This window comes from Salvelinus fontinalis, chromosome 1 (genome assembly GCF_029448725.1).
Source record: "Salvelinus fontinalis isolate EN_2023a chromosome 1, ASM2944872v1, whole genome shotgun sequence".
NCBI classification, from domain to species: Eukaryota; Metazoa; Chordata; class Actinopteri; order Salmoniformes; family Salmonidae; genus Salvelinus; species Salvelinus fontinalis.
In genome coordinates, this window is record NC_074665.1 from 99,753,251 (window position 1) to 99,825,339 (window position 72,089).

At 47.2% G+C, this 72,089-nt stretch overlaps 1 protein-coding gene across 1 annotated transcript; it reads left to right on the forward strand.

The window, feature by feature from the left end:
• Positions 1–1,082: 1,082 nt before the first annotated feature.
• LOC129865245 (ciliary-associated calcium-binding coiled-coil protein 1-like) lies at positions 1,083–41,282 on the forward strand. Its single transcript, XM_055937870.1, has 8 exons — positions 1,083–1,614; positions 1,782–1,876; positions 1,959–2,128; positions 7,913–8,051; positions 8,397–8,469; positions 13,759–13,866; positions 35,587–35,733; positions 39,689–41,282. Exons 1-8 carry the CDS (start codon positions 1,540–1,542, stop codon positions 39,770–39,772), a joined length of 891 nt encoding a protein of 296 aa, XP_055793845.1. The 5' UTR covers positions 1,083–1,539; the 3' UTR covers positions 39,773–41,282.
• The last annotated feature ends 30,807 nt before the right edge of the window (positions 41,283–72,089 follow it).

The window sequence follows — 72,089 nt, forward strand, 5'->3', positions numbered from 1 at the left end:
TGTTTTATACTAGACCTGGCCTGTAGACCTGGCCTGTATTATAATAGATCTGGCCTGTTTTATACTAGACCTGGCCTGTGTTATAATAGACTTAGCCTGTATTATAATAGACCTGGCCTGTATTATACTAGACCTGGTCTGTATTATGATAGACTTAGCCTGTATTATAATATACATGGCCTGTTTTATACTAGACCTGGCCTGTATTATACTAGACCTGGCCTGTATTATAATAGACCTGGCCTGTATTATAATAGATCTGGCCTGTTTTATACTAGACCTGGCCTGTAGACCTGGCCTGTATTATAATAGATCTGGCCTGTTTTATACTAGACCTGGCCTGTGTTATAATAGACTTAGCCTGTATTATAATAGACCTGGCCTGTATTACACTAGACCTGGCCTGTAGACCTGGTCTGTATTATGATAGACTTAGCCTGTATTATAATAGATCTGGCCTGTTTTATACTAGACCTGGCCTGTAGACTTAGCCTGTATTATAATAGATCTGGCCTGTTTTATACTAGACCTGGCCTGTAGACTTAGCCTGTATTATAATAGATCTGACCTGTTTTATACTAGACCTGGCCTGTAGACCTGGTCTGTATTATAGTAGATCTGGCCTGTTTTATACTAGACCTGGCCTGTAGACCTAGCCTGTATTATAATATACCTGGTCTGTATTATACTAGACCTGGCCTGTAGACATAGCATGTATAATAATAGACCAGGCCTGTATTATAATAGACCTGGCCTGTATTATAATAGACCTGGCCTGTATAATAATACACCTGGCCTGTATTGAAATAGACCTACAAGTATAATAATACAAAGCTGAACAAGGAAATGAATGTCCACTCTTCATTGCTATTCAATGCAGATCCCGCCTTCATTCGTATTTGATAATTTTTCTCGAAATATAAAAGCACAACATAGATTTAAGCTAGTGGCTTAATTAGTTGAACATGTTATTACTCCAACCAAGTGAAAGTGAGAAAAATGACACGTTTTGATTTTCATAAAAAATAACTTTATATCAAACGACGGCTTGCACATGCGCAGTTCGGTGCGAGAGACCGACATGTTTCTACCCATGAGTTCAGCCAGACAACAGCATGTCAACGCCTTCAAGTGCTGTGAGGTTTTATATTGGAGAAGCAGCTTCTGCCTCTCTTCATACTGTACTTTCATTGGCTTTCTTTTATAGAGGAGACGGAATGCAATACGTCTAAAATTAGAAGTACCAGTACGGCGCTCCGGACATCTCCGGCCCAAGCCAAGCACTGGTTACAAGTTGACTACACAGATCTAGCACAGTGTTGCCAACTTCTCAGTAAGGAAAGTAGCTATTGGCTGTCCTTTTTTGAAAATGTGTCGCTAGAGGTGTCTGAATACTCGCTAAATATAATTGGCAACACTGAGATTCTAATATCAGCTTTATCCATCTCGATAGACCAGACGGACCGGAAGCTCACCGCCCGGAAGCTCACCGCCCGTTCACTGTGGACATGTTGCCATAGTAACGCAGGTGACAATAACATGTCGGCAAAAGCGAAACAAAGCAACAAGTCAGCGGATAAAAATGCAAACGACAGAAATGACGCTGCGTCCAAAGTAGGAAGATATGTTAAAACCCTATTAATAGTTGATATTATTTGAATGATTTGCTACATCATTTGTCTGGTTATTTGGATTATTTGACAAACTTGTATCATAGCTAAAGCTAACATAGTTTGGCTAGTTAACCAAACCCACTTGTGTTCTGAACCCAATGAATACAGGACAATGATGCTGAAAAAGCCAACCCTCAATGGAAACTTATTTCCCATGAACAAATCAACACGCTGTTGGATTTGACAGTGGAACAAGTGCAACTGTAAGTAGCAAGGATATATAGGCCTACTAGCCAGTTTATTTGTAAGTGTTTCATGTATGCTAACCTTTTTGTTTTACTACAGCCAGTTTGAAGAAATACTTGGTTTGAAGAACTACCAGACATGTCTGAAGGAGGCAGCCCTGTTGGACTACTTTGTCTCTGGCTTCTGGTGGGCCAGGGAGATGAACTACACCTGTCAACAGATCTCATTCATCATGGCTCTACTGCAAGTGTTACTGGACAATATCAGGGGTAAGTCATAGGATTTAGAGGTAACAGACAGTATCAAATCACATTTTATCGGTCACATACACATGATTAGCAGATGTTATTGCGGGTGTAGCGTATTGCTTGTGTTTCTAGCGCCGACAGTGCAGTAATATCTAACAAGTAATATCTAACAGATTACATAACATATACCCAATATACACAAATCTAAAGTAAAGAAATGGAGTTAAGAATATATACATATGGACAAGTGATGTCAGAGCGGAACGGACTAAGATACAGTAGTATAGAAAACAGTATATACATATGAGATGAGAAATGCAAGATATGTAAACATTATTAAGTGAATGAGATACCATAGAATAGTATAGAATACAGTATGTACATATGAGATGAGTAATGCAAGATATGTAAACATTATTAAGTGAATGAGATACCATAGAATAGTATAGAATACAGTATATACATATGAGATGAGTAATGCAAGATATGTAAACATTATTAAGTGAATGAGATACCGTAGAATAGTATAGAATACAGTATGTACATATGAGATGAGTAATGCAAGATATGTAAACATTATTAAGTGAATGAGATACCGTAGTATAGTATAGAAAACAGTATATACATATGAGATGAGAAATGCAAGATATGTAAACATTATTAAGTGAATGAGATACTGTAGAATAATATAGAATACAGTATATACATATGAGATGAGTAATTTACTGTGCAACCTATCATTTTGATTTGTTACCACGAGTGTGCCCCAACCAGGGATGGAGAAACTTTGATTGGGGGTGGGGGCCACAAAATCTGAACTCATCATGCCCGGCCACAGTGGCTCGCAGGCCTGCATATCCACATCTATACCCACACATGCAGACAGCCTTTTTTGTGGGCCCTAAGTAACATTTAGTTGGGGTTCCACCTCACTTTGCGAGAAATTTTAAGTTGCTCCCCGCTTGACAGCAGAGCGAAGAAAATAGACGTTTTAGAGTTAATTTCCTCCAAAACTTCACAATTTGAGACGTTGCCGTTTGAAAGCAAGTTTGCTGCAATTCTACTCATTTTGCCCTGGAACAGAGTCATAGAGAGAAGATTGAGCAATTTATAACTAATTTCACACAATTCTACTCATTTTGCCCTGGAACAGAGTCATGGAGAGAAGATTGAGCAATTTATAACTAATTTCACACAATTCTACTCATTTTGCCCTGGAACAGAGTCATAGAGAGAAGATTGAGCAATTTATAACTAATTTCACACAATTCTACTCATTTTGCCCTGGAACAGAGTCATGGAGAGAAGATTGAGCAATTTATAACTAATTTCACACAATTCTACTCATTTTGCCCTGGAACAGAGTCATGGAGAGAAGATTGAGCAATTTATAACTAATTTCACACAATTCTACTCATTTTGCCCTGGAACAGAGTCATGGAGAGAAGATTGAGCAATTTATAACTAATTTCACACAATTCTACTCATTTTGCCCTGGAACAGAGTCATAGAGAGAAGATTGAGCAATTTATAACTAATTTCACACAATTCTACTCATTTTGCCCTGGAACAGAGTCATAGAGAGAAGATTGAGCAATTTATAACTAATTTCACACAATTCTACTCATTTTGCCCTGGAACAGAGTCATAGAGAGAAGATTGAGCAATTTATAACTAATTTCACACAATTCTACTCATTTTGCCCTGGAACAGAGTCATGGAGAGAAGATTGAGCAATTTATAACTAATTTCACACAATTCTACTCATTTTGCCCTGGAACAGAGTCATAGAGAGAAGATTGAGCAATTTATAACTAATTTCACACAATTCTACTCATTTTGCCCTGGAACAGAGTCATAGAGAGAAGATTGAGCAATTTATAACTAATTTCACGCAATTCTACTCATTTTGCCCTGGAACAGAGTCATGGAGAGAAGATTGAGCAATTTATAACTAATTTCACGCAATTCTACTCATTTTGCCCTGGAACAGAGTCATGGAGAGAAGATTGAGCAATTTATAACTAATTTCACACAATTCTACTCATTTTGCCCTGGAACAGAGTCATGGAGAGAAGATTGAGCAATTTATAACTAATTTCACACAATTCTACTCATTTTGCCCTGGAACAGAGTCATGGAGAGAAGATTGAGCAATTTATAACTAATTTCACACAATTCTACTCATTTTGCCCTGGAACAGAGTCATGGAGAGAAGATTGAGCAATTTATAACTAATTTCACACAATTCTACTCATTTTGCCCTTGAACAGAGTCATAGAGAGAAGATTGAGCAATTTATAACTAATTTCACACAATTCTACTCATTTTGCCCTGGAACAGAGTCATGGAGAGAAGATTGAGCAATTTATAACTAATTTCACGCAATTCTACTCATTTTGCCCTGGAACAGAGTCATGGAGAGAAGATTGAGCAATTTATAACTAATTTCACACAATTCTACTCATTTTGCCCTGGAACAGAGTCATAGAGAGAAGATTGAGCAATTTATAACTAATTTCACGCAATTCTACTCATTTTGCCCTTGAACAGAGTCATAGAGAGAAGATTGAGCAATTTATAACTAATTTCACACAATTCTACTCATTTTGCCCTGGAACAGAGTCATGGAGAGAAGATTGAGCAATTTATAACTAATTTCACGCAATTCTACTCATTTTGCCCTGGAACAGAGTCATGGAGAGAAGATTGAGCAATTTATAACTAATTTCACACAATTCTACTCATTTTGCCCTTGAACAGAGTCATAGAGAGAAGATTGAGCAATTTATAACTAATTTCACACAATTCTACTCATTTTGCCCTGGAACAGAGTCATAGAGAGAAGATTGAGCAATTTATAACTAATTTCACACAATTCTACTCATTTTGCCCTTGAACAGAGTCATGGAGAGAAGATTGAGCAATTTATAACTAATTTCACACAATTCTACTCATTTTGCCCTGGAACAGAGTCATAGAGAGAAGATTGAGCAATTTATAACTAATTTCACACAATTCTACTCATTTTGCCCTGGAACAGAGTCATAGAGAGAAGATTGAGCAATTTATAACTAATTTCACACAATTCTACTCATTTTGCCCTGGAACAGAGTCATAGAGAGAAGATTGAGCAATTTATAACTAATTTCACACAATTCTACTCATTTTGCCCTGGAACAGAGTCATAGAGAGAAGATTGAGCAATTTATAACTAATTTCACACAATTCTACTCATTTTGCCCTGGAACAGAGTCATAGAGAGAAGATTGAGCAATTTATAACTAATTTCACACAATTCTACTCATTTTGCCCTGGAACAGAGTCATAGAGAGAAGATTGAGCAATTTATAACTAATTTCACACAATTCTACTCATTTTGCCCTGGAACAGAGTCATAGAGAGAAGATTGAGCAATTTATAACTAATTTCACACAATTCTACTCATTTTGCCCTGGAACAGAGTCATAGAGAGAAGATTGAGCAATTTATAACTAATTTCACACAATTCTACTCATTTTGCCCTGGAACAGAGTCATAGAGAGAAGATTGAGCAATTTATAACTAATTTCACACAATTCTACTCATTTTGCCCTGGAACAGAGTCATAGAGAGAAGATTGAGCAATTTATAACTAATTTCACACAATTCTACTCATTTTGCCCTGGAACAGAGTCATAGAGAGAAGATTGAGCAATTTATAACTAATTTCACACAATTCTACTCATTTTGCCCTGGAACAGAGTCATAGAGAGAAGATTGAGCAATTTATAACTAATTTCACACAATTCTACTCATTTTGCCCTGGAACAGAGTCATAGAGAGAAGATTGAGCAATTTATAACTAATTTCACACAATTCTACTCATTTTGCCCTGGAACAGAGTCATAGAGAGAAGATTGAGCAATTTATAACTAATTTCACACAATTCTACTCATTTTGCCCTTGAACAGAGTCATAGAGAGAAGATTGAGCAATTTATAACTAATTTCACACAATTCTACTCATTTTGCCCTGGAACAGAGTCATAGAGAGAAGATTGAGCAATTTATAACTAATTTCACACAATTCTACTCATTTTGCCCTGGAACAGAGTCATAGAGAGAAGATTGAGCAATTTATAACTAATTTCACACAATTCTACTCATTTTGCCCTGGAACAGAGTCATAGAGAGAAGATTGAGCAATTTATAACTAATTTCACACAATTCTACTCATTTTGCCCTGGAACAGAGTCATAGAGAGAAGATTGAGCAATTTATAACTAATTTCACACAATTCTACTCATTTTGCCCTGGAACAGAGTCATAGAGAGAAGATTGAGCAATTTATAACTAATTTCACACAATTCTACTCATTTTGCCCTGGAACAGAGTCATAGAGAGAAGATTGAGCAATTTATAACTAATTTCACACAATTCTACTATTTTGCCCTGGAACAGAGTCATGGAGAGAAGATTGAGCAATTTATAACTAATTTCACGCAATTCTACTCATTTTGCCTTTCATTAGGGGCTGTGTGTTCAACCACCTAATCATTAATACCTTCATTAGGGGCTGTGTGTTCAACCTCCTAATCATTAATACCATTAGGGGCTGTGTGTTCAACCTCCTAATCATCAAGACCTTCATTAGGGGCTGTGTGTTCACCACCTAATCATTAATATCTTCATTAGGGGCTGTGTGTTCAACCTACTAATCATCAAGACCTTCATTAGGGGCTGTGTGTTCAACCTCCTAATCATCAAGACCTTCATTAGGGGCTGTGCTAGTTGTGGAATTCATCAATGTAGCCATAAGAATCCTACTAGACGTTTATTACTTCTCTCTCTAGCCGGGGCGGTGCTCTGCCAGAATGTGGACACCATGGAGCCGGCGCGAGATATTGCTTGGGAAAACGTACCTTAATCCATAAATGGGATTTGGGATAATTAGGAATACAGCGCCATCTCCCATCCTTGGATTAAGGTACATTTACCGAGACACATCTCACGCTCCTGGCTGTCCTGATCTGGCTGTCCTGATCTGGCTGTCCTGATCTGGCTGTCCTGATCTTAGCTGTCCTGATCTTAGCTGTCCTGATCTGCCTGTCCACATCTGGCTGTCCACATCTGGCTGTCCTGATCTGGCTGTCCTGATCTTGACTGTCCTGATCTGGCTGTCCTGATCTGGCTGTCCTGATCTTGACTGTCCTGATCTGGCTGTCCACATCTGGCTGTCCTGATCTTAGCTGTCCTGATCTGGCTGTCCTGATCTGGCTGTCCTGATCTGGCTGTCCTGATCTGGCTGTCCTGATCTGGCTGTCCTGATCTGGCTGTCCTGATCTTGACTGTCCTGATCTGGCTGTCCACATCTGGCTGTCCTGATCTTAGCTGTCCTGATCTGGTTGTCCTGATCTGACTGTCCTGATCTGGCTGTCCTGATCTGGCTGTCCTGATCTGGATGTCCTGATCTGGCTGTCCTGATCTGGCTGTCCTGATCTGGCTGTCCTGATCTGGCTGTCCTGATTTTAGCTGTCCTGATCTTGGCTGTCCTGATCTGACTGTCCTGATCTGGCTGTCCTGATCTGGCTGTCCTGATCTGGATGTCCTGATCTGGCTGTCCTGATCTGGCTGTCCTGATCTGGCTGTCCTGATCTGGCTGTCCTGATCTTAGCTGTCCTGATCTTGGCTGTCCTGATCTTGGCACGGCACCGTTCCTGCTAGAGAGGAAAGTAATGAACGTCCAGTCAGACTCTTATGGCTAACGTCAATATGGACGTGCTGCGGCTAATACCTGTGTTCATATCTGTCCTCGACGTCCCAGAGAAGCAGATGCCGTTTGTTGATAACCTGAATGAGTTTGCCAAGTTGATGTCAGGAACGCGCCAGTCTCCTTCTCCAGAGGTGGACTCCCTGTTTGATGCTGAGCATGCCGTGTGCATCACTGACTACCTGAAGTGCAGGTAGCAAGACTCTTCTCTCTTAGCCTTTTTTTTTAAAGTAGGGCCTACATGATTAATATCACACGAACACTGCCCTTACTTACCTCGAGTCCCGTGTGGCTCAGTTGGGAGAGCATGGCGCTTGCAACGCCAGGGTTGTGGGTTCATTTCCCACGGGGGGACCAGGATGAATATGTATGAACTTTACAATTTGTAAGTCGCTCTGGATAAGAGCGTCTGCTAAATGACTTAAATGTAAATGTAAATGTTACCTGGTGATAATCCATTCAGAGCAGTGAACCTCATAGTGGATGTTGAAGTTCTGATCTGTTGGTTACTCATCTTGGTTCACCTGTTTTACTATAGTCTCTTTCAGAACTACCAACTCTATGAGTTTCTCTTCAACCAACCTAGAGAGGAGCTGCTCCTTGGAGAGAAGGTGAGGCTGTGTGTGTCTGTATGTATGCTCTTCAACCGACCTAGAGAGGAGCTGCTCCTTGGAGAGAAGGTGAGACTGTGTGTCTGTATGTATGCTCTTCAACCGACCTAGAGAGGAGCTGCTCCTTGGAGAGAAGGTGAGGCTGTGTGTGTCTGTATGTATGCTCTTCAACCGACCTAGAGAGGAGCTGCTCCTTGGAGAGAAGGTGAGACTGTGTGTCTGTATGTATGCTCTTCAACCGACCTAGAGAGGAGCTGCTCCTTGGAGAGAAGGTGAGACTGTGTGTCTGTATGTATGCTCTTCAACCGACCTAGAGAGGAGCTGCTCCTTGGAGAGAAGGTGAGACTGTGTGTGTCTGTATGTATGCCCTTCAACCAACCTAGAGAGGAGCTGCTCCTTGGAAAGAAGGTGAGGCTGTGTCTGTCTGTATGTATGAGGTTTCCTTAAGGAAGCTAGTGGGTACCTTGGAAGGGCAGTGACCATAAAGAGAGTCCGTTCCTGTCATTGTCCCTAACCATGTATCTGTAACTTTCATTTCTGACTAACTATCTCACCATCAGGAGACCATTTATCTGTCATCTCTGACTAACTCACCATCAGGAGACCATTTATCTGTCATCTGACTAACTCACCATCAGGAGACCATTTATCTGTCATCTCTGACTAACTCACCATCAGGAGACCATTTATCTGTCATCTCTGACTAACTCACCATCAGGAGACCATTTATCTGTCATCTGACTAACTCACCATCAGGAGACCATTTATCTGTCATCTCTGACTGTCTCACCATCAGGAGACCATTTATCTGTCATCTCTGACTGTCTCACCATCAGAAGTCAAACTAGTGGAAGCACTTTACTGTAAATGCACTGGTCCCATTCTGCATGTACTGGCTCTATACTGCATGTACTGGCTCTATACTGCATGTACTGGCCCTATACTGCATGTACTGGCCCTATACTGCATGTACTGGCCCTATACTGCATGTACTGGCTCTATACTGCATGTACTGGCTCTATACTGCATGTACTGGCCCTATACTGCATGTACTGGCCCTATACTGCATGTACTGGCCCTATACTGCATGTACTGGCCCTATACTGCATGTACTGGCCCTATACTGCATGTACTGGCCCTATACTGCATGTACTGGCTCTATACTGCATGTACTGGCCCTATACTGCAATTACTGGCCCTATACTGCATGTACTGGCTCTATACTGCATGTACTGGCCCTATACTGCATGTACTGGCTCTATACTGCATGTACTGGCTCTATACTGCATGTACTGGCCCTATACTGCATGTACTGGCCCTATACTGCATGTACTGGCCCTATACTGCATGTACTGGCTCTATACTGCATGTACTGGCTCTATACTGCATGTACTGGCCCTATACTGCATGTACTGGCCCTATACTGCATGTACTGGCCCTATACTGCATGTACTGGCCCTATACTGCATGTACTGGCCCTATACTGCATGTACTGGCCCTATACTGCATGTACTGGCTCTATACTGCATGTACTGGCCCTATACTGCAATTACTGGCCCTATACTGCATGTACTGGCTCTATACTGCATGTACTGGCCCTATACTGCATGAACTGGCCCTATACTGCATGTACTGGCCCTATACTGCATGTACTGGCTCTATACTGCATGTACTGGCCCTGTACTGCATGTACTGGCCCTGTACTGCATGTACTGGCCCTATACTGCATGTACTGGCTCTATACTGCATGTACTGGCCCTATACTGCATATACTGGCCCTAAACTGCATGTACTGGCTCTATACTGCATGTACTGGCTCTATACTGCATGTACTGGCCCTATACTGCATGTACTGGCCCTATACTGCATGTACTGGCCCTATACTGCATGTACTGGCCCTTTACTGCATGTACTGGCCCTATACTGCATGTACTGGCCCTATACTGCATGTACTGGCTCAATACTGCATGTACTGGCCCTATACTGCATGTACTGGCTCTATACTGCATGTACTGGCCCTATACTGCATGTACTGGCCCTATACTGCATGTACTGGCCCTATACTGCATGTACTGGCTCTATACTGCATGTACTGGCTCTATACTGCATGTACTGGCTCTATACTGCATGTACTGGCTCTATACTGCATGTACTGGCCCTATACTGCATGTACTGGCCCTATACTGCATGTACTGGCCCTATACTGCATGTACTGGCCCTATACTGCATGTACTGTGCTGAAACAAAGTTATTCAAACAGTTCACTCTGTTCCTCTCACAGCATGTATGGAGCCTATAATAACATCAGATCCCATTATCACAACATGTATGGAGCCTATAATAACATCAGATCTCATTATCACAGCATGTATGGAGCCTATAATAACATCAGATCCCATTATCACAGCATGTATGGAGCCTATAATAACATCAGATCCCATTATCACAGCATGTATGGAGCCTATAATAACATCAGATCTCATTATCACAGCATGTATGGAGCCTATAATAACATCAGATCCCATTATCACAGCACGTATGTATCCTATAATAACATCAGATCGCATTATCACATGTATGGAGCCTATAATAACATCAGATCTCATTATCACAGCATTTATGTATCCGATAATAACATCAGATCCCATTATCACAGCATGTATGGAGCCTATAATAACATCAGATCTCATTATCACAGCATGTATGGAGCCTATAATAACATCAGATATCATTATCACAGCATGTATGGAGCCTATAATAACATCAGATATCATTATCACAGCATGTATGGAGCCTATAATAACATCAGATCCCATTATCACAGCATGTATGGAGCCTATAATAACATCAGATCTCATTATCACAACATGTATGGAGCCTATAATAACATCAGATCCCATTATCACAGCATGTATGGAGCCTATAATAACATCAGATCTCATTATCACAGCATGTATGGAGCCTATAATAACATCAGATCTCATTATCACAGCATGTATGGAGCCTATAATAACATCAGATCCCATTATCACAGCATGTATGGAGCCTATAATAACATCAGATCTCATTATCACAGCATGTATGGAGCCTATAATAACATCAGATCCCATTATCACAGCATGTATGGAGCCTATAATAACATCAGATCTCATTATCACAGCATGTATGGAGCCTATAATAACATCAGATCCCATTATCACAGCATGTATGGAGCCTATAATAACATCAGATCCCATTATCACAGCATGTATGGAGCCTATAATAACATCAGATCTCATTATCACAGCATGTATGGAGCCTATAATAACAGCAGATCCCATTATCACAGCACGTATGTATCCTATAATAACATCAGATCGCATTATCACATGTATGGAGCCTATAATAACATCAGATCTCATTATCACAGCATTTATGTATCCGATAATAACATCAGATCCCATTATCACAGCATGTATGGAGCCTATAATAACATCAGATCTCATTATCACAGCATGTATGGAGCCTATAATAACATCAGATATCATTATCACAGCATGTATGGAGCCTATAATAACATCAGATATCATTATCACAGCATGTATGGAGCCTATAATAACATCAGATCCCATTATCACAGCATGTATGGAGCCTATAATAACATCAGATCTCATTATCACAACATGTATGGAGCCTATATTAACATCAGATCCCATTATCACAGCATGTATGGAGCCTATAATAACATCAGATCTCATTATCACAGCATGTATGGAGCCTATAATAACATCAGATCTCATTATCACAGCATGTATGGAGCCTATAATAACATCAGATCCCATTATCACAGCATGTATGGAGCCTATAATAACATCAGATCTCATTATCACAGCATGTATGGAGCCTATAATAACATCAGATCCCATTATCACAGCATGTATGGAGCCTATAATAACATCAGATCTCATTATCACAGCATGTATGGAGCCTATAATAACATCAGATCCCATTATCACAGCATGTATGGAGCCTATAATAACATCAGATCCCATTATCACAGCATGTATGGAGCCTATAATAACATCAGATCTCATTATCACAGCATGTATGGAGCCTATAATAACAGCAGATCCCATTATCACAGCACGTATGTATCCTATAATAACATCAGATCGCATTATCACATGTATGGAGCCTATAATAACATCAGATCTCATTATCACAGCATTTATGTATCCGATAATAACATCAGATCCCATTATCACAGCATGTATGGAGCCTATAATAACATCAGATCTCATTATCACAGCATGTATGGAGCCTATAATAACATCAGATCCCATTATCACAGCATGTATGGAGCCTATAATAACATCAGATCTCATTATCACAGCATGTATGGAGCCTATAATAACATCAGATCTCATTATCACAGCATGTATGGAGCCTATAATAACATCAGATCTCATTATCACAACATGTATGGAGCCTATAATAACATCCGATCCCATTATCACAACATGTATGGAGCCTATAATAACATCAGATCCCATTATCACAACATGTATGGAGCCTATAATAACATCAGATCCCATTATCACAGCATATATGGAGCCTATAATAACATCAGATCTCATTATCACAGCATGTATGGAGCCTATAATAACATCAGATCCCATTATCACAACATGTATGGAGCCTATAATAACATCAGATCTCATTATCACAGCATGTATGGAGCCTATAATAACATCAGATCCCATTATCACAACATGTTTGGAGCCTATAATAACATCAGATCTCATTATCACAGCATGTATGGAGCCTATAATAACATCAGATCCCATTATCACAGCATGTATGGAGCCTATAATAACATCAGATCTCATTATCACAGCATGTATGGAGCCTATAATAACATCAGATACCATTATCACAACATGTATGGAGCCTATAATAACATCAGATTTCATTATCACAGCATGTATGGAGCCTATAATAACATCAGATCCCTTTAAATTGATTTGTTCAACCAGAGCTATTTTCTAGGAGCTGCAACGTTCCAGGATGTGACATAATAAACTACTCATCATTTCCAGAGACAGAGAGCTGTAGTATAGTGACTCAACCCTGACAGTTTGGAGCTATGATGAGTCTGTTTGGTCTCCCATTGATATCTTTACACGGTCTGTTACCAGTTCATATGATCCTTAATATATTCACAAATGTGAAGGCAGACATCCAACGTATTCTACTGTAAGATCATGGCTGCCATTACAACCTCTGTTTCCTGACTAACTTGTCTTCCAGAGGACCATAGAGGTGATCAGCTCAGCAGACTGTGGAGCTCCCCTGGAAGAAGGCATGAATACTGAGGACTACCTCCATTACATGACTCCTGTTGACCAGCAGGAAGAGGTACTGTACTGTAGGAATACTGAGGACTACCTCCATTACATGACTCCTGTTGACCAGCAGGAAGAGGTACTGAGGACTACCTCCATTACATGACTCCTGTTGACCAGCAGGAAGAGGTACTGAGGACTACCTCCATTACATGACTCCTGTTGACCAGCAGGAAGAGGTACTGAGGACTACCTCATTACATGACTCCTGTTGACCAGCATGAAGAGGTACTGTACTGTAGGAATACTGATGTCTACCTCATTACACGACTCCTGTTGACCAGCAGGAAGAGGTACTGTACTGTAGGAGTACCTCATTACATGACTCCTGTTGAACAGCAGGGAGAGGTACTGTACTGTAGGACTACCTCATTACATGACTCCTGTTGAACAGCAGGAAGAGGTACTGTAGGACTACCTCATTACATGACTCCTGTTGACCAGCAGGAAGAGGTACTGTACTGTAGGACTACCTCATTACATGACTCCTGTTGAACAGCAGGGAGAGGTACTGTACTGTAATTGACTCTACCATGTTGACCAGCAGGAAGAAGTCCTGTACTGTAATTGACTCTACCATGTTGACCAGCAGGAAGAGGTCCTGTACTGTAATTGACTCTACCATGTTGACCAGCAGGAAGAAGTCCTGTACTGTAATTGACTCTACCATGTTGACCAGCAGGAAGAGGTCCTGTACTGTAATTGACTACCATGTTGACCAGCAGGAAGAAGTCCTGTACTGTAATTGACTCTACCATGTTGAACAGCAGGAAGAGGTCCTGTACTGTAATTGACTACCATGTTGAACAGCAGGAAGAGGTCCTGTACTGTAATTGACTCTACCATGTTGAACAGCAGGAAGAGGTCCTGTACTGTAATTGACTCTACCATGTTGAACAGCAGGAAGAGGTCCTGTACTGTAATTGACTCTACCATGGGCTCTGCTTAAGTTGTTGCTCACAGCTGATGTCTTAGTTTGCTGTTTTAGTTTACTACCTGGATTAAAAAGACAAGTAGATGAATAAATCATACATATTGTATTATTGTGTATTGTTTCTGAGTTAGTATCACTCCTTTTCTAAAACTCCTCTTCCAAGTCAGTGCTGTTTCCCATAAGACCACAGGGGGGTGCTGTCACACTGTTGACGACCTCTTCACTGAGAACTGAAGCCTGACCTTATGACTGATCACTGTGTCACGACTACTACTAGTACATACCATAACGATTGATTGAAACATGTAGTAACAGATTGTAAGGGTAGGAGATGGTAGTTACCATAACGATTGATTGAAACATGTAGTAACAGATTGTAAGGGTAGGAGATGGTAGTTACCATAACGATTGATTGTAACATGTAGTAACAGATTGTAAGGGTAGGAGATGGTAGTTACCATAACGATTGATTGAAACATGTAGTAACAGATTGTAAGGGTAGGAGATGGTAGTTACCATAACGATTGATTGAAACATGTAGTAACAGGATGTAAGGGTAGGAGATGGTAGTTACCGTAACGATTGATTGAAACATGTAGTAACAGATTGTAAGGGTAGGAGATGGTAGTTACCGTAACGATTGATTGAAACATGTAGTAACAGATTGTAAGGGTAGGAGATGGTAGTTACCGTAACGATTGATTGTAACATGTAGTAACAGATTGTAAGGGTAGGAGATGGTAGTTACCGTAACGATTGATTGAAACATGTAGTAACAGATTGTAAGGGTAGGAGATGGTAGTTACCGTAACGATTGATTGAAACATGTAGTAACAGATTGTAAGGGTAGGAGATGGTAGTTACCGTAACGATTGATTGAAACATGTAGTAACAGATTGTAAGGGTAGGAGATGGTAGTTACCATAACGATTGATTGAAACATGTAGTAACAGATTGTAAGGGTAGGAGATGGTAGTTACCATAACGATTGATTGAAACATGTAGTAACAGATTGTAAGGGTAGGAGATGGTAGTTACCGTAACGATTGATTGAAACATGTAGTAACAGATTGTAAGGGTAGGAGATGGTAGTTACCGTAACGATTGATTGAAACATGTAGTAACAGATTGTAAGGGTAGGAGATGGTAGTTACCGTAACGATTGATTGAAACATGTAGTAACAGATTGTAAGGGTAGGAGATGGTAGTTACCGTAACGATTGATTGAAACATGTAGTAACAGATTGTAAGGGTAGGAGATGGTAGTTACCGTAACGATTGATTGAAACATGTAGTAACAGATTGTAAGGGTAGGAGATGGTAGTTACCATAACGATTGATTGAAACATTATAGTAGCAGAATGTAAGGGTAGGAGATGGTAGTTACCATAACGATTGATTGAAACATGTAGTAACAGATTGTAAGGGTAGGAGATGGTAGTTACCATAACGATTGATTGAAACATTATAGTAGCAGAATGTAAGGGTAGGAGATGGTAGTTACCATAACGGTTGATTGTAACATGTAGTAACAGATTGTAAGGGTAGGAGATGGTAGTTAAAGTTGTAATTGTATTCTGAACATGTAACAGGGTAGGAGATGGTAGTTAAAGTTGTAATGGTATTCTGAACATGTAACAGGGTAGGAGATGGTAGTTAAAGTTGTAATGGTATTCTGTAAGGGTAGGAGATGGTAGTTAAAGTTGTAATGGTATTCTGAACATGTAACAGGGTAGGAGATGGTAGGTAAAGTTGTAATGGTATTCTGTAAGGGTAGGAGATGGTAGTTAAAGTTGTAATGGTATTCTGAACATGTAACAGGGTAGGAGATGGTAGGTAAAGTTGTAATGGTATTCTGAACATGTAACAGGGTGTAAGGGTAGGAGATGGTAGGTAAAGTTGTAATGGTATTCTGAACATGTAACAGGGTAGGAGATGGTGGTTAAAGTTGTAATGGTATTCTGAACATGTAACAGGGTAGGAGATGGTAGTTAAAGTTGTAATGGTATTCTGAACATGTAACAGGGTGTAAGGGTAGGAGATGGTGGTTAAAGTTGTAATGGTATTCTGAACATGTAACAGGATGTAAGGGTAGGAGATGGTAGTTAAAGTTGTAATGGTATTCTGTAAGGGTAGGAGATGGTAGTTAAAGTTGTAATGGTATTCTGTAAGGGTAGGAGATGGTAGTTAAAGTTGTAATGGTATTCTGAACATGTAACAGGAAGTAAGGGTAGGAGACGGTAGTTAAAGTTGTAATGGTATTCTGAACATGTAACAGGGTAGGAGATGGTAGTTAAAGTTGTAATGGTATTCTGAACATGTAACAGGGTAGGAGATGGTGGTTAAAGTTGTAATGGTATTCTGAACATGTAACAGGGTGTAAGGGTAGGAGATGGTGGTTAAAGTTGTAATGGTATTCTGTAAGGGTAGGAGATGGTAGTTAAAGTTGTAATGGTATTCTGAACATGTAACAGGGTAGGAGATGGTAGGAGATGGTAGGTAAAGTTGTAATGGTATTCTGAACATGTAACAGGGTAGGAGATGGTAGTTAAAGTTGTAATTGTATTCTGAACATGTAACAGGGTAGGAGATGGTAGTTAAAGTTGTAATGGTATTCTGAACATGTAACAGGATGTAAGGGTAGGAGATGGTAGTTAAAGTTGTAATGGTATTCTGAACATGTAACAGGGTGTAAGGGTAGGAGATGGTGGTTAAAGTTGTAATGGTATTCTGTAAGGGTAGGAGATGGTAGTTAAAGTTGTAATGGTATTCTGAACTTGTAACAGGGTGTAAGGGTAGGAGATGGTAGTTAAAGTTGTAATGGTATTCTGAACATGTAACAGGGTAGGAGATGGTGGTTAAAGTTGTAATGGTATTCTGTAAGGGTAGGAGATGGTAGTTAAAGTTGTAATGGTATTCTGAACATGTAACAGGGTAGGAGATGGTAGGTAAAGTTGTAATGGTATTCTGAACATGTAACAGGGTGTAAGGGTAGGAGATGGTAGGTAAAGTTGTAATGGTATTCTGAACATGTAACAGGGTGTAAGGGTAGGAGATGGTAGGTAAAGTTGTAATGGTATTCTGAACATGTAACAGGGTGTAAGGGTAGGAGATGGTAGGTAAAGTTGTAATGGTATTCTGAACATGTAACAGGATGTAAGGGTAGGAGATGGTAGTTAAAGTTGTAATGGTATTCTGAACATGTAACAGGGTAGGAGATGGTAGTTAAAGTTGTAATGGTATTCTGAACATGTAACAGGGTAGGAGATGGTAGTTAAAGTTGTAATGGTATTCTGTAAGGGTAGGAGATGGTAGGAGATGGTAGGAGATGGTAGGAGATGGTAGTTAAAGTTGTAATGGTATTCTGAACATGTAACAGGGTAGGAGATGGTAGTTAAAGTTGTAATGGTATTCTGTAAGGGTAGGAGATGGTAGTTAAAGTTGTAATGGTATTCTGAACATGTAACAGGGTAGGAGATGGTAGGTAAAGTTGTAATGGTATTCTGAACATGTAACAGGATGTAAGGGTAGGAGATGGTGGTTAAAGTTGTAATGGTATTCTGAACATGTAACAGGGTGTAAGGGTAGGAGATGGTGGTTAAAGTTGTAATGGTATTCTGTAAGGGTAGGAGGTGGTAGTTAAAGTTGTAATGGTATTCTGAACATGTAACAGGGTGTAAGGGTAGGAGATGGTAGGTAAAGTTGTAATGGTATTCTGAACATGTAACAGGGTAGGAGATGGTAGTTAAAGTTGTAATGGTATTCAGAACATGTAACAGGTTTAAGGGTAGGAGATGGTAGGTAAAGTTGTAATGGTATTCTGAAAGGGTAGGAGATGGTAGGTAAAGTTGTAATGGTATTCTGAACATGTAACAGGGTGTAAGGGTAGGAGATGGTAGGAGATGGTAGGAGATGGTAGGTAACGTTGTAATGGTATTCTGAACATGTAACAGGGTAGGAGATGGTAGTTATAGTTGTAATGGTATTCTGAACATGTAACAGGGTAGGAGATGGTAGTTAAAGTTGTAATGGTATTCTGAACATGTAACAGGGTAGGAGATGGTAGGTAAAGTTGTAATGGTATTCTGTAAGGGTAGGAGTTGGTAGTTAAAGTTGTAATGGTATTCTGAACGTGTCACAGGGTGTAAGGGTAGGAGATGGTAGGTAAAGTTGTAATGGTATTCTGAACATGTAACAGGGTGTAAGGGTAGGAGATGGTAGTTAAAGTTGTAATGGTATTCTGAACATGTAACAGGGTAGGAGATGGTAGGTAAAGTTGTAATGGTATTCTGAACATGTAACAGGAAGTAAGGGTAGGAGATGGTAGGTAAAGTTGTAATGGTATTCTGAACATGTAACAGGGTAGGAGATGGTAGGTAAAGTTGTAATGGTATTCTGAACATGTAACAGGAAGTAAGGGTAGGAGATGGTAGGTAAAGTTGTAATGGTATTCTGAACATGTAACAGGGTAGGAGATGGTAGGTAAAGTTGTAATGGTATTCTGTAAGGGTAGGAGATGGTAGTTAAAGTTGTAATGGTATTCTGAACATGTAACAGGGTAGGAGATGGTAGGTAAAGTTGTAATAGTATTCTGAACATGTAACAGGGTAAGAGATGGTAGTTAAAGTTGTAATGGTATTCTGAACATGTAACAGGGTAGGATACGGTAGTTAAAGTTGTAATGGTATTCTGAACATGTAACAGGGTGTAAGGGTAGGAGATGGTGGTTAAAGTTGTAATGGTATTCTGTACATGTAACAGGATGTAAGGGTAGGAGATGGTAGTTAAAGTTGTAATTGTATTCTGAACATGTAACAGGGTAGGAGATGGTAGTTAAAGTTGTAATGGTATTCTGAACATGTAACAGGGTAGGAGATGGTAGTTAAAGTTGTAATGGTATTCTGAACATGTAACAGGGTAGGAGATGGTAGGTAAAGTTGTAATGGTATTCTGAACATGTAACAGGATGTAAGGGTAGGAGGTGGTAGTTAAAGTTATAATGGTATTCTGAACATGTAACAGTAAGTAAGGGTAGGAGATGGTGGTTAAAGTTGTAATGGTATTCTGTAAGGGTAGGAGATGGTAGGAGATGGTAGGAGATGGTAGGAGATGGTAGTTAAAGTTGTAATGGTATTCTGAACATGTAACAGGGTAGGAGATGGTAGTTAAAGTTGTAATGGTATTCTGAACATGTAACAGGGTGTAAGGGTAGGAGATGGTGGTTAAAGTTGTAATGGTATTCTGAACATGTAACAGGATGTAAGGGTAGGAGATGGTAGGTAAAGTTGTAATGGTATTCTGTAAGGGTAGGAGATGGTAGTTAAAGTTGTAATGGTATTCTGAACATGTAACAGGGTAGGAGATGGTAGGTAAAGTTGTAATGGTATTCTGAACATGTAACAGGGTGTAAGGGTAGGAGATGGTAGGTAAAGTTATAATGGTATTCTGAACATGTAACAGGAAGTAAGGGTAGGAGATGGTAGGTAAAGTTGTAATGGTATTCTGAACATGTAACAGGGTAGGAGATGGTAGGTAAAGTTGTAATGGTATTCTGAACATGTAACAGGGTAGGAGATGGTAGGTAAAGTTGTAATGGTATTCTGAACATGTAACAGGGTAGGAGATGGTGGTTAAAGTTGTAATGGTATTCTGAACATGTAACAGGAAGTAAGGGTAGGAGATGGTAGTTAAATTGTAATGGTATTCTGAACATGTAACAGGGTAGGAGATGGTAGGTAAAGTTGTAATGGTATTCTGAACATGTAACAGGGTGTAAGGGTAGGAGATGGTAGGTAAAGTTGTAATGGTATTCTGAACATGTAACAGGGTGTAAGGGTAGGAGATGGTAGGTAAAGTTGTAATGGTATTCTGAACATGTAACAGGGTGTAAGGGTAGGAGATGGTAGGTAAAGTTGTAATGGTATTCTGAACATGTAACAGGAAGTAAGGGTAGGAGATGGTAGTTAAAGTTGTAATGGTATTCTGAACATGTAACAGGGTAGGAGATGGTAGTTAAAGTTGTAATGGTATTCTGTAAGGGTAGGAGATGGTAGTTAAAGTTGTAATGGTATTCTGAACATGTAACAGGGTAGGAGATGGTGGTTAAAGTTGTAATGGTATTCTGTAAGGGTAGGAGATGGTAGTTAAAGTTGTAATGGTATTCTGAACATGTAACAGGGTGTAAGGGTAGGAGATGGTAGGTAAAGTTGTAATGGTATTCTGAACATGTAACAGGGTGTAAGGGTAGGAGATGGTAGGTAAAGTTGTAATGGTATTCTGAACATGTAACAGGGTGTAAGGGTAGGAGATGGTAGTTAAAGTTGTAATGGTATTCTGAACATGTAACAGGATGTAAGGGTAGGAGATGGTGGTTAAAGTTGTAATGGTATTCTGTAAGGGTAGGAGATGGTAGTTAAAGTTGTAATGGTATTCTGTAAGGGTAGGAGATGGTAGTTAAAGTTGTAATGGTATTCTGAACATGTAACAGGAAGTAAGGGTAGGAGACGGTAGTTAAAGTTGTAATGGTATTCTGAACATGTAACAGGGTAGGAGATGGTGGTTAAAGTTGTAATGGTATTCTGAACATGTAACAGGATGTAAGGGTAGGAGATGGTAGTTAAAGTTGTAATGGTATTCTGTAAGGGTAGGAGATGGTAGTTAAAGTTGTAATGGTATTCTGTAAGGGTAGGAGATGGTAGTTAAAGTTGTAATGGTATTCTGAACATGTAACAGGAAGTAAGGGTAGGAGACGGTAGTTAAAGTTGTAATGGTATTCTGAACATGTAACAGGGTAGGAGATGGTAGGTAAAGTTGTAATTGTATTCTGAACATGTAACAGGGTAGGAGATGGTAGTTAAAGTTGTAATTGTATTCTGAACATGTAACAGGGTAGGAGATGGTAGTTAAAGTTGTAATTGTATTCTGAACATGTAACAGGGTAGGAGATGGTAGTTAAAGTTGTAATTGTATTCTGAACATGTAACAGGGTAGGAGATGGTAGTTAAAGTTGTAATGGTATTCTGAACATGTAACAGGGTAGGAGATGGTAGTTAAAGTTGTAATGGTATTCTGAACATGTAACAGGGTAGGATACGGTAGTTAAAGTTGTAATGGTATTCTGAACATGTAACAGGGTGTAAGGGTAGGAGATGGTGGTTAAAGTTGTAATGGTATTCTGTACATGTAACAGGATGTAAGGGTAGGAGATGGTAGTTAAAGTTGTAATTGTATTCTGAACATGTAACAGGGTAGGAGATGGTAGTTAAAGTTGTAATGGTATTCTGAACATGTAACAGGGTAGGAGATGGTAGGTAAAGTTGTAATGGTATTCTGTAAGGGTAGGAGGTGGTAGTTAAAGTTATAATGGTATTCTGAACATGTAACAGGAAGTAAGGGTAGGAGATGGTGGTTAAAGTTGTAATGGTATTCTGAACATGTAACAGGGTGTAAGGGTAGGAGATGGTAGGTAAAGTTATAATGGTATTCTGAACATGTAACAGGAAGTAAGGGTAGGAGATGGTAGGTAAAGTTGTAATGGTATTCTGAACATGTAACAGGGTAGGAGATGGTAGGTAAAGTTGTAATGGTATTCTGAACATGTAACAGGGTAGGAGATGGTAGGTAAAGTTGTAATGGTATTCTGAACATGTAACAGGGTAGGAGATGGTGGTTAAAGTTGTAATGGTATTCTGAACATGTAACAGGAAGTAAGGGTAGGAGATGGTAGTTAAATTGTAATGGTATTCTGAACATGTAACAGGGTAGGAGATGGTAGGTAAAGTTGTAATGGTATTCTGAACATGTAACAGGGTGTAAGGGTAGGAGATGGTAGGTAAAGTTGTAATGGTATTCTGAACATGTAACAGGGTGTAAGGGTAGGAGATGGTAGGTAAAGTTGTAATGGTATTCTGAACATGTAACAGGGTGTAAGGGTAGGAGATGGTAGGTAAAGTTGTAATGGTATTCTGAACATGTAACAGGAAGTAAGGGTAGGAGATGGTAGTTAAAGTTGTAATGGTATTCTGAACATGTAACAGGGTAGGAGATGGTAGTTAAAGTTGTAATGGTATTCTGTAAGGGTAGGAGATGGTAGTTAAAGTTGTAATGGTATTCTGAACATGTAACAGGGTAGGAGATGGTGGTTAAAGTTGTAATGGTATTCTGAACATGTAACAGGGTAGGAGATGGTGGTTAAAGTTGTAATGGTATTCTGTAAGGGTAGGAGATGGTAGTTAAAGTTGTAATGGTATTCTGAACATGTAACAGGGTGTAAGGGTAGGAGATGGTAGGTAAAGTTGTAATGGTATTCTGAACATGTAACAGGGTGTAAGGGTAGGAGATGGTAGGTAAAGTTGTAATGGTATTCTGAACATGTAACAGGGTGTAAGGGTAGGAGATGGTAGTTAAAGTTGTAATGGTATTCTGAACATGTAACAGGATGTAAGGGTAGGAGATGGTGGTTAAAGTTGTAATGGTATTCTGTAAGGGTAGGAGATGGTAGTTAAAGTTGTAATGGTATTCTGTAAGGGTAGGAGATGGTAGTTAAAGTTGTAATGGTATTCTGAACATGTAACAGGAAGTAAGGGTAGGAGACGGTAGTTAAAGTTGTAATGGTATTCTGAACATGTAACAGGGTAGGAGATGGTGGTTAAAGTTGTAATGGTATTCTGAACATGTAACAGGATGTAAGGGTAGGAGATGGTAGTTAAAGTTGTAATGGTATTCTGTAAGGGTAGGAGATGGTAGTTAAAGTTGTAATGGTATTCTGTAAGGGTAGGAGATGGTAGTTAAAGTTGTAATGGTATTCTGAACATGTAACAGGAAGTAAGGGTAGGAGACGGTAGTTAAAGTTGTAATGGTATTCTGAACATGTAACAGGGTAGGAGATGGTAGTTAAAGTTGTAATGGTATTCTGAACATGTAACAGGGTAGGAGATGGTGGTTAAAGTTGTAATGGTATTCTGAACATGTAACAGCGTGTAAGGGTAGGAGATGGTGGTTAAAGTTGTAATGGTATTCTGTAAGGGTAGGAGATGGTAGTTAAAGTTGTAATGGTATTCTGAACATGTAACAGGGTAGGAGATGGTAGGAGATGGTAGGTAAAGTTGTAATGGTATTCTGAACATGTAACAGGGTAGGAGATGGTAGTTAAAGTTGTAATTGTATTCTGAACATGTAACAGGGTAGGAGATGGTGGTTAAAGTTGTAATGGTATTCTGAACATGTAACAGGGTAGGAGATGGTAGGTAAAGTTGTAATGGTATTCTGTAAGGGTAGGAGATGGTAGGTAAAGTTGTAATGGTATTCTGAACATGTAACAGGATGTAAGGGTAGGAGATGGTAGTTAAAGTTGTAATGGTATTCTGAACATGTAACAGGGTGTAAGGGTAGGAGATGGTGGTTAAAGTTGTAATGGTATTCTGTAAGGGTAGGAGATGGTAGTTAAAGTTGTAATGGTATTCTGAACTTGTAACAGGGTGTAAGGGTAGGAGATGGTAGTTAAAGTTGTAATGGTATTCTGAACATGTAACAGGGTAGGAGATGGTGGTTAAAGTTGTAATGGTATTCTGTAAGGGTAGGAGATGGTAGTTAAAGTTGTAATGGTATTCTGAACATGTAACAGGGTAGGAGATGGTAGGTAAAGTTGTAATGGTATTCTGAACATGTAACAGGGTGTAAGGGTAGGAGATGGTAGGTAAAGTTGTAATGGTATTCTGAACATGTAACAGGGTGTAAGGGTAGGAGATGGTAGGTAAAGTTGTAATGGTATTCTGAACATGTAACAGGGTGTAAGGGTAGGAGATGGTAGGTAAAGTTGTAATGGTATTCTGAACATGTAACAGGATGTAAGGGTAGGAGATGGTAGTTAAAGTTGTAATGGTATTCTGAACATGTAACAGGGTAGGAGATGGTAGTTAAAGTTGTAATGGTATTCTGAACATGTAACAGGGTGTAAGGGTAGGAGATGGTAGGTAAAGTTGTAATGGTATTCTGAACATGTAACAGGGTAAGAGATGGTAGTTAAAGTTGTAATGGTATTCTGTAAGGGTAGGAGATGGTAGGAGATGGTAGGAGATGGTAGGAGATGGTAGTTAAAGTTGTAATGGTATTCTGTAAGGGTAGGAGATGGTAGGAGATGGTAGGAGATGGTAGGAGATGGTAGTTAAAGTTGTAATGGTATTCTGAACATGTAACAGGGTAGGAGATGGTAGTTAAAGTTGTAATGGTATTCTGTAAGGGTAGGAGATGGTAGTTAAAGTTGTAATGGTATTCTGAACATGTAACAGGGTAGGAGATGGTAGTTAAAGTTGTAATGGTATTCTGAACATGTAACAGGGTTGGAGATGGTAGTTAAAGTTGTAATGGTATTCTGAACATGTAACAGGATGTAAGGGTAGGAGATGGTGGTTAAAGTTGTAATGGTATTCTGAACATGTAACAGGGTAGGAGATGGTGGTTAAAGTTGTAATGGTATTCTGTAAGGGTAGGAGGTGGTAGTTAAAGTTGTAATGGTATTCTGAACATGTAACAGGGTGTAAGGGTAGGAGATGGTAGTTAAAGTTGTAATGGTATTCTGAACATGTAACAGGGTAGGAGATGGTGGTTAAAGTTGTAATGGTATTCTGAACATGTAACAGGGTAGGAGATGGTGGTTAAAGTTGTAATGGTATTCTGTAAGGGTAGGAGGTGGTAGTTAAAGTTGTAATGGTATTCTGAACATGTAACAGGGTGTAAGGGTAGGAGATGGTAGGTAAAGTTGTAATGGTATTCTGAACATGTAACAGGGTAGGAGATGGTAGTTAAAGTTGTAATGGTATTCAGAACATGTAACAGGTTTAAGGGTAGGAGATGGTAGGTAAAGTTGTAATGGTATTCTGAAAGGGTAGGAGATGGTAGGTAAAGTTGTAATGGTATTCTGAACATGTAACAGGGTGTAAGGGTAGGAGATGGTAGGAGATGGTAGGAGATGGTAGGTAACGTTGTAATGGTATTCTGAACATGTAACAGGGTAGGAGATGGTAGTTATAGTTGTAATGGTATTCTGAACATGTAACAGGGTAGGAGATGGTAGGTAAAGTTGTAATGGTATTCTGTAAGGGTAGGAGATGGTAGTTAAAGTTGTAATGGTATTCTGAACATGTCACAGGGTGTAAGGGTAGGAGATGGTAGGTAAAGTTGTAATGGTATTCTGAACATGTAACAGGAAGTAAGGGTAGGAGATGGTAGTTAAAGTTGTAATGGTATTCTGAACATGTAACAGGGTGTAAGGGTAGGAGATGGTAGGTAAAGTTGTAATGGTATTCTGAACATGTAACAGACAGTAAGGGTAGGAGATGGTAGGTAAAGTTGTAATGGTATTCTGAACATGTAACAGGGTAGGAGATGGTAGTTAAAGTTGTAATGGTATTCTGAACATGTAACAGGGTGTAAGGGTAGGAGATGGTGGTTAAAGTTGTAATGGTATTCTGAACATGTAACAGGGTAGGAGATGGTAGGTAAAGTTGTAATGGTATTCTGAACACGTAACAGGGTAGGAGATGGTAGGTAAAGTTGTAATGGTATTCTGAACATGTAACAGGGTAGGAGATGGTAGGTAAAGTTGTAATGGTATTCTGAACATGTAACAGGGTAGGAGATGGTAGTTAAAGTTGTAATGGTATTCTGAACATTTAACAGGGTGTAAGGGTAGGAGATGGTAGTTAAAGTTGTAATGGTATTCTGAACATGCCAGTAGCTTTGCATTCATCTCATTCCTATTCAACATGCAGAACCATAATGGAACAATAATGTGGATGTCCCTCCTGGAATGTTCTACCTGTCTGATACTGACCCAGGGACAGAGGACCAGCCTGTCTGATAGGTTGTGTTCTGCTGACCCAGAGGACAGAGGACCAGCCTGTCTGATAGGTGGTGTTCTGTTGACCCAGAGGACCAGCCTGTCTGATAGGTTGTGTTCTGTTGACCCAGAGGACCAGCCTGTCTGATAGGTGGTGTTCTGTTGACCCAGAGGACCAGCCTGTCTGATAGGTGGTGTTCTGTTGACCCAGAGGACCAGCCTGTCTGATAGGTGGTGTTCTGTTGACCCAGAGGACCAGCCTGTCTGATAGGTGGTGTTCTGTTGACCCAGAGGACCAGCCTGTCTGATAGGTGGTGTTCTGTTGACCCAGGGACAGAGGACCAGCCTGTCTGATAGGTGGTGTTCTGCTGACCCAGAGGACCAGCCTGTCTGATAGGTGGTGTTCTGTTGACCCAGGGACAGAGGACCAGCCTGTCTGATAGGTGGTTTTCTGTTGACCCAGGGACAGAGGACCAGCCTGTCTGATAGGTGGTGTTCTGCTGACCCAGGGACAGAGGACCAGCCTGTCTGATAGGTGGTGTTCTGTTGACCCAGGGACAGAGGACCAGCCTGTCTGATAGGTGGTGTTCTGTTGACCCAGAGGACCAGCCTGTCTGATAGGTGGTGTTCTGTTGACCCAGAGGACCAGCCTGTCTGATAGGTGGTGTTCTGTTGACCCAGAGGACCAGCCTGTCTGATAGGTGGTGTTCTGTTGACCCAGAGGACCAGCCTGTCTGATAGGTGGTGTTCTGCTGACCCAGGGACAGAGGACCAGCCTGTCTGATAGGTGGTGTTCTGTTGACCCAGGGACAGAGGACCAGCCTGTCTGATAGGTGGTGTTCTGTTGACCCAGAGACAGAGGACCAGCCTGTCTGATAGATGGTGTTCTTTTGACCCAGAGGACCAGTCTGTCTGATAGGTGGTGTTCTGTTGACCCAGAGGACCAGCCTGTCTGATAGATGGTGTTCTGTTGACCCAGGGACAGAGGACCAGCCTGTCTGATAGGTGGTTTTCTGCTGACCCAGAGGACCAGCCTGTCTGATAGGTGGTGTTCTGTTGACCCAGAGGACCAGCCTGTCTGATAGGTGGTGTTCTGTTGACCCAGAGGACCAGCCTGTCTGATAGGTGGTGTTCTGTTGACCCAGGGACAGAGGACCAGCCTGTCTGATAGGTGGTGTTCTGTTGACCCAGGGACAGAGGACCAGCCTGTCTGATAGGTGGTGTTCTGTTGACCCAGGGACAGAGGTCCAGCCTGTCTGATAGGTGGTGTTCTGTTGACCCAGAGGACCAGCCTGTCTGATAGGTGGTGTTCTGTTGACCCAGGGACAGAGGACCAGCCTGTCTGATAGGTGGTGTTCTGTTGACCCAGAGGACCAGCCTGTCTGATAGATGGTGTTCTGTTGACCCAGAGGACCAGCCTGTCTGATAGGTGGTGTTCTGTTGACCCAGAGGACCAGCCTGTCTGATAGGTGGTGTTCTGTTGACCCAGAGGACCAGTCTGTCTGATAGGTGGTGTTCTGTTGACCCAGAGGACCAGCCTGTCTGATAGGTGGTGTTCTGTTGACCCTGGGACAGAGGTCCAGCCTGTCTGATAGGTGGTGTTCTGCTGACCCAGAGGACCAGCCTGTCTGATAGGTGGTGTTCTGTTGACCCAGAGGTCCAGCCTGTCTGATAGGTGGTGTTCTGTTGACCCAGAGGACCAGTCTGTCTGATAGGTGGTGTTCTGTTGACCCAGAGGACCAGTCTGTCTGATAGATGGTGTTCTGTTGACCCAGAGGACCAGCCTGTCTGATAGGTGGTGTTCTGTTGACCCAGAGGACCAGCCTGTCTGATAGATGGTGTTCTGTTGACCCAGAGGACCAGCCTGTCTGATAGGTGGTGTTCTGTTGACCCAGAGGACCAGCCTGTCTGATAGGTGGTGTTCTGTTGACCCAGAGGACCAGCCTGTCTGATAGGTGGTGTTCTGTTGACCCAGGGACAGAGGTCCAGCCTGTCTGATAGGTGGTGTTCTGTTGACCCAGGGACAGGGGACCAGCCTGTCTGATAGGTGGTGTTCTGTTGACCCAGGGACAGAGGACCAGCCTGTCTGATAGGTGGTGTTCTGTTGACCCAGAGGACCAGCCTGTCTGATAGGTGGTGTTCTGTTGACCCAGGGACAGAGGACCAGCCTGTCTGATAGGTGGTGTTCTGTTGACCCAGGGACAGAGGACCAGCCTGTCTGATAGGTGGTGTTCTGTTGACCCAGAGGACCAGTCTGTCTGATAGGTGGTGTTCTGTTGACCCAGAGGACCAGCCTGTCTGATAGGTGGTGTTCTGTTGACCCAGGGACAGAGGACCAGCCTGTCTGATAGGTGGTGTTCTGTTGACCCAGAGGACCAGCCTGTCTGATAGGTGGTGTTCTGTTGACCCAGAGGACCAGCCTGTCTGATAGGTGGTGTTCTGTTGACCCAGGGACAGAGGACCAGCCTGTCTGATAGTTGGTGTTCTGTTGACCCAGAGGACCAGCCTGTCTGATAGGTGGTGTTATGTTGACCCAGAGGACCAGCCTGTCTGATAGGTGGTGTTCTGTTGACCCAGGGACAGAGGACCAGCCTGTCTGATAGGTGGTGTTCTGTTGACCCAGAGGACCAGCCTGTCTGATAGATGGTGTTCTGTTGACCCAGAGGACCAGCCTGTCTGATAGATGGCGTTCTGTTGACCCAGAGGACCAGCCTGTCTGATAGGTGGTGTTCTGTTGACCCAGGGACAGAGGACCAGCCTGTCTGATAGGTGGTGTTCTGTTGACCCAGAGGACCAGCCTGTCTGATAGGTGGTGTTCTGTTGACCCAGAGACAGAGGTCCAGCCTGTCTGATAGGTGGTGTTCTGTTGACCCAGAGACAGAGGACCAGCCTGTCTGATAGGTGGTGTTCTGTTGACCCAGGGGACCAGCCTGTCTGATAGATGGTGTTCTGTTGACCCAGGGACAGAGGACCAGCCTGTCTGATAGGTGGTTTTCTGTTGACCCAGAGGACCAGCCTGTCTGATAGGTGGTGTTCTGTTGACCCAGAGGACCAGCCTGTCTGATAGGTGGTGTTCTGTTGACCCAGGGACAGAGGACCAGCCTGTCTGATAGGTGGTGTTCTGCTGACCCAGAGGACCAGCCTGTCTGATAGGTGGTGTTCTGTTGACCCAGGGACAGAGGACCAGCCTGTCTGATAGGTGGTTTTCTGTTGACCCAGGGACAGAGGACCAGCCTGTCTGATAGGTGGTGTTCTGTTGACCCAGAGGACCAGCCTGTCTGATAGGTGGTGTTCTGTTGACCCAGAGGACCAGCCTGTCTGATAGGTGGTGTTCTGTTGACCCAGAGGACCAGCCTGTCTGATAGGTGGTGTTCTGTTGACCCAGAGGACCAGCCTGTCTGATAGGTGGTGTTCTGTTGACCCAGAGGACCAGCCTGTCTGATAGGTGGTGTTCTGTTGACCCAGAGGACCAGCCTGTCTGATAGGTGGTGTTCTGTTGACCCAGAGGACCAGCCTGTCTGATAGGTGGTGTTCTGTTGACCCAGAGGACCAGCCTGTCTGATAGGTGGTGTTCTGCTGACCCAGAGGACCAGCCTGTCTGATAGGTGGTTTTCTGTTGACCCAGGGACAGAGGACCAGCCTGTCTGATAGGTGGTGTTCTGCTGACCCAGAGGACCAGCCTGTCTGATAGGTGGTTTTCTGTTGACCCAGGGACAGAGGACCAGCCTGTCTGATAGGTGGTGTTCTGCTGACCCAGGGACAGAGGACCAGCCTGTCTGATAGATGGTGTTCTGTTGACCCAGAGGACCAGCCTGTCTGATAGGTGGTGTTCTGTTGACCCAGAGGACCAGCCTGTCTGATAGGTGGTGTTCTGTTGACCCAGGGACAGAGGACCAGCCTGTCTGATAGGTGGTGTTCTGCTGACCCAGGGACAGAGGACCAGCCTGTCTGATAGGTGGTGTTCTGTTGACCCAGGGACAGAGGACCAGCCTGTCTGATAGGTGGTGTTCTGCTGACCCAGGGACAGAGGTCCAGCCTGTCTGATAGGTGGTGTTCTGTTGACCCAGAGGACCAGCCTGTCTGATAGGTGGTGTTCTGCTGACCCAGGGACAGAGGACCAGCCTGTCTGATAGGTGGTGTTCTGTTGACCCAGAGGACCAGCCTGTCTGATAGGTGGTGTTCTGTTGACCCAGAGGACCAGCCTGTCTGATAGGTGGTGTTCTGTTGACCCAGAGGACCAGCCTGTCTGATAGGTGGTGTTCTGTTGACCCAGAGGACCAGCCTGTCTGATAGGTGGTGTTCTGCTGACCCAGGGACAGAGGACCAGCCTGTCTGATAGGTGGTGTTCTGTTGACCCAGGGACAGAGGACCAGCCTGTCTGATAGGTGGTGTTCTGTTGACCCAGAGACAGAGGACCAGCCTGTCTGATAGATGGTGTTCTTTTGACCCAGAGGACCAGTCTGTCTGATAGGTGGTGTTCTGTTGACCCAGAGGACCAGCCTGTCTGATAGATGGTGTTCTGTTGACCCAGGGACAGAGGACCAGCCTGTCTGATAGGTGGTGTTCTGCTGACCCAGAGGACCAGCCTGTCTGATAGGTGGTGTTCTGTTGACCCAGAGGACCAGCCTGTCTGATAGGTGGTGTTCTGTTGACCCAGAGGACCAGCCTGTCTGATAGGTGGTGTTCTGTTGACCCAGGGACAGAGGACCAGCCTGTCTGATAGGTGGTGTTCTGTTGACCCAGGGACAGAGGACCAGCCTGTCTGATAGGTGGTGTTCTGTTGACCCAGAGGACCAGTCTGTCTGATAGGTGGTGTTCTGTTGACCCAGGGACAGAGGTCCAGCCTGTCTGATAGGTGGTGTTCTGTTGACCCAGAGGACCAGCCTGTCTGATGGGTGGTGTTCTGTTGACCCAGGGACAGAGGACCAGCCTGTCTGATAGGTGGTGTTCTGTTGACCCAGAGGACCAGCCTGTCTGATAGGTGGTGTTCTGTTGACCCAGAGGACCAGCCTGTCTGATAGGTGGTGTTCTGTTGACCCAGAGGACCAGCCTGTCTGATAGGTGGTGTTCTGTTGACCCAGAGGACCAGCCTGTCTGATAGGTGGTGTTCTGTTGACCCAGAGGACCAGTCTGTCTGATAGATGGTGTTCTGTTGACCCAGGGACAGGGGACCAGCCTGTCTGATAGGTGGTGTTCTGTTGACCCAGAGGACCAGTCTGTCTGATAGGTGGTGTTCTGTTGACCCAGAGGACCAGCCTGTCTGATAGGTGGTGTTCTGTTGACCCTGGGACAGAGGACCAGCCTGTCTGATAGGTGGTGTTCTGTTGACCCAGAGGACCAGCCTGTCTGATAGGTGGTGTTCTGTTGACCCAGAGGACCAGTCTGTCTGATAGGTGGTGTTCTGTTGACCCAGAGGACCAGCCTGTCTGATAGGTGGTGTTCTGTTGACCCTGGGACAGAGGTCCAGCCTGTCTGATAGGTGGTGTTCTGCTGACCCAGAGGACCAGCCTGTCTGATAGGTGGTGTTCTGTTGACCCAGAGGTCCAGCCTGTCTGATAGGTGGTGTTCTGTTGACCCAGAGGACCAGTCTGTCTGATAGGTGGTGTTCTGTTGACCCAGAGGACCAGTCTGTCTGATAGATGGTGTTCTGTTGACCCAGAGGACCAGCCTGTCTGATAGGTGGTGTTCTGTTGACCCAGAGGACCAGCCTGTCTGATAGATGGTGTTCTGTTGACCCAGAGGACCAGCCTGTCTGATAGGTGGTGTTCTGTTGACCCAGAGGACCAGCCTGTCTGATAGGTGGTGTTCTGTTGACCCAGAGGACCAGCCTGTCTGATAGGTGGTGTTCTGTTGACCCAGGGACAGAGGTCCAGCCTGTCTGATAGGTGGTGTTCTGTTGACCCAGGGACAGGGGACCAGCCTGTCTGATAGGTGGTGTTCTGTTGACCCAGGGACAGAGGACCAGCCTGTCTGATAGGTGGTGTTCTGTTGACCCAGAGGACCAGCCTGTCTGATAGGTGGTGTTCTGTTGACCCAGGGACAGAGGACCAGCCTGTCTGATAGGTGGTGTTCTGTTGACCCAGGGACAGAGGACCAGCCTGTCTGATAGGTGGTGTTCTGTTGACCCAGAGGACCAGTCTGTCTGATAGGTGGTGTTCTGTTGACCCAGAGGACCAGCCTGTCTGATAGGTGGTGTTCTGTTGACCCAGGGACAGAGGACCAGCCTGTCTGATAGGTGGTGTTCTGTTGACCCAGAGGACCAGCCTGTCTGATAGGTGGTGTTCTGTTGACCCAGAGGACCAGCCTGTCTGATAGGTGGTGTTCTGTTGACCCAGGGACAGAGGACCAGCCTGTCTGATAGGTGGTGTTCTGTTGACCCAGGGACAGAGGACCAGCCTGTCTGATAGGTGGTGTTCTGTTGACCCAGAGGACCAGCCTGTCTGATAGGTGGTGTTCTGTTGACCCAGGGACAGAGGACCAGCCTGTCTGATAGGTGGTGTTCTGTTGACCCAGGGACAGAGGACCAGCCTGTCTGATAGGTGGTGTTCTGTTGACCCAGAGGACCAGTCTGTCTGATAGGTGGTGTTCTGTTGACCCAGAGGACCAGCCTGTCTGATAGGTGGTGTTCTGTTGACCCAGGGACAGAGGACCAGCCTGTCTGATAGGTGGTGTTCTGTTGACCCAGAGACAGAGGTCCAGCCTGTCTGATAGGTGGTGTTCTGTTGACCCAGAGACAGAGGACCAGCCTGTCTGATAGGTGGTGTTCTGTTGACCCAGGGGACCAGCCTGTCTGATAGATGGTGTTCTGTTGACCCAGGGACAGAGGACCAGCCTGTCTGATAGGTGGTTTTCTGTTGACCCAGGGACAGAGGTCCAGCCTGTCTGATATGTGGTGTTCTGTTGACCCAGAGGACCAGCCTGTCTGATAGGTGGTGTTCTGTTGACCCAGAGGTCCAGCCTGTCTGATAGGTGGTGTTCTGTTGACCCAGAGGTCCAGCCTGTCTGATAGATGGTGTTCTGTTGACCCAGAGGACCAGCCTGTCTGATAGATGGTGTTCTGTTGACCCAGAGGACCAGCCTGTCTGATAGGTGGTGTTCTGTTGACCCAGAGGACCAGCCTGTCTGATAGGTGGTGTTCTGTTGACCCAGAGGACCAGCCTGTCTGATAGGTGGTGTTCTGTTGACCCAGGGACAGAGGTCCAGCCTGTCTGATAGGTGGTGTTCTGTTGACCCAGGGACAGGGGACCAGCCTGTCTGATAGGTGGTGTTCTGTTGACCCAGGGACAGAGGACCAGCCTGTCTGATAGGTGGTGTTCTGTTGACCCAGAGGACCAGCCTGTCTGATAGGTGGTGTTCTGTTGACCCAGGGACAGAGGACCAGCCTGTCTGATAGGTGGTGTTCTGTTGACCCAGGGACAGAGGACCAGCCTGTCTGATAGTTGGTGTTCTGTTGACCCAGAGGACCAGTCTGTCTGATAGGTGGTGTTCTGTTGACCCAGAGGACCAGCCTGTCTGATAGGTGGTGTTCTGTTGACCCAGGGACAGAGGACCAGCCTGTCTGATAGGTGGTGTTCTGTTGACCCAGAGGACCAGCCTGTCTGATAGGTGGTGTTCTGTTGACCCAGAGGACCAGCCTGTCTGATAGGTGGTGTTCTGTTGACCCAGAGACAGAGGTCCAGCCTGTCTGATAGGTGGTGTTCTGTTGACCCAGAGACAGAGGACCAGCCTGTCTGATAGGTGGTGTTCTGTTGACCCAGGGGACCAGCCTGTCTGATAGATGGTGTTCTGTTGACCCAGGGACAGAGGACCAGCCTGTCTGATAGGTGGTTTTCTGTTGACCCAGGGACAGAGGTCCAGCCTGTCTGATATGTGGTGTTCTGTTGACCCAGAGGACCAGCCTGTCTGATAGGTGGTGTTCTGTTGACCCAGAGGTCCAGCCTGTCTGATAGGTGGTGTTCTGTTGACCCAGGGACAGAGGACCAGCCTGTCTGATAGGTGGTTTTCTGTTGACCCAGGGACAGAGGTCCAGCCTGTCTGATAGGTGGTGTTCTGTTGACCCAGAGGACCAGCCTGTCTGATAGGTGGTGTTCTGTTGACCCAGAGGTCCAGCCTGTCTGATAGGTGGTGTTCTGTTGACCCAGGGACAGAGGTCCAGCCTGTCTGATAGGTGGTGTTCTGTTGACCCAGAGGACCAGCCTGTCTGATAGGTGGTGTTCTGTTGACCCAGAGGACCAGCCTGTCTGATAGGTGGTGTTCTGTTGACCCAGGGACAGAGGACCAGCCTGTCTGATAGGTGGTGTTCTGTTGACTCAGAGGACCAGCCTGTCTGATAGGTGGTGTTCTGTTGACCCAGAGGACCAGCCTGTCTGATAGATGGTGTTCTGTTGACCCAGAGGACCAGCCTGTCTGGTAGATGGTGTTCTGTTGACCCAGAGGACCAGCCTGTCTGGTAGGTGGTGTTCTGTTGACCCAGAGGACCAGCCTGTCTGATAGATGGTGTTCTGTTGACCCAGAGGACCAGCCTGTCTGATAGATGGTGTTCTGTTGACCCAGAGGACCAGCCTGTCTGGTAGATGGTGTTCTGTTGACCCAGAGGACCAGCCTGTCTGGTAGGTGGTGTTCTGTTGACCCAGAGGACCAGCCTGTGATAGGTGGTGTTCTGTTGACCCAGAGGACCAGCCTGTCTGATAGGTGGTGTTCTGTTGACCCAGAGGACCAGCCTGTCTGATAGGTGGTGTTCTGTTGACCCAGAGGACCAGCCTGTCTGATAGGTGGTGTTCTGTTGACCCAGAGGACCAGCCTGTCTGATAGGTGGTGTTCTGTTGACCCAGAGGACCAGCCTGTCTGATAGGTGGTTTTCTGTTGACCCAGGGACAGAGGTCCAGCCTGTCTGATAGGTGGTTTTCTGTTGACCCAGAGACAGAGGTCCAGCCTGTCTGATAGATGGTGTTCTGTTGACCCAGGGACAGAGGTCCAGCCAGGAGGAGGATGGAGAGGGACCAGCTGAAACAGGTCTGCAGCAGGAGAAGGAGAACAAGGCTACAGAGTTTGAAGGATTCAACGTTCAGGATGTCAAAGACCTGACCAACGAGATGCTGGGAGACCTACAGGTAGGATTTCATGATGAATCTGATTCCTTTAAAGCTTATTGAAATTAACAACCTTCATGTATGTTCCATTCAAGGCTTTGATTGTTGTTGTAATAACCAATAACCAGTCCAACTAATAACCAATAACCAGTCCAACTAATAACCAATAACCAGTCCATCTATCACCCTGCTGGTGTTCCATACAGTTGAATGTGATCGTTGTTCCAATCAGAGGTCAGTTATCACCTGATCTCCAATAACCAGTCCATCTATCACCCTGCTGGTGTTTCATACAGTTGAATGTGATCATTGTTCCAATCAGAGGTCAGTTATCACCTGATCTCCAATAACCAGTCCATCTATCACCCTGCTGGTGTTTCATACAGTTGAATGGGATCATTGTTCCAATCAGAGGTCAGTTATCACCTGATCTCCAATAACCAGTCCATCTATCACCCTGCTGGTGTTTCATACAGTTGAATGTGATCATTGTTCCCAATCAGAGGTCAGTTATCACCTGATCTCCAATAACCAGTAACCAGTCCAACTAATAACCAATAACCAGTCCATCTATCACCCTGCTGGTGTTTCATACAGTTGAATGTGATCGTTGTTCCAATCAGAGGTCAGTTATCACCTGATCTCCAATAACCAGTCCATCTATCACCCTGCTGGTGTTTCTTACAGTTGAATGTGATCGTTGTTCCAATCAGAGGTCAGTTATCACCTGATCTCCAGTAACCAGTCCATCTATCACCCTGCTGGTGTTTCATACAGTTGAATGGGATCATTGTTCCAATCAGAGGTCAGTTATCACCTGATCTCCAATAACCAGTCCATCTATCACCCTGCTGGTGTTTCATACAGTTGAATGTGATCATTGTTCCCAAACAGAGGTCAGTTATCACCTGATCTCCAATAACCAGTCCATCTATCACCCTGCTGGTGTTTCATACAGTTGAATGGGATCATTGTTCCCAAACAGAGGTCAGTTATCACCTGATCTCCAATAACCAGTAACCAGTCCAACTAATAACCAATAACCAATAACCAGTCCATCTATCACCCTGCTGGTGTTTCATACAGTTGAATGTGATCATTGTTCCCAATCAGAGGTCAGTTATCACCTGATCTCCAATAACCAGTCCATCTATCACCCTGCTGGTGTTTCATACAGTTGAATGGGATCATTGTTCCAATCAGCCAACTAATAACCAATAACCAATAATCAGTCCATCTATCACCCTGCTGGTGTTTCATACAGTTGAATGTGATCATTGTTCCAATCAGACGTCAGTTATCACCTGATCTCCAATAACCAGTAACCAGTCCAACTAATAACCAATAACCAGTCCATCTATCACCCTGCTGGTGTTTCATACAGTTGAATGTGATCATTGTCCCCAAACAGAGGTCAGTTATCACCTGATCTCCAATAACCAGTAACCAGTCCAACTAATAACCAATAACCAATAACCAGTCCATCTATCACCCTGCTGGTGTTTCATACAGTTGAATGTGATCATTGTTCCAATCAGACGTCAGTTATCACCTGATCTCCAATAACCAGTAACCAGTCCAACTAATAATCAATAACCAGTAACCAGTCCAACTAATAACCAATAACCAGTAACCAGTCCAACTAATAACCAATAACCAATAACCAGTCCAACTAATAACCAATAACCAGTAACCAGTCCAACTAATAACCAATAACCAGTAACCAGTCCAACTAATAACCAATAACCAGTAACCAGTCCAACTAATAACCAATAACCAGTAACCAGTCCAACTAATAACCAATAACCAGTAACCAGTCCAACTAATAACCAATAACCAATAACCAGTCCAACTAATAACCAATAACCAGTAACCAGTCCAACTAATAACCAATAACCAATAACAAGTCCAACTAATAACCAATAACCAATAACCAGTCCAACTAATAACCAATAACCAGTAACCAGTCCAACTAATAACCAATAACCAGTAACCAGTCCAACTAATAACCAATAACCAATAACCAGTCCAACTAATAACCAATAACCAGTAACCAGTCCAACTAATAACCAATAACCAGTAACCAGTCCAACTAATAACCAATAACCAGTAACCAGTCCAACTAATAACCAATAACCAGTAACCAGTCCAACTAATAACCAATAACCAGTAACCAGTCCAACTAATAACCAATAACCAGTAACCAGTCCAACTAATAACCAATAACCAATAACCAGTCCAACTAATAACCAATAACCAGTAACCAGTCCAACTAATAACCAATAACCAGTAACCAGTCCAACTAATAACCAGTAACCAGTCCAACTAATAACCAATAACCAATAACCAGTCCATCTATCACCATGCTGGTGTCATCAGAACAAGGGCTTAGGGATTGTTGTTGGTGGTTTTCATGTCTTCCACACAAGTTGAATGTTTTGGATGTTAAACAGGAAACGCAGGTTTGTTTTATAGTAATAGCTGTCGTGTTATTAAACAGTACAAGTAGTTGTCATTATGACAGGTCTAAATAGGACAACAGAGACATGTAGGGATGTGTTCCAAATGGCACCCTATTCCCTATGTAGCGCACTACGTTTGACCAGAGTCCTATGGGACTTGGTTGAAAGTAGTGCACTAAATAGTGAATAGGGTGCCAGACGTAATAACAGTAGACAGGCCTGTGATAAAGAGCTGAACAGCTGCACTGACTGACAGGCCGGCTGACTGGCTGACTGGCTGGCTGACTGACAGGCTGACTGGCTGACTGGCTGGCTGACTGACAGGCCGGCTGACTGGCTGACTGGCTGGCTGACTGACAGGCCGGCTGACTGGCTGACTGGCTGGCTGACTGACAGGCTGACTGACTGGCTGACTGACTGGCTGGCTGACTGGCTGGCTGACTGGCTGGCTGACTGACAGGCTGACTGGCTGGCTGACTGACTGACTGACTGACTGGCTGACTGGCTGGCTGGCTGGCTGACTGACTGGCTGACTGACTGGCTGACTGGCTGACTGGCTGGCTGACTGACTGGCTGACTGACAGGCTGACTGACTGACTGACTGGCTGACTGACTGGCTGACTGACTGGCTGACTGACAGGCTGACTGACAGGCTGACTGACTGGCTGACTGACTGGCTGGCTGACATACTGACTGACAGGCTGACTGACTGGCTGACTGACTGGCTGGCTGACTGGCTGGCTGGCTGGCTGACTGACCGACCGACCGGGGAATAGATGCAGCCAAGGGGAATAGATGCAGCCAAGGGGAATAGATGCAGCCAAGGGGAATAGATGCAGCCAAGGGGAATAGATGCAGCCAAGGGGAATAGATGCAGCCAAGGGGAATAGATGCAGCCAATGGGAATAGATGCAGCCAAGGGGAATAGATGCAGCCAAGGGGAATAGATGCAGCCAAGGGGAATAGATGCAGCCAAGGGGAATAGATGCAGCCAAGGGGAATAGATGCAGCCAAGGGGAATAGATGCAGCCAAGGGGAATAGATGCAGCCAAGGGGAATAGATGCAGCCAATGGGAATAGATGCAGCCAGGGGAATAGATGCAGCCAATGGGAATAGATGCAGCCAATGGGAATAGATGCAGCCAGGGGAATAGATGCAGCCAATGGGAATAGATGCAGCCAGGGGAATAGATGCAGCCAGGGGAATAGATGCAGCCAATGGGAATAGATGCAGCCAATGGGAATAGATGCAGCCAATGGGAATAGATGCAGCCAGGGGAATAGATGCAGCCAATGGGAATAGATGCAGCCAATGGGAATAGATGCAGCCAGGGGAATAGATGCAGCCAATGGGAATAGATGCAGCCAAGGGAATAGATGCAGCCAATGGGAATAGATGCAGCCAGGGGAATACGGACATCTTTTAGATGACTACGTTGAAGCAGTCTTCATGTGTTAAATAATGAGTAATTATCCAAACTATTATCAATGTCTTTCCTCTTGTGTTGTTACAGGCTGAATTCACAGAGAAGCTGAGAGTCCAGGAGGAAACCTTCCGTACCAGACTAGACCCACTGAAACAGTCTGCCTGCAAATAGCTACACCTCATAGTATAACATATCAACCAGAGGACGCCTGGTCCTTACTGACTGGTTCAACCAGAGGACGCCTGGTCCTTACTGACTGGTTCAACCAGAGGACGCCTGGTCCTTACTGACTGGTCCTTACTGACTGGTTCAACCAGAGGACGCCTGGTCCATACTGACTGGTCCTTACGGACTGGTTCAACCAGAGGACGCCTGGTCCTTACTGACTGGTTCAACCAGAGGACTCCTGGTCCTTACTGACTGGTCCTTACTGACTGGTCCTTACTGACTGGTTCAACCAGAGGACGCCTGGTCCTTACTGACTGGTACTTACTGACTGGTTCAACCAGAGGACGCCTGGTCCTTACTGACTGGTCCTTACTGACTGGTTCAACCAGAGGACGCCTGGTCCTTACTGACTAGTCCTTACTGACTGGTTCAACCAGAGGACGCCTGGTCCTTATTGACTGGTCCTTACTGACTGGTTCAACCAGAGGACGCCTGGTCCTTACTGACTGGTCCTTACTGACTGGTTTAACCAGAGGACGCCTGGTCCTTACTGACTGGTCCTTACTGACTGGTTCAACCAGAGGACGCCTGGTCCTTACTGACTGGTCCTTACTGACTGGTTCAACCAGAGGACGCCTGGTCCTTACTGACTGGTTCAACCAGAGGACGCCTGGTCCTTACTGACTGGTCCTTACTGACTGGTTCAACCAGAGGACGCCTGGTCCTTACTGTCTGGTCCTTACTGACTGGTTCAACCAGAGGACGCCTGGTCTTTACTGACTGGTCCTTACTGACTGGTTCAACCAGAGGACGCCTGGTCCTTACTGACTGGTTCAACCAGAGGAAGCCTGGTCCTTACTGACTGGTTCAACCAGAGGACGCCTGGTTCTCTGAATCTGACATTTTAAAGAAGACTGCGAAGACGACAGTAATTTGAAACTGTTTTTCTGAAATTATGCAAAACATTTTGACAAAATGTTGTCAGCACAAAAGGTTTGGTTTGAAGAAAACGGAGGGCGGTATTCAATCAAAACCTGTAACTGGATTTCCGTACATCAAAACCCAAAAGGAATCCGTAAATCAAACAATCCAAGCCAAGATTCCCACATGTCCATGTTTCCATGTCATCAATAAACCCATGAAACAAAATGAAAATGAATGTTGTTTTAGACTTTCCTTGAAAATGTGGTGACCAGTTGTGATTGAATAGTTCCCTAGCAACACAATCTTACCGTGTGTCGATCTTACCGTGGGTCGATCTTACCGGGGGTCGATATTACCGTGGGTCGATCTTACCGGGGGTCGATCTTACCGTGGGTCGATCTTACCGGGGGTCGATCTTACCGGGGGTCGATCTTACCGGGGGTCGTCCATATTTCAGATGTGTGCTGGAAAGGAAAACCAAATGTCAGTTCGGGGTAATGTGGATATTTGCTCCAACAATGTTTGGTGTAACACTCAAGGTTGCTACCTAACGTTTCTTAAATGAGTAATAAACTATTTTATAACGTAACACAGGGCTATAGTCTTTTATTCAAATAAAATAATTCATGTGATCACATTTTACCGTCTGTACTGTCTGTAGGTCTGTCATGTTAGCCTGGTGGTAGAAACCGTCTGTACTGTCTGTAGGTCTATCATGTTAGCCTGGTGGTAGAAACCGTCTGTACTGTCTGTAGGTCTGTCATGTTAGCCTGGTGGTAGAAACCGTCTGTACTGTCTGTAGGTCTGTCATGTTAGCCTGGTGGTAGAAACCGTCTGTTCTGTCTGTAGGTCTGTCATGTTAGCCTGGTGGTAGAAACCGTCTGTACTGTGTGTAGGTCTGTCATGTTAGCCTGGTGGTAGAAACCGTCTGTACTGTCTGTAGTTCTATCATGTTAGCCTGGTGGTAGAAACCGTCTGTACTGTCTGTAGGTCTGTCATGTTAGCCTGGTGGTAGAAACCGTCTGTACTGTCTGTAGGTCTGTCATGTTAGCCTGGTGGTAGAAACCGTCTGTACTGTCTGTAGGTCTATCATGTTAGCCTGGTGGTAGAAACCGTCTGTACTGTCTGTAGGTCTGTCATGTTAGCCTGGTGGTAGAAACCGTCTGTACTGTCTGTAGGTCTGTCATATTAGCCTGGTGGTAGAAACCGTCTGTACTGTCTGTAGGTCTGTCATGTTAGCCTGGTGGTAGAAACCGGCTGTACTGTCTGTAGGTCTGTCATGTTAGCCTGGTGGTAGAAACCGTCTGTACTGTCTGTAGGTCTGTCATGTTAGCCTGGTGGTAGAAACCGTCTGTACTGTCTGTAGGTCTATCATGTTAGCCTGGTGGTAGAAACCGTCTGTACTGTGTGTAGGTCTGTCATGTTAGCCTGGTGGTAGAAACCGTCTGTACTGTGTGTGTGTGTGTGTGTGTGTGTGTGTGTGTGTGTGTGTGTGTGTGTGTGTGTGTGTGTGTGTGTGTGTGTGTGTGTGTGTGTGTGTGTGTGTGTGTGTGTGTGTGTGTGTGTGTGTGTAGTGTGTGTGTGTGTGTGTGTGTGTGTGTGTGTGTGTGTGTGTAGTGTGTGTGTGTGTGTGTGTGTGTGTGTGTGTGTGTGTGTGTGTGTGTGTGTGTGTGTGTGTGTGTGTGTGTGTGTGTGTGTGTGTGTGTGTGTGTGTGTGTGTGTGTGTGTGTGTGTGTGTGTGTGTAATACAATGATACACTGTGTTATGCACTTCTTTCCTACAGAGTAAGGGAAGAAAGAGAATTTATGATGTCATGGTACAGTACATCTCTCTCTCTCTCTCTCTCTCTCCCTCCCTCTCTCTCTCTCTCTCTCTCTCTCTCTCTCTCTCTCTATATCTCTCTCTCTCTCTCCTCCTCTCTCTTTTTATCTCTCTCTCCCTCTCTTTTTATCTTTCTCTCCCCTCTCTCCCTCCCCTCTCTCTCTCTCTCCCTCCCTCTCTCGTTTTACCTCTCTCTTCCCCCTCTCCTTCTCCTCTCTCTCTCCCTCTCTCTTTGTCTCTCTCCCCCCTCTCTCTCCCTCTCTCTCTCTCTGTCTCTCTCTCTCTCTATATCTCTCTCTCTCTCTCCTCCTCTCTCTTTTTATCTTTCTCTCCCCTCTCTCTCTCTCTCCCTCCCTCTCTCGTTTTACCTCTCTCTCCCCCCTCTCCTTCTCCTCGCTCTCTCCCTCTCTTTTTGTATCTCTCCCCCCTCTCTCCCTCTCTCTCCTCCTCTCTCTCTCCCCTCTCCCTCTCTAGGTCCCGCTCTCTCTCTCTCTCTTTCTCTCTCTCAAAGCTGTGGACTTCTCAAGGAGGAGGGTCATTTTCAAAGATGTAATTTGTGAGATGTCCATTCCGGTAGAGAGTGACAGCTCTGTCACATCTGTGATAATGTGAGTGATGTGGGAGTGTGAAACAGACTCTCATCTCCTTCTAGCCTCAACAGAAACCATTGAGCCGGTCTGGCTGGTCAAGCCAAGACTTAAATAACAGCATTTTGTACTCTTTCATATAGTGAAGGTCTGGCAACACATCACAGAGCTCTTCTCCAGCCGAACATCTGAGACTCCTTTCTCTCTCTGTCCTCAGCCTTCAGTTGACTTCTTACAAACCCCTCTTGATGCTCCAGCCCCCTTCTCTTCTCCTCCTCCTCCTCCTCCCCTCTCTTCTCTCCTCTCTCCCCTCCCTCCCTTTCCCGCAATACATTCTCTCATTGTTAATTGTTTCTACGGAAGTTATTACAATTCAGAATATTCCAATAGAAAGCGGCTGGCCGGCTGTGGAATGTGAGATGTGTGGGAAAGATCATGCTCAGAGAGAGTCTGTTGAGTCTCCAACAGGAAGCTGCTCTATAACCCAACTCACAGAGCAGGTAAATCACTATGTTGAGTCTCCAACAGGAAGCTGCTCTATAACCCAACCCCACAGAGCAGGTAAATCACTATGTTGAGTCTTTAACAGGAAGCTGTTCTATAACCCAACATCACAGAGCAGGTAAATCACTATGTTGAGTCTCCAACAGGAAGCTGTTCTATAACCCAACATCACAGAGCAGGTAAATCACTATGTTGAGTCTCCAACAGGAAGCTGTTCTATAACCCAACACCACAGAGCAGGTAAATCACTATGTTGAGTCTCCAACAGGAAGCTGTTCTATAACCCAACATCACAGAGCAGGTAAATCACTATGTTGAGTCTCCAACAGGAAGCTGCTCTATAACCCAACACCACAGAGCAGGTAAATCACTATGTTGAGTCTCCAACAGGAAGCTGCTCTATAACCCAACCCCACAGAGCAGGTAAATCACTATGTTGAGTCTTTAACAGGAAGCTGTTCTATAACCCAACACCACAGAGCAGGTAAATCACTATGTTGAGTCTCCAACAGGAGGCTGTTCTATAACCCAACACCACAGAGCAGGTAAATCACTATGTTGAGTCTCCAACAGGAAGCTGTTCTATAACCCAACATCACAGAGCAGGTAAATCACTATGTTGAGTCTCCAACAGGAAGCTGTTCTATAACCCAACACCACAGAGCAGGTAAATCATTATGTTGAGTCTCCAACAGGAAGCTGCTCTATAACCCAACCCCACAGAGCAGGTAAATCGCTATGTTGAGTCTCCAACAGGAAGCTGCTCTATAACCCAACATCACAGAGCAGGTAAATCATTATGTTGAGTCTCCAACAGGAAGCTGTTCTATAACCCAACACCACAGAGCAGGTAAATCATTATGTTGAGTCTCCAACAGGAAGCTGTTCTATAACCCAACACCACAGAGCAGGTAAATCACTATGTTGAGTCTCCAACAGGAAGCTGTTCTATAACCCAACATCACAGAGCAGGTAAATCACTATGTTGAGTCTTTAACAGGAAGCTGTTCTATAACCCAACACCACAGAGCAGGTAAATCACTATGTTGAGTCTTCAACAGGAAGCTGCTCTGTAACCCAACATCACAGAGCAGGTAAATCACTATGTTGAGTCTTCAACAGGAAGCTGTTCTATAACCCAACATCACAGAGCAGGTAAATCACTATGTTGAGTCTCCAACAGGAAGCTGCTCTATAACCCTAACCCTAACACTGTCAATCAAGAGTCAATACTACATTACCCATGCCCCAACAGTCAACCAAGAGTCAAGACCACATTACCCATCCCCCAACACTGTCAACCAAGAGTCAAAACTACATGACCCATCCCCCAACACTGTCAACCAGGAGTCAAGACTACATTACCCATCCCCCAACACTGTCAACCAAGAGTCAAGACTACATTACCCATCCCCCCAACACTGTCAACCAAGAGTCAAGACTACATTACCCATCCCCCAACACTGTCAAACAGCAGTCAAGACTACATTACCCATCCCCCAACACTGTCAACCAAGTCAAGACTACATTACCCATCCCCCAACACTGTCAACCAAGAGTCAAGAATACCTTACCCATCCCCCAACACTGTCAACCAAGAGTCAAGACTACATTACCCATCCCCCAACACTGTCAACCAAGAGTCAAGACTACATTACCCATCCCCCAACACTGTCAACCAAGAGTCTAGACTACATTACCCATCCCCAACACTGTCAACCAAGAGTCAAGACTACATTACCCATCCCCCAACACTGTCAACCAAGAGTCAAGACTACATTATCCATCCCCCAACACTGTCAACCAAGAGTCAAGACTACATTACCCATCCCCCAACACTGTCAACCAAGAGTCAAGACTACATTATCCATCCCCCAACACTGTCAACCAAGAGTCAAGACTACATTACCCATCCCCCAACACTGTCAACCAAGAGTCAAGACTACATTACCCATCCCCCAACACTGTCAACCAAGAGTCAAGACTACATTACTCATCCCCCAACACTGTCAACCAAGTCAAGACTACATTACCCATCCCCCAACACTGTCAACCAAGAGTCAAGACTACATTACCCCTCCCCCAACACTGTCAACCAAGAGTCAAGACTACATTACCCATCCCCCAACACTGTCAACCAAGAGTCAAGACTACCTTACCCATCCCCCAATACTGTCAACCAAGAGTCAAGACTACATTACCCATCCCCCAACACTGTCAACCAAGAGTCAAGACTACATTACCCATCCCCCAACACTGTCAATCAAAGTCAAGACTACATTACCCATCCTCCAACACTGTCAACCAAGAGTCAAGACTACATTACCCATCCCCCAACACTGTCAACCAAGAGTCAAAACTACATTACCCATCCCCCAACACTGTCAACCAAGAGTCAAGACTACATTACCCCTCCCCCAACACTGTCAACCAAGAGTCAAGACTAAATCAATTCACCTTGGTGGTGTGCAGACTGGTTTTATATTATTCTTAACGATTTCACACAAACCAGAAAAAAAATGCAACAATATGTCTGTGAAACTATATATTCACAGTATTATGAATGAATTGTTGTTTATTTGGTAACATTTCGTAGTGTGACTGATTTTACTAATTGCATTAGTACTGTACAAAGTTAGAGGTGCGCTATTTGATAGAATCGCCCGCTCCCCCTACCTCGGGCTTCCAGTGGGAGACCCTTCCCAGACACTAGCCTGCGGAGCTCACAAACTAAAATCAGGGCGCCCACTCCGACAAGGTTAATTGACCCACAGTCCCACACGGTGACATGATATCATTGACTTTAACGTGCAAATAAGCGATACAAAACCGATCGCGCAAATGTCACCATTCCGATTTTGTCAAGAAGCGGCCCCGTGCATAAATCCGCTACTGCCCACAAATGTCACGGGACTGGTCTGAAGGTAACAGGTACCCGTTTTTAAAAAATGCATGGAAGTATGAAGGTAATTTTGTCCCGATCAAAAAAATGGGGTTAAAAATCTGTAAATGTATATATTCCCTGAGCTGTTTTATATCTCCTAGATACAGGACAAACATTTCAAATCCAGTTTCTTATTATTACTTCTTTGACTGTCTTTTTTGCCATTTATGAATGTGTTATTCAATGCGTTCGGCGTCGTCATTGGAGGTTTTTATTTCATTATTTTAGGCTATCTGGCTATACTGTATAAACCTAAACTGTACTGTATGAACGCGCCAAACAGCCTACATGCTACGGTATGTTTGGTTTAGAAACCTGAGAACCAAACTTGAGTTATCAGTGCAGCTGTCACGTTCCTGACCTGTTGTCTGTTATTTTTGTATGTGTTTAGTTGGTCAGGGCGTGAGTTGGGGTGGGCATTCTATGTTATGTGTTTCTATGTTTAGGTTAGTGGTAATTAGCCTTATATGGTTCTCAATCAGGGACAGGTGTTTGACGTTTCCTCTGATTGAGAACCATATAAAGGTAGGGTGTTTACACTGTTTGTTTGTGGGTGGTTGTCTTCCGTGTGTATTGTATGTTCGTACCACACGGGACTGTAGCGTTTTGTTTGTAGTCTATTCCTGTTTGTGAGTTCTTCTTGTTATATGTAGTTCTCTATTTCAGGTCTGTCTTCGTTCGTTTTGTTATTTTGTATTAGTCCAAGTGTTGTTTCGTGTTCGTCTTCGTGGTTGAATAAATTCATTATGTTCTCAAAACCCGCTGCATTTTGGTCTGATCCCTACTCCTCCTCTTCGGACGAAGAGGAGGAGAACAAGCGTTACAGTAGCCTGTCATCGCCTGGACTTGTTGACATATCTTCACGCCTAGAAAAAATAACCTCTGGGTTTCCGTCATAACTGTCAATTTATAGAATTACAGAAAACAGTTTGAAAAATACTAATCCGAATCGACATCTGGAATAACGGACCTTGTGGTGTAATAAAAACATGACCAACGTTCTCTAGTAATACTAGTACGGTGCGAATAGGGCTGTAGCCTTAATAAACACTCCTGCAGAATGAAGTGTTTCCTGCACTAAAATTAACAGAAGTGGAGAAATATGATTTATTTATTTATTTCTGCATCTTGAGATGTTCAGTTTGATAAAAGCGTCATAAAAAGCTGATCGTTTTTCAACCACATCAAATATGCATTTAAACCGAACTGAAATCTTATCAGAAAACACTTCGTTTTCACAGCTTTGTTTTTTCCCTACAACTGGTCAAACTGATTTCATTTGGACATTTTCAACAGAAAATATTTGCCGTTTTTTGTATTTGCTCCGCGAAAGATGACACAGAGAACTTTACTAAGCATTCATTCCATCCGTGCATTACGTCATTCTGTTGAGCAAGGGTTTATTCAGGCTTCTAGGGCAACACATAATGACAGAAGAGAAGCTACATATTTGTCATTATAGACAAGTTGACCAACAAATAGCCTACCAAAATGTCGGACATTATAAGCAGAAACATATCTATATCAGGCAACAAAAAGAGTCCTGCCACCCCTGTAGCCTATCGGGCCTTTTCTGTATTTGAGGGGTGGCTGCGGGCCTCTGATTTTACTTTATCACATAGTAGTTGCTGATGGGTTATTGTAATTGCAGACAGGTGCGGGTGAACAAACACCTGACCCGCACACCACTACTGTGGACACCAATATCCCTGTGAGCCTCCCAGGCCGACGTGGTGCATTTAATATAACACCTGACCCGCACACCACTACTGTGGACACCAATATCCCTGTGAGCCTCCCAGGCCGACGTGGTGCATGTAATATAACACCTGACCCGCACACCACTACTGTGGATACCAATATCCCTGTGAGCCTCCCAGGCCAACGTGGTGCATTTAAGTGTTTAGAACATAAACTGTGGATGAATAATATAACATTGTATTATTGTATTGCACCCTCTAAACCTTTTCCACGGATCCCTTGTCCAAAATTCGTTGCATCTGTTGTTGATAGTGATATTCATTTACAAAATCAATTTTAAAACAGGAATCCACCTGGTAGAAGCATGAGGACGTGGGGGATTTATTCATCCTCCTGGTAGAAGCATGAGGACGTGGGGGATTTATTCATCCACCTGGTAGAAGCATGATGACGTGGGGGATTTATTCATCCTCCTGGTAGAAGCATGATGACGTGGGGGATTTATTCATCCTCCTGGTAGAAGCATGAGGACGTGGGGGATTTATTCATCCTCCTGGTAGAAGCATGAGGACGTGGGGCATTTATTCATCCTCCTGGTAGAAGCATGAGGACGTGGGGGATTTATTCATCCTCCTGGTAGAAGCATGAAGACGTGGGGGATTTATTCATCCACCTGGTAGAAGCATGAGGACGTGGGGGATTTATTCATCCACCTGGTAGAAGCATGAGGACGTGGGGGATTTATTCATCCTCATGGTAGAAGCATGAGGACGTGGGGGATTTATTCATCCTCCTGGTAGAAGCATGAGGACGTGGGGGATTTATTCATCCACCTGGTAGAAGCTTGAGGACGTGGGGGATTTATTCATCCTCATGGTAGAAGCATGAGGACGTGGGGGATTTATTCATCCACCTGGTAGAAGGATGAGGACGTGGGGGATTTATTCATCCTCATGGTAGAAGCTTGAGGACGTGGGGGATTTATTCATCCTCCTGGTAGAAGCATGAGGACGTGGGGGATTTATTCATCCTCCTGGTAGAAGCATGAGGACGTGGGGGATTTATTCATCCACCTGGTAGAAGCATGAGGACGCGGGGGATTTATTCATCCACCTGGTAGAAGCATGATGACGCGGGGGATTTATTCATATTCATGGCGGAAGTTCAGTGTTACATTTAAAGGCAACGGTAAACGCTGCATATGTCGGCCCAATCGGAAATGACCTTTACATTTCTAGTTCACAATCTGTAACGCCTCTCCTCTCCTCTCCTCTCCTCTCCTCTCCTCTCCTCTCCTCTCCTCTCCTCTCCTCTCCTCTCCTCTCCTCTCCTCTCCCCTCCCCTCTCCTCTTCTGCCCTCCTCTCCCCTCCCCTCTCCTCTTCTGCCCTCCTCTCCCCTCCCCTCTCCTCTTCTGCCCTCCTCTCCCCTCTCCTCTCCTCTTCTGCCCTGCCCTCCTCTCCCCTCTCCTCTCCTCTTCTGCCCTGCCCTCCTCTCCCCTCTCCTCTCCTCTTCTGCCCTGCCCTCCTCTCCCCTCTCCTCTCCTCTTCTGCCCTGCCCTCCTCTCCCCTCTCCTCTCCTCTTCTGCCCTGCCCTCCTCTCCCCTCTCCTCTTCTGCCCTCCTCTCCCCTCTCCTCTCCTCTTCTGCCCTGCCCTCCTCTCCCCTCTCCTCTCCTCTTCTGCCCTGCCCTCCTCTCCCCTCTCCTCTCCTCTTCTGCCCTGCCCTCCTCTCCCCTCTCCTCTCCTCTTCTGCCCTGCCCTCCTCTCCCCTCTCCTCTCCTCTTCTGCCCTGCCCTCCTCTCCCCTCTCCTCTCCTCTTCTGCCCTGCCCTCCTCTCCCCTCTCCTCTCCTCTTCTGCCCTGCCCTCCTCTCTTCTCTCCACCCTAGTTTCCCTATGTAGTGCGCTCCTTTTTGCACTACTTTTGACCATGTCCTATAGGGAATAGGGTGCCATTTGGGACTTATCCTGGGTCTTGGGCTCTATGGAGAGAGGGGATTGGATACATCCTACATCAGCTATGACACCATCACTCCACATCCTCTATGACACCATCACTACACATCCTCTATGACACCATCACTACACATCCTCTATGTGACACCATCACTACACATCCTCTATGACACCATCACTACACATCCTCTATGACACCATCACTACACATCCTCTACGACACCATCACTACACATCCTCTATAACACCATCACTACACATCCTCTATAACACCATCACTACACATCCTCTATGACACCATCACTACACATCCTCTATAACACCATCACTACACATCCTCTACGACACCATCACTACACATCCTCTATGTGACAGCATCACTACACATCCTCTATAACACCATCACTACACATCCTCTATGACACCATCACTACACATCCTCTATGACACCATCACTACACATCCTCTATGTGACACCATCACTACACATCCTCTATGACACCATCACTACACATCCTCTATGACACCATCACTACACATCCTCTATGACACCATCACTACACATCCTCTATGACAGCATCACTACACATCCTCTATGACACCATCACTACACATCCTCTATGACACCATCACTACACATCCTCTTTGACACCATCACTACACATCCTCTATGACACCATCACTACACATCCTCTATGTGACACCATCACTACACATCCTCTATGACACCATCACTACACATCCTCTATGTGACACCATCACTACACATCCTCTATGTGACAGCATCACTACACATCCTCTATGTGACACCATCACTACACATCCTCTATGACACCATCACTACACCTCCTCTATGTGACACCATCACTACACATCCTCTATGTGACAGCATCACTACACATCCTCTATGACACCATCACTACACATCCTCTATGACACCATCACTACACATCCTCTATGACACCATCACTACACATCCTCTATGTGACACCATCACTACACATCCTCTATGACACCATCACTACACATCCTCTATGTGACACCATCACTACACATCCTCTATGACACCATTACTACACATACTCTATGACACCATTACTACACATCCTCTATGACACCATCACTACACATCCTCTATGACACCATCACTACACATCCTCTATGACACCATCACTACACATCCTCTATGACACCATCACTACACATCCTCTAATGACACCATCACTACACATACTCTATGACACCATCACTACACATCCTCTATGACACCATCACTACACATACTCGCTCACTGGAGCAGAATGTGAGGCTTGTTCCCCTTCGTCTGGACTGCCTCGTTAATCCTCTTGATATATTGAAAGATATGGCCGAGACTCTTTCCTATGATGGTTATTTCCTCTACAAACATGAGGTTCCGTTTCACCTCCTTCCTTTGTTCTCATCTTCATTTGATTGCTTTGACATTTAGATGAATGGAGGAATTTACAGTCCTCTCATTGGGTGAGAGACGTTGACGTGTCATAAACAGCATGACGTTACCCTAAATGACCACCAGGTGTCACTCGTGACCTATAACATTTTATTTTGGGATTCAGCAGACTCTCAAATCAAACTTTATTTGTCACGTGCCGAATACGACAAGTGTAGACCTTACAGTGAAATGCTTACATACAAGCCCTTAACCAACAGTGCAGTTCAAGAAAGAGTTAAGAAAATAGTTATCAATTTAACTAAAGTAAGACATAATAATGACAAGACGTCAGGGGATATGCTACAGCGTGACAATAGAATATTGTAAAATACTTTAAAATACTATAATAAATACTGCAGTATTATCATATACTATAGTATTTATACGATAGTATACCTACATGCACAGTACATATTACCATGTGGTGATGAGAGGGACACTTGTCCTTCAGTTTGGGATATCTGGACACCATGTGGTGATGAGAGACTAGTCCTTCAGTTTGGGACATCTGGACACCATGTGGTGATGAGAGAGAGACTAGTCCTTCAGTTTGGGACATCTGGACACCATGTGGTGATGAGAGACTAGTCCTTCAGTTTGGGACATCTGGACACCATGTGGTGATGAGAGACTAGTCCTTCAGTTTGGGACATCTGGACACCATGTGGTGATGAGAGACTAGTCCTTCAGTTTGGGACATCTGGACACCATGTGGTGATGAGAGAGAGACTAGTCCTTCCGTTTGGGACATCTGGACACCATGTGGTGATGAGAGACTAGTCCTTCAGTTTGGGACATCTGGACACCATGTGGTGATGAGAGAGAGACTAGTCCTTCAGTTTGGGACATCTGGACACCATGTGGTGATGAGAGACTAGTCCTTCAGTTTGGGACATCTGGACACCATGTGGTGATGAGAGAGAGACTAGTCCTTCAGTTTGGGACATCTGGACACCATGTGGTGATGAGAGACTAGTCCTTCAGTTTGGGACATCTGGACACCATGTGGTGATGAGAGACTAGTCCTTCAGTTTGGGACATCTGGACACCATGTGGTGATGAGAGAGAGACTAGTCCTTCAGTTTGGGACATCTGGACACCATGGGTTGATGAGAGAGAGACTAGTCCTTCAGTTTGGGACATCTAGATACCATGTGGTGATGAGAGACTAGTCCTTCAGATTGGGACATCTAGACACCATGTGGTGATGAGAGAGAGACTAGTCCTTCAGTTTGGGACATCTAGATACCATGTGGTGATGAGAGAGAGACTAGTCCTTCAGTTTGGGACATCTGGACACCATGTGGTGATGAGAGAGACTAGTCCTTCAGTTTGGGACATCTGGACACCATGTGGTGATGAGAGAGAAACTAGTCCTTCAGTTTGGGACATCTGGACACCATGTGGTGATGAGAGAGAGACTAGTCCTTCAGTTTGGGACATCTGGCCACCATGTGGTGATGAGAGAGAGACTAGTCCTTCAGTTTGGGACATCTGGACACCATGTGGTGATGAGAGAGAGACTAGTCCTTCAGTTTGGGACATCTGGATACCATGTGGTGATGAGAGACTAGTCCTTCAGTTTGGGACATCTGGACACCATGTGGTGATGAGAGAGAGACTAGTCCTTCAGTTTGGGACATCTGGCCACCATGTGGTGATGAGAGAGAGACTAGTCCTTCAGTTTGGGACATCTGGACACCATGTGGTGATGAGAGAGAGACTAGTCCTTCAGTTTGGGACATCTGGATACCATGTGGTGATGAGAGACTAGTCCTTCAGTTTGGGACATCTGGACACCATGTGGTGATGAGAGAGAGACTAGTCCTTCAGTTTGGGACATCTGGACACCATGTGGTGATGAGAGACTAGTCCTTCAGATTGGGACATCTAGATACCATGTGGTGATGAGAGAGACTAGTCCTTCAGTTTGGGACATCTAGATACCATGTGGTGATGAGAGAGAGACTAGTCCTTCAGTTTGGGACATCTGGACACCATGTGGTGTTGAGAGACTAGTCCTTCAGTTTGGGACATCTGGACACCATGTGGTGATGAGAGAGAGACTAGTCCTTCAGTTTGGGACATCTAGACACCATGTGGTGTTGAGAGACTAGTCCTTCAGTTTGGGACATCTGGACACCATGTGGTGATGAGAGAGAGACTAGTCCTTCAGTTTGGGACATCTAGACACCATGTGGTGATGAGAGAGAGACTGTTGTTTGGTGTGCTTCTTCACATGGAGACTGTCTGGACGGATGTAGGACCCAAGTCCCTCTGATTGTCCTTTTCTTTCTTTTGTTTTTCTGGCGTCACATCAACTAAAATCAACTGAGTGACTTGAGCTGGCCGTCCCACATGGACAACGCTACCGGTCAGCGGTCAGAAGCTGGAGAAGGTAGGCTGCCTGCCTCGGGGTCATAGACGAGGTCAGAAGCTGGAGAAGGTAGGCTGCCTGCCTCGGGGTTATAGACGAGGTCAGAAGCTGGAGAAGGTAGGCTGCCTGCCTCGGGGCTATAGACGAGGTCAGAAGCTGGAGAAGGTAGGCTGCCTGCCTCGGGGTTACAGACGAGGTCAGAAGCTGGAGAAGGTAGGCTGCCTGCCTCGGGGTTATAGACGAGGTCAGAAGCTGGAGAAGGTAGGCTGCCTGCCTTGGGGCTATAGACGAGGTCAGAAGCTGGAGAAGGTAGGCTGCCTGCCTCGGGGCTATAGACGAGGTCAGAAGCTGGAGAAGGTAGGCTGCCTGCCTCGGGGTTATAGACGAGGTCAGAAGCTGGAGAAGGTAGGCTGCCTGCCTCGGGGTTATAGACGAGGTCAGAAGCTGGAGAAGGTAGGCTGTCTGCCTCAGGGTTATAGACGAGGTCAGAAGCTGGAGAAGGTAGGCTGCCTGCCTCGGGGTTATAGACGAGGTCAGAAGCTGGAGACGGTAGGCTGCCTGCCTGGGGGTTATAGACGAGGTCAGAAGCTGGAGAAGGTAGGCTGCCTGCCTCGGGGTTATAGACGAGGTCAGAAGCTGGAGAAGGTAGGCTGCCTGCCTCTGGGTTATAGACGAGGTCAGAAGCTGGAAAAGGTAGGCTGCCTGCCTCTGGGTTATAGACGAGGTCAGAAGCTGGAGAAGGTAGGCTTCCTGCCTCGGGGTCATAGACGAGGTCAGAAGCTGGAGAAGGTAGGCTGCCTGCCTCGGGGTTATAGACGAGGTCAGAAGCTGGAGACGGTAGGCTGCCTGCCTCGGGGTTATAGACGAGGTCAGAAGCTGGAGAAGGTAGGCTGCCTGCCTCGGGGTTATAGACGAGGTCAGAAGCTGGAGAAGGTAGACTGCCTGCCTCGGGGTTATAGACGAGGTCAGAAGCTGGAGACGGTAGGCTGCCTGCCTCGGGGTTATAGACGAGGTCAGAAGCTGGAGACGGTAGGCTGCCTGCCTCGGGGTTATAGACGAGGTCAGAAGCTGGAGAAGGTAGGCTGCCTGCCTCGGGGTTATAGACGAGGTCAGAAGTTGGAGAAGGTAGACTGCCTGCCTCGGGGTTATAGACGAGGTCAGAAGCTGGAGACGGTAGGCTGCCTGCCTCGGGGTTATAGACGAGGTCAGAAGCTGGAGACGGTAGGCTGCCTGCCTCGGGGTTATAGACGAGGTCAGAAGCTGGGGAAGGTTGGCTGCCTGCCTCGGGGTTATAGAAGAGGTCAGAAGAGTTGTAGAAGGTAGGCTGCCTGCCTCGGGGTTATAGACGAGGTCAGAAGCTGGAGAAGGTAGAATGCCTGCCTCGGGGTTATAGACGAGGTCAGAAGCTGGAGAAGGTAGGCTGCCTGCCTCGGGGTTATAGACGAGGTCAGAAGTTGGAGAAGGTAGACTGCCTGCCTCGGGGTTATAGACGAGGTCAGAAGCTGGAGACGGTAGGCTGCCTGCCTCGGGGTTATAGACGAGGTCAGAAGCTGGAGAAGGTAGGCTGCCTGCCTCGGGGTTATAGACGAGGTCAGAAGTTGGAGAAGGTAGACTGCCTGCCTCGGGGTTATAGACGAGGTCAGAAGCTGGAGACGGTAGGCTGCCTGCCTCGGGGTTATAGACGAGGTCAGAAGCTGGAGACGGTAGGCTGCCTGCCTCGGGGTTATAGACGAGGTCAGAAGCTGGGGAAGGTTGGCTGCCTGCCTCGGGGTTATAGAAGAGGTCAGAAGAGTTGTAGAAGGTAGGCTGCCTGCCTCGGGGTTATAGACGAGGTCAGAAGCTGGAGAAGGTAGGCTGCCTGCCTCTGGGTTATAGACGAGGTCAGAAGCTGGAGAAGGTAGGCTACCTGCCTCGGGGTTATAGACGTGGTCAGAAGCTGGAGAAGGTAGGCTGCCTGCCTCGGGGCTATAGACGTGGTCAGAAGCTGGGGAAGGTAGGCTGCCTGCCTCGCGGTTATAGACGAGGTCAGAAGCTGGAGAAGGTAGGCTGCCTGCCTCGGGGTTATAGAAGAGGTCAGAAGAGTTGTAGAAGGTAGGCTGCCTGCCTCGGGGTTATAGACGAGGTCAGAAGCTGGAGAAGGTAGGCTGCCTGCCTCTGGGTTATAGACGAGGTCAGAAGCTGGAGAAAGTAGGCTGCCTGCCTCGGGGTTATAGACGAGGTCAGAAGCTGGAGAAGGTAGGCTGCCTGCCTCGGGGTTATAGACGTGGTCAGAAGCTGGAGAAGGTAGGCTGCCTGCCTCGGGGCTATAGACGTGGTCAGAAGCTGGAGAAGGTAGGCTGCCTGCCTTGCGGTTATAGACGAGGTCAGAAGCTGGAGAAGGTAGGCTGCCTGCCTCGGGGTTATAGACGAGGTCAGAAGCTGGAGAAGGTAGGCTGCCTGCCTCGCGGTTATAGACGAGGTCAGAAGCTGGAGAAGGTAGGCTGCCTGCCTCGGGGTTATAGACGAGGTCAGAAGCTGGGGAAGGTAGGCTGCCTGCCTCGGGGTTATAGACGAGGTCAGAAGCTGGAGACGGTAGACTGCCTGCCTCGGGGTTATAGACGAGGTCAGAAGCTGGGGAAGGTAGGATGCCTGCCTCGGGGCTATAGACGAGGTCAGAAGCTGGAGAAGGTAGGCTGCCTGCCTCGGGGTTATAGACGAGGTCAGAAGCTGGAGAAGGTAGGCTGCCTGCCTCAGGGTTATAGACGAGGTCAGAAGCTGGGGACGGTAGACTGCCTGCCTCGGGGTTATAGACGAGGTCAGAAGTTGGAGAAGGTAGGCTGCCTGCCTCGGGGTTATAGACGAGGTCTGAAGCTGGAGACGGTAGGCTGCCTGCCTCGGGGTTATAGACGAGGTCAGAAGCTGGAGACGGTAGGCTGCCTGCCTCGGGGTTATAGACGAGGTCAGAAGCTGGGGAAGGTAGGCTGCCTGCCTCGGGGTTATAGAAGAGGTCAGAAGAGTTGTAGAAGGTAGGCTGCCTGCCTCGGGGTTATAGACGAGGTCAGAAGCTGGAGAAGGTAGGCTGCCTGCCTCGGGGTTATAGACGAGGTCAGAAGCTGGAGAAGGTAGGCTGCCTGCCTCGGGGCTATAGACGTGGTCAGAAGCTGGGGAAGGTAGGCTGCCTGCCTCGCGGTTATAGACGAGGTCAGAAGCTGGAGAAGGTAGGCTGCCTGCCTCGGGGTTATAGAAGAGGTCAGAAGAGTTGTAGAAGGTAGGCTGCCTGCCTCGGGGTTATAGACGAGGTCAGAAGCTGGAGAAGGTCGGCTGCCTGCCTCTGGGTTATAGACGAGTCAGAAGCTGGAGAAGGTAAGCTGCCTGCCTTGGGGTTATAGACGAGGTCAGAAGCTGGAGAAGGTAGGCTGCCTGCCTCGGGGTTATAGACGTGGTCAGAAGCTGGAGAAGGTAGGCTGCCTGCCTCGGGGCTATAGACGTGGTCAGAAGCTGGAGAAGGTAGGCTGCCTGCCTTGCGGTTATAGACGAGGTCAGAAGCTGGAGAAGGTAGGCTGCCTGCCTCGGGGTTATAGACGAGGTCAGAAGCTGGAGAAGGTTGGCTGCCTGCCTCGCGGTTATAGACGAGGTCAGAAGCTGGAGAAGGTAGGCTGCCTGCCTCGGGGTTATAGACGAGGTCAGAAGCTGGGGAAGGTAGGCTGCCTGCCTCGGGGTTATAGACGAGGTCAGAAGCTGGAGACGGTAGACTGCCTGCCTCGGGGTTATAGACGAGGTCAGAAGCTGGGGAAGGTAGGCTGCCTGCCTCGGGGCTATAGACGAGGTCAGAAGCTGGAGACGGTAGGCTGCCTGCCTCGGGGTTATAGACGAGGTCAGAAGCTGGAGAAGGTAGGCTGCCTGCCTCGGGGTTATAGACGAGGTCAGAAGCTGGGGAAGGTAGGCTGCCTGCCTCGGGGCTATAGACGAGGTCAGAAGCTGGGGAAGGTAGGCTGCCTGCCTCGGGGTTATAGACGAGGTCAGAAGCTGGAGACGGTAGGCTGCCTGCCTCGGGGTTATAGACGAGGTCAGAAGCTGGGGAAGGTAGGCTGCCTGCCTCGGGGCTATAGACGAGGTCAGAAGCTGGAGAAGGTAGGCTGCCTGCCTCGGGGTTTTAGACGAGGTCAGAAGCTGGAGAAGGTAGACTGCCTGCCTCGGGGTTATAGACGAGGTCAGAAGCTGGGGAAGGTAGGCTGCCTGCCTCGGGGCTATAGACGAGGTCAGAAGCTGGGGAAGGTAGGCTGCCTGCCTCGGGGTTATAGACTAGGTCAGAAGCTGGAGAAGGTAGGCTGCCTGCCTCGGGGTCATAGACGAGGTCAGAAGCTGGAGAAGGTAGGCTGCCTGCCTCGGGGTCATAGACGAGGTCAGAAGCTGGGGAAGGTAGGCTGCCTGCCTCGGGGTCATAGACGAGGTCAGAAGCTGGGGAAGGTAGGCTGCCTGCCTCGGGGTTATAGACGAGGTCAGAAGCTGGAGAAGGTAGGCTGCCTGCCTCGGGGTTATAGACGAGGTCAGAAGCTGGAGAAGGCAGGCTGCCTGCCTCGGGGTTATAGACGAGGTCAGAAGCTGGGGAAGGTAGGCTGCCTGCCTCGGGGCTATTGACGAGGTCAGAAGCTGGGGAAGGTAGGCTGCCTGCCTCTGGGTTATAGACGAGGTCAGAAGCTGGAGACGGTAGGCTGCCTGCCTCGGGGTTATAGACGAGGTCAGAAGCTGGGGAAGGTAGGCTGCCTGCCTCGGGGCTATAGACGAGGTCAGAAGCTGGGGAAGGTAGGCTGCCTGCCTCGGGGTTATAGACTAGGTCAGAAGCTGGAGAAGGTAGGGTGCCTGCCTCGGGGTCATAGACGAGGTCAGAAGCTGGGGACGGTAGGCTGCCTGCCTCGGGGTTATAGACGTGGTCAGAAGTTGGAGAAGGTAGGCTGCCTGCCTCGGGGTTATAGACGAGGTCTGAAGCTGGAGACGGTAGGCTGCCTGCCTCGGGGTTATAGACGAGGTCAGAAGCTGGAGACGGTAGGCTGCCTGCCTCGGGGTTATAGACGAGGTCAGAAGCTGGGGAAGGTAGGCTGCCTGCCTCGGGATTATAGAAGAGGTCAGAAGAGTTGTAGAAGGTAGGCTGCCTGCCTCGGGGTTATAGACGAGGTCAGAAGCTGGAGAAGGTAGGCTGCCTGCCTCGGGGCTATAGACGTGGTCAGAAGCTGGGGAAGGTAGGCTGCCTGCCTCGCGGTTATAGACGAGGTCAGAAGCTGGAGAAGGTAGGCTGCCTGCCTCGGGGTTATAGAAGAGGTCAGAAGAGTTGTAGAAGGTAGGCTGCCTGCCTCGGGGTTATAGACGAGGTCAGAAGCTGGAGAAGGTCGGCTGCCTGCCTCTGGGTTATAGACGAGGTCAGAAGCTGGAGAAGGTAAGCTGCCTGCCTTGGGGTTATAGACGAGGTCAGAAGCTGGAGAAGGTAGGCTGCCTGCCTCTGGGTTATAGACGTGGTCAGAAGCTGGAGAAGGTAGGCTGCCTGCCTCGGGGCTATAGACGTGGTCAGAAGCTGGAGAAGGTAGGCTGCCTGCCTCGCGGTTATAGACGAGGTCAGAAGCTGGAGAAGGTAGGCTGCCTGCCTCGGGGTTATAGACGAGGTCAGAAGCTGGAGAAGGTTGGCTGCCTGCCTCGCGGTTATAGACGAGGTCAGAAGCTGGAGAAGGTAGGCTGCCTGCCTCGGGGTTATAGACGAGGTCAGAAGCTGGGGAAGGTAGGCTGCCTGCCTCGGGGTTATAGACGAGGTCAGAAGCTGGAGACGGTAGACTGCCTGCCTCGGGGTTATAGACGAGGTCAGAAGCTGGGGAAGGTAGGCTGCCTGCCTCGGGGCTATAGACGAGGTCAGAAGCTGGAGACGGTAGGCTGCCTGCCTCGGGGTTATAGACGAGGTCAGAAGCTGGAGAAGGTAGGCTGCCTGCCTCGGGGTTATAGACGAGGTCAGAAGCTGGGGAAGGTAGGCTGCCTGCCTCGGGGCTATAGACGAGGTCAGAAGCTGGGGAAGGTAGGCTGCCTGCCTCGGGGTTATAGACGAGGTCAGAAGCTGGAGACGGTAGGCTGCCTGCCTCGGGGTTATAGACGAGGTCAGAAGCTGGGGAAGGTAGGCTGCCTGCCTCGGGTTATAGACGAGGTCAGAAGCTGGAGAAGGTAGGCTGCCTGCCTCGGGGTTATAGACGAGGTCAGAAGCTGGAGAAGGTAGGCTGCCTGCCTCGGGGTCATAGACGAGGTCAGAAGCTGGGGAAGGTAGGCTGCCTGCCTCGGGGTCATAGACGAGGGCAGAAGTTGGGGAAGGTAGGCTGCCTGCCTCGGGGTCATAGACGAGGGCAGAAGCTGGGGAAGGTAGGCTGCCTGCCTCGGGGCTATAGACGAGGTCAGAAGCTGGGGAAGGTAGGCTGCCTGCCTCGGGGTTATAGACGAGGTCAGAAGCAGGAGACGGTAGGCTGCCTGCCTCGGGGCTATAGACGAGGTCAGAAGCTGGAGAAGGTAGGCTGCCTGCCTCGGGGTTATAGACGAGGTCAGAAGCTGGGGAAGGTAGGCTGCCTGCCTCGGGGTTATAGACGAGGTCAGAAGCTGGAGACGGTAGACTGCCTGCCTCGGGGTTATAGACGAGGTCAGAAGCTGGGGAAGGTAGGCTGCCTGCCTCGGGGCTATAGACGAGGTCAGAAGCTGGAGACGGTAGGCTGCCTGCCTCGGGGTTATAGACGAGGTCAGAAGCTGGAGAAGGTAGGCTGCCTGCCTCGGGGTTATAGACGAGGTCAGAAGCTGGGGAAGGTAGGCTGCCTGCCTCGGGGCTATAGACGAGGTCAGAAGCTGGGGAAGGTAGGCTGCCTGCCTCGGGGTTATAGACGAGGTCAGAAGCTGGAGACGGTAGGCTGCCTGCCTCGGGGTTATAGACGAGGTCAGAAGCTGGGGAAGGTAGGCTGCCTGCCTCGGGGCTATAGACGAGGTCAGAAGCTGGAGAAGGTAGGCTGCCTGCCTCGGGGTTTTAGACGAGGTCAGAAGCTGGAGAAGGTAGACTGCCTGCCTCGGGGTTATAGACGAGGTCAGAAGCTGGGGAAGGTAGGCTGCCTGCCTCGGGGCTATAGACGAGGTCAGAAGCTGGGGAAGGTAGGCTGCCTGCCTCGGGGTTATAGACTAGGTCAGAAGCTGGAGAAGGTAGGCTGCCTGCCTCGGGGTCATAGACGAGGTCAGAAGCTGGAGAAGGTAGGCTGCCTGCCTCGGGGTCATAGACGAGGTCAGAAGCTGGGGAAGGTAGGCTGCCTGCCTCGGGGTCATAGACGAGGTCAGAAGCTGGGGAAGGTAGGCTGCCTGCCTCGGGGTTATAGACGAGGTCAGAAGCTGGAGAAGGTAGGCTGCCTGCCTCGGGGTTATAGACGAGGTCAGAAGCTGGAGAAGGTAGGCTGCCTGCCTCGGGGTTATAGACGAGGTCAGAAGCTGGGGAAGGTAGGCTGCCTGCCTCGGGGCTATTGACGAGGTCAGAAGCTGGGGAAGGTAGGCTGCCTGCCTCTGGGTTATAGACGAGGTCAGAAGCTGGAGACGGTAGGCTGCCTGCCTCGGGGTTATAGACGAGGTCAGAAGCTGGGGAAGGTAGGCTGCCTGCCTCGGGGCTATAGACGAGGTCAGAAGCTGGGGAAGGTAGGCTGCCTGCCTCGGGGTTATAGACTAGGTCAGAAGCTGGAGAAGGTAGGCTGCCTGCCTCGGGGTCATAGACGAGGTCAGAAGCTGGAGAAAGTAGGCTGCCTACCTCGGGGTCATAGACGAGGTCAGAAGCTGGGGAAGGTAGGCTGCCTGCCTCGGGGTCATAGACGAGGTCAGAAGCTGGGGAAGGTAGGCTGCCTGCCCCGGGGTTATAGACGAGGTCAGAAGCTGGGGAAGGTAGGCTGCCTGCCTCGGGGCTATAGACGAGGTCAGAAGCTGGGGAAGGTAGGCTGCCTGCCTCGGGGTTATAGACTAGGTCAGAAGCTGGAGAAGGTAGGCTGCCTGCCTCGGGGTCATAGACGAGGTCAGAAGCTGGAGAAGGTAGGCTGCCTGCCTCGGGGTCATAGACGAGGTCAGAAGCTGGGGAAGGTGGCTGCCTGCCTCGGGGTCATAGACGAGGTCAGAAGCTGGGGAAGGTAGGCTGCCTGCCTCGGGGTCATAGACGAGGTCAGAAGCTGGAGAAGGTAGGCTGCCTGCCTCGGGGTTATAGACGAGGTCAGAAGCTGGGGAAGGTAGGCTGCCTGCCTCGGGGTTATAGACGAGGTCAGAAGCTGGAGAAGGTAGGCTGCCTGCCTCAGGGTTATAGACGAGGTCAGAAGCTGGAGAAGGTAGGCTGCCTGCCTCGGGGTTATAGACGAGGTCAGAAGCTGGGGAAGGTAGGCTGCCTGCCTCGGGGTTATAGACGAGGTCAGAAGCTGGAGAAGGTAGACTGCCTGCCTCGGGGTTATAGACGAGGTCAGAAGCTGGAGAAGGTAGGCTGCCTGCCTCGGGGTTATAGACGAGGTCAGAAGCTGGAGAAGGTAGGCTGCCTGCCTCGAGGCTATAGACGAGGTCAGAAGCTGGAGAAGGTAGGGTGCCTGCCTCGGGGCTATAGACGAGGTCAGAAGCTGGAGAAGGTAGGCTGCCTGCCTCGGGGTTATAGACGAGGTCAGAAGCTGGGGAAGGTAGGCTGCCTGCCTCGGGGTTATAGACGAGGTCAGAAGCTGGGGAAGGTAGGCTGCCTGCCTCGGGCTATAGACGAGGTCAGAAGCTGGAGAAGGTAGGCTGCCTGCCTCGCGGTTATAGACGAGGTCAGAAGCGGGAGAAGGTAGGCTGCCTGCCTCGGGGTTATAGACGAGGTCAGAAGCTGGAGAAGGTAGGCTGCCTGCCTCGGGGTTATAGACGAGGTCAGAAGCTGGGGAAGGTAGGCTGCCTGCCTCGGGGTTATAGACGAGGTCAGAAGCTGGGGAAGGTAGGCTGCCTGCCTCGGGGTTATAGACGAGGTCAGAAGCTGGGGAAGGTAGGCTGCCTGCCTCGGGGTTATAGACGAGGGCAGAAGCTGGGGAAGGTAGGCTGCCTGCCTCGGGGTTATAGACGAGGTCAGAAATTGGGGAAGGTAGGCTGCCTGCCTCGGGGTTATAGACGAGGTCAGAAGCTGGGGAAGGTAGGCTGCCTGCCTCGGGGTCATAGACGAGGTCAGAAGCTGGGGAAGGTAGGCTGCCTGCCTCGGGGTTATAGACGAGGTCAGAAGCTGGAGAAGGTAGGCTGCCTGCCTCGGGTTATAGACGAGGTCAGAAGCTGGAGAAGGTAGGCTGCCTGCCTCGGGGTTATAGACGAGGTCAGAAGCTGGAGAAGGTAGGCTGCCTGCCTCGGGGTCATAGACGAGGTCAGAAGCTGGGGAAGGTAGGCTGCCTGCCTCGGGGTCATAGACGAGGGCAGAAGTTGGGGAAGGTAGGCTGCCTGCCTCGGGGTCATAGACGAGGGCAGAAGCTGGGGAAGGTAGGCTGCCTGCCTCGGGGCTATAGACGAGGTCAGAAGCTGGGGAAGGTAGGCTGCCTGCCTCGGGGTTATAGACGAGGTCAGAAGCAGGAGACGGTAGGCTGCCTGCCTCGGGGCTATAGACGAGGTCAGAAGCTGGAGAAGGTAGGCTGCCTGCCTCGGGGTACACAAACAACACCCGTCCTCTTACCCATACCTACCATCACTGGTGCTCCCGAGTGGCGCAGCGGTCTAAGGCACTGCATCTCAGTGTAGGAGGCATCACTACAGTCCCTGCTTCGAATCCAGGCTGTATCACATCCGGCCAGGATTGGGAGTCCCATAGGGTGGCACACAATTGGCCCAGCGTCGTCCAGGTTTTGCCGGGGTAGACCGTTATTGTACATAAGAATTTGTTCTGAACTGACTTGCCTAGTTAAACAAAGGTTAAATGGAAAAGTAAAATGCAGAAAAAAACAGCATCTTGACAGCAACGCAGTAGTTTGTCCACATGGGGGCAGCAACAGATAACCACACTGGAGGTGGGGGGCAGCAACAGATAACCACACTGGAGGTGGGGGGCAGCCACAGATAACCACACTGGAGGTGGGGGGCAGCAACAGATAACCACACTGGAGGTGGGGGGCAGCCACAGATAACCACACTGGAGGTGGGGGGCAGCAACAGATAACCACACTGGAGGTGGGGGGCAGCAACAGATAACCACACTGGAGGTGGGGGGCAGCAACAGATAACCACACTGGAGGTGGGGGGCAGCAACAGATAACCACACTGGAGGTGGGGGGCAGCAACAGATAACCACACTGGAGGTGGGGGGCAGCAACAGATAACCACACTGGAGGTGGGGGGCAGCAACAGATAACCACACTGGAGGTGGGGGGCAGCAACAGATAACCACACTGGAGGTGGGGGGCAGCAACAGATAACCACACTGGAGGTGGGGGGCAGCAACAGATAACCACACTGGAGGTGGGGGGCAGCAACAGATAACCACACTGGAGGTGGGGGGCAGCAACAGATAACCACACTGGAGGTGGGGGGCAGCAACAGATAACCACACTGGAGGTGGGGGGCAGCAACAGATAACCACACTGGAGGTGGGGGGCAGCCACAGATAACCACACTGGAGGTGGGGGGCAGCCACAGATAACCACACTGGAGGTGGGGGGCAGCAACAGATAACCACACTGGAGGTGGGGGGCAGCCACAGATAACCACACTGGAGGTGGGGGGCAGCCACAGATAACCACACTGGAGGTGGGGGGCAGCAACAGATAACCACACTGGAGGTGGGGGGCAGCCACAGATAACCACACTGGAGGTGGGGGGCAGCCACAGATAACCACACTGGAGGTGGGGGGCAGCAACAGATAACCACACTGGAGGTGGGGGGCAGCCACAGATAACCACACTGGAGGTGGGGGGCAGCAACAGATAACCACACTGGAGGTGGGGGGCAGCAACAGATAACCACACTGGAGGTGGGAGAGGAGTGTGATTGGTCCACGTGTGAAGTGAACTTGGTTTTTGAGATGCTTGATGGTGGTTTTGTGTATTTCTGATTATGTGTAGGTATATCTATGTTAATATGTGTGGTTCTAATGGGTTTAAGTCACATGTGTAGGTATATCTATGTTAATATGTGTGGTTCTAATGGGTTTAAGTCACATGTGTAGGTATATCTATGTTAATATGTGTGCTTCTAATGGGTTTAAGTCACATGTGTAGGTATATCTATGTTAATATGTGTGGTTCTAATGGGTTTAAGTCACATGTGTAGGTATATCTATGTTAATATGTGTGGTTCTAATGGGTTTAAGTCACATGTGTAGGTATATCTATGTTAATATGTGTGCTTCTAATGGGTTTAAGTCACATGGGTAGGTATATCTATGTTAATATGTGTGGTTCTAATGGGTTTAAGTCACATGTGTAGGTATATCTATGTTAATATGTGTGGTTCTAATGGGTTTAAGTCACATGTGTAGGTATATCTATGTTAATATGTGTGGTTCTAATGGGTTTAAGTCACATGTGTAGGTATATCTATGTTAATATGTGTGGTTCTAATGGGTTTAAGTCACATGTGTAGGTATATCTATGTTAATATGTGTGCTTCTAATGGGTTTAAGTCACATGGGTAGGTATATCTATGTTAATATGTGTGGTTCTAATGGGTTTAAGTCACATGTGTAGGTATATCTATGTTAATATGTGTGGTTCTAATGGGTTTAAGTCACATGTGTAGGTATATCTATGTTAATATGTGTGGTTCTAACGGGTTTAAGTCACATGTGTAGGTATATCTATGTTAATATGTGTGGTTCTAATGGGTTTAAGTCACATGTGTAGGTATATCTATGTTAATATGTGTGCTTCTAATGGGTTTAAGTCACATGGGTAGGTATATCTATGTTAATATGTGTGGTTCTAATGGGTTTAAGTCACATGTGTAGGTATATCTATGTTAATATGTGTGGTTCTAATGGGTTTAAGTCACATGTGTAGGTATATCTATGTTAATATGTGTGGTTCTAACGGGTTTAAGTCACATGTGTAGGTATATCTATGTTAATATGTGTGCTTCTAATGGGTTTAAGTCACATGTGTAGGTATATCTATGTTAATATGTGTGCTTCTAACGGGTTTAAGTCGCAATCTATTGAATTAATAATGAATCACATTTTCTACCATGAAGAAAAACATTTGTCAAACTTACATTTTCTCATCAAATCTGTTTGTGTTTCAGACTCAAAGCAGAATGCTAATTTGAACCACAAACATGACTTGATAATATAATCCATCCACAGTCTATAGTGACAACCCTTCAACACAACATTCAGAAGAGCCGAGCACTTCCTGTCCTGATATCAGTTTATCACAGAGAACCATACAATTCAGTAGTTATGAATGAAGCTACTCTGACTCATTGTGGGGCTCTCCATATCCACAAGGGCCTTTCATCTAGTCTAGTGTCCTGGTGTGAGGGGCTCTTTCAACCCAGTACCCTAGTAGACTGTAACCCCCCTCACCCCATCCAGAAGGAAGGCTCATCTCCTCATCTCTGAAGAGACTCTCTGCTAATGACCAGTCATTGTCTGTTGTTGAGATCTGAGCGGAACCAGACAGACGTCTGTCGGTGGAACCCTCCTGACGATGGCCTGATGATGCTCTGAGTACCACTGGAGGTCCTAGAGCGGACTGGAGGTCCTAGACTGGAGGTCCTAGAGCGGACTGGAGGTCCTAGACTGGAGGTCCTAGACTGGAGGTCCTAGAGCGGACTGGTGGTCCTAGAGCGGACTGGTGGTCCTAGAGCGGACTGGAGGTCCTAGACTGGAGGTCCTAGAGCGGACTGGAGGACCTAGAGCGGACTGGAGGTCCTACACAGGAGGTCCTAGAGCGGACTGGAGGTCCTAGAGCGGAACGGAGGTCCTAGAGCGGACTGGAGGTCCTATAGCGGACAGGAGGTCCTAGAGCGGACAGGAGGTCCTAGAGCGGACTGGAGGTCCTGGAGCGGAACGGAGGTCCTAGAGCGGAACGGAGGTCCTAGAGCGGAACGGAGGTCCTAGAGCGGACTGGAGGTCCTAGAGCGGAACGGAGGACCTAGAGCGGAACGGAGGACCTAGAGCAGAACGGAGGACCTAGAGCGGAACGGAGGTCCTAGAGCGGACTGGAGGTCCTAGAGCGGACTGGAGGTCCTGGAGCGGAACGGAGGTCCTGGAGCGGAACGGAGGTCCTGGAGCGGAACGGAGGTCCTAGAGCGGAACGGAGGTCCTAGAGCGGAACGGAGGTCCTAGAGCGGAACGGAGGTCCTAGAGCTGACAGGAGGTCCTAGAGCGGACCGGAGGTCCTAGAGCGGACAGGAGGTCCTAGAGCGGAACGGGGGTCCTAGAGCGGAACGGAGGTCCTAGAGCGGAATGCAGGGGTACCAGGTAATACCATGGCTATATACAGGAAGTACCAGTACTGAGTCAATGTGCAGGGGTACGAGGTAATAACATGGCTAAATACAGGAAGTACCAGTACTGAGTCAATGTGCAGGGGTACCAGGTAATAACATGGCTATATACAGGAAGTACCAGTACTGAGTGGATGTGCAGGGGTACCAGGTAATAACATGGCTATATACAGGAAGTGCCAGGTAATAACATGGCTATATACAGGAAGTACCAGTACTGAGTCAATGTGCAGGGGTACCAGGTAATACCATGGCTATATACAGGAAGTACCAGTACTGAGTGGATGTGCAGGGGTACCAGGTAATAACATGGCTATGTACAGGAAGTGCCAGGTAATAACATGGCTATATACAGGAAGTACCAGTACTGAGGGGATGTGCAGGGGTACCAGGTAATAACATGGCTATATACAGGAAGTGCCAGGTAATAACATGGCTATATACAGGAAGTACCAGTACTGAGTGGATGTGCAGGGGTACCAGGTAATACCATGGCTATATACAGGAAGTACCAGTACTGAGTGGATGTGCAGGGGTACCAGGTAATACCATGGCTATATACAGGAAGTACCAGTATTGAGTCAATGTGCAGGGGTACCAGGTAATAACATGGCGATATACAGGAAGTACCAGGTAATTACATGGCTATATACAGGAAGTACCAGTACTGAGTGGATGTGCAGGGGTACCAGGTAATTGAGGTAGATATGTACATATAACCAGGAAGTGGCAGATAATAAACAGTCGCAGTAGTGTACTGAATGTGATGAGTCATAAGAGTTGGTGCATAAAGGGTCAATGCTGATAGTCCAGGTAACTATTTGGTTACTATTTAACTAACTCTTTATCAGTCTTATGGCTTGGGGGTAGAAGCTGTTCGGGGTCCTGTTAGTGTTAGACATGGTGCATCTATACTGCTTATTAAGGCTGGGGGTTATCAGTCTTATGGCTTGGGGGTAGAAGATGTTCAGGGTCCCTGTTAGTGTTAGACATGGTGCATCTATACTGCTTATTAAGGCTGGGGGTTATCAGTCTTATGGCTTGGGGGTAGAAGATGTTCAGGGTCCCTGTTAGTGTTAGACATGGTGCATCTATACTGCTTATTAAGGCTGGGGGTTATCAGTCTTATGGCTTGGGGGTAGAAGATGTTCAGGGTCCCTGTTAGTGTTAGACATGGTGCATCTATACTGCTTATTAAGGCTGGGGGTTATCAGTCTTATGGCTTGGGGGTAGAATGTGAGGGGTCCCTGTTAGTGTTAGACATGGTGCATTGCTGCCTTTCTGTGGCAGAGAGAACAGTCTACAGGTGGCTGGAATCTTTGACAATTTTTAGGTACTTTTTCTGACACCATCTGGTATAGAGGTCCTGGATGGCAGTGAGCTTGGCCCCAGTGATGTACTGGGCCGTACTCACCACCCTCTGTACAGGTCCTGGATGGCAGGGAGCCCCAGTGATGTACTGGGCCGTACTCACCACCCTCTGTAGAGGTCCTGGATGGCAGGGAGCCCCAGTGATGTACTGGGCCGTACTCACCACCCTCTGTAGAGGTCCTGGATGGCAGGGAGCTTAGCCCCAGTGATGTACTGGGCCGTACTCACCACCCTCTGTAGAGGTCCTGGATGGCAGGGAGCCCCAGTGATGTAATGGGCCGTACTCACCACCCTCTGTAGAGGTCCTGGATGGCAGGGAGCCCCAGTGATGTACCGGGCCGTACTCACCACCCTCTGTAGAGGTCCTGGATGGCAGGGAGCCCCAGTGATGTACTGGGCCGTACTCACCACCCTCTGTAGAGGTCCTGGATGGCAGGGAGCCCCAGTGATGTACTGGGCCGTACTCACCACCCTCTGTAGAGGTCCTGGATGGCAGGGAGCCCCAGTGATGTACTGGGCCGTACTCACCACCCTCTGTAGAGGTCCTGGATGGCAGGGAGCCCCAGTGATGTAATGGGCCGTACTTACCACCCTCTGTAGAGGTCCTGGATGGCAGGGAGCCCCAGTGATGTACTGGGCCGTACTCACCACCCTCTGTAGAGGCCCTAGATGGCAGTGAGCTTGGCCCCAGTGATGTACCGGGCCGTACTCACCACCCTCTGTAGAGGTCCTGGATGGCAGGGAGCCCCAGTGATGTACTGGGCCGTACTCACCACCCTCTGTAGAGGTCCTGGATGGCAGGGAGCCCCAGTGATGTACCGGGCCGTACTCACCACCCTCTGTAGAGGTCCTGGATGGCAGGGAGCCCCAGTGATGTACTGGGCCGTACTCACCACCCTCTGTAGAGGTCCTGGATGGCAGGGAGCCCCAGTGATGTACTGGGCCGTACTTACCACCCTCTGTAGAGGTCCTGGATGGCAGGGAGCTTAGCCCCAGTGATGTACTGGGCCGTACTTACCACCCTCTGTAGAGGTCCTGGATGGCAGGGAGCCCCAGTGATGTACTGGGCCGTACTCACCACCCTCTGTAGAGGTCCTGGATGGCAGGGAGCCCCAGTGATGTACTGGGCCGTACTCACCACCCTCTGTAGAGGTCCTGGATGGCAGGGAGCTTAGCCCCAGTGATGTACTGGGCCGTACTCACCACCCTCTGTAGAGGTCCTGGATGGCAGGGAGCCCCAGTGATGTACCGGGCCGTACTCACCACCCTCTGTAGAGGCCCTGGATGGCAGGGAGCCCCAGTGATGTACCGGGCCGTACTCACCACCCTCTGTAGAGGTCCTGGATGGCAGGGAGCCCCAGTGATGTACTGGGCCGTACTCACCACCCTCTGTAGAGGTCCTGGATGGCAGGGAGCCCCAGTGATGTACTGGGCCGTACTCACCACCCTCTGTAGAGGTCCTGGATGGCAGGGAGCACCAGTGATGTACTGGGCCGTACTCACCACCCTCTGTAGAGGCCCTAGATGGCAGGGAGCACCAGTGATGTACTGGGCCGTACTCACCACCCTCTGTAGAGGCCCTAGATGGCAGTGAGCTTGGCCCCAGTGATGTACCGGGCCGTACTCACCACCCTCTGTAGAGGTCCTGGATGGCAGGGAGCCCCAGTGATGTACCGGGCCGTACTCACCACCCTCTGTAGAGGTCCTGGATGGCAGGGAGCCCCAGTGATGTACTGGGCCGTACTTACCACCCTCTGTAGAGGTCCTGGATGGCAGGGAGCTTAGCCCCAGTGATGTACTGGGCCGTACTTACCACCCTCTGTAGAGGTCCTGGATGGCAGGGAGCCCCAGTGATGTACTGGGCCGTACTCACCACCCTCTGTAGAGGTCCTGGATGGCAGGGAGCCCCAGTGATGTACCGGGCCGTACTCACCACCCTCTGTAGAGGCCCTGGATGGCAGGGAGCCCCAGTGATGTACCGGGCCGTACTCACCACCCTCTGTAGAGGTCCTGGATGGCAGGGAGCCCCAGTGATGTACTGGGCCGTACTCACCACCCTCTGTAGAGGTCCTGGATGGCAGGGAGCCCCAGTGATGTACTGGGCCGTACTCACCACCCTCTGTAGAGGTCCTGGATGGCAGGGAGCCCCAGTGATGTACTGGGCCGTACTTACCACCCTCTGTAGAGGTCCTGGATGGCAGGGAGCCCCAGTGATGTAATGGGCCGTACTCACCACCCTCTGTAGAGGTCCTGGATGGCAGGGAGCTTAGCCCCAGTGATGTACTGGGCCGTACTCACCACCCTCTGTAGAGGTCCTGGATGGCAGGGAGCCCCAGTGATGTACTGGGCCGTACTCACCACCCTCTGTAGAGGTCCTGGATGGCAGGGAGCTTAGCCCCAGTGATGTACTGGGCCGTACTCACCACCCTCTGTAGAGGTCCTGGATGGCAGGGAGCCCCAGTGATGTACCGGGCCGTACTCACCACCCTCTGTAGAGGCCCTGGATGGCAGGGAGCCCCAGTGATGTACTGGGCCGTACTCACCACCCTCTGTAGCACCTTGCAGTCGGATGCCAAGCAGTTGCCATATCAAGCGGTGATGCAGTCAGTCAAGAAACTGTCAATGTTGCAGAACTTGTTAAGGATCTGAGGGCCCATGTCAAATCTGTTCAGGAAGCTGTCAATGTTGCAGAACTTGTTGAGGATCTGAGGGCCCATTTCAAATCTGTTCAGGAAGCTGCCAATGTTGCAGAAGTTGTTGAGAATCTGAGGGCCCATGCCAAATCTGTTCAGGAAGCTGTCAATGTTGCAGAACTTGTTGAGGATCTGAGGGCCCATGCCAAATCTGTTCAGGAAGCTGCCAATGTTGCAGAACTTGTTGAGGATCTGAGGGCCCATGCCAAATCTGTTCAGCCTCCTGATGGGGGGGAGAGGCATTGACATGACGACCGTGTTGGTGTGTTTGGACCATGATAGTTCCGTAGTAATGTGGACACGTGGTAACTTGAGGCTCCTGACCCGCTCCGCTACAGCCCTGTTGATGCGATTGAGGGCATCCTCGGCCTCGGTGTTCCTTTTGTGCAGGTGGGAAAGGGCTGTGTGGAGTGCAATAGAGGATGCTTCATCTGTGGACCTGTTGGGGCGGTATGTGAATTGGAGTGGGTCTGGGATGATGGTGTTGATGTGAGCCGTGACCAGCCTTTCAAAACGTTTTGAAAGGTTGG

Coding starts and splice junctions, on each gene's coding strand:
- LOC129865245 (XM_055937870.1), top strand. CDS start 1,540: ATGTCGGCAAAAGCGAAACAAAGCAACAAGTCAGCGGATAAAAATGCA. Junction 8,052..8,396: donor ACTGACTACCTGAAGTGCAG/GTAGCAAGACTC, acceptor GTTTTACTATAG/TCTCTTTCAGAACTACCAAC. Junction 13,867..35,586: donor CTGTTGACCAGCAGGAAGAG/GTACTGTACTGT, acceptor CTGTTGACCCAG/GGACAGAGGTCCAGCCAGGA.